Source organism: Chionomys nivalis, chromosome 3, assembly GCF_950005125.1.
Source record: "Chionomys nivalis chromosome 3, mChiNiv1.1, whole genome shotgun sequence".
Lineage (NCBI taxonomy): Eukaryota > Metazoa > Chordata > Mammalia > Rodentia > Cricetidae > Chionomys > Chionomys nivalis.
Window position 1 is genome coordinate 68,858,315 of NC_080088.1, and position 72,089 is coordinate 68,930,403.

The following is a 72,089-nucleotide window of genomic DNA, read 5'->3' on the forward strand; positions in this document are numbered from 1 at the left end:
ACTGAGCCCTGAATGGTTTTTTGCATGCTAATTTCCCTGGAACCTTACGGCAGATTTAAGGTACACTTGAACAGGTGTTCTGTCAGAGCCAAACTATGGGTTTCAATAGCGGTGAGCCTGGCTCAGTGCCTGGCTGGGGTGACAATGCTTATTAAACCCACTATGCTGCATGTGATCCACGTGCTCCTCCTCGCTGGCAACCTGGGGCAGACGCAGGTTTTCAGCCGGACTCTATTTCAATTCCCCAGCACTGTGCACAGCCACAGTGAGCTCCTTCTATCCTTCAGAGGTACTTCAGCAGCCTTGAGAGGCAACGTTGTTTACCGTCTGCTCCTGCTGGAAACTCTCTTATCTGTAGCTGTCCAAAACTCATGTCAAAGGCCTTTTTCCCCCCTCATATGCATCTCAGGTGGCAAGCCACTCAAGTGCCATGACTCTCTCCTGATTCTGTGAAATCACGGCTGCATTTACATTTTATGGCTGTTTACTATTCATTTCCCTGGGTCATTGATTTTGTGTTTGTTTGGTTTTTTTTTTTCCTGCACACATTTTTCAACAATGGGTGAAAGTCCCTTTAGAGAAACGTCAAAATCTTCTACCCTAAAATACTCATCGTTATATGGACCAGAAGAAATCAATAGGTAATTATTGTGTAAATAACCATATTGTATTAGTAACCATAAAACATATATTGGCTTACTTTCCAAAATCTTAGCAGTCTTTGTGGCTTCTTCTGTGCTACCTATCATTCATCACAATCCCATTCCTGATTTCTACGCAATTGATCTTTTGTGTAAAGAGCATCCATCTGCAACTGTCAGCTTTCTTTCCTGCATGTTTGTGATTACCAAAAGACAGTGCCGGAGTCCTCTCATCCTGCATACTACTTCAGCTTTCAGATCGTTGAACCTTGCTATCCAGCTCAAGAAAATAGTTCGCAGTGGTGCCCAGTGAAATGGTTTGTACCACTGGGTCATCGCCTCTTCTTCTACCTCCTCTATAAACAGAAGTCAGGGCCAAAGAATTCATGTCATTTCTTACTTGATGCTGATCTGTGGACTGGCCCACCATATACAACCAGCATTCCTTCGAAAAGGACTCTGCTATTTATGAGCTGGAAGAGATCAGCCTCGAAACACTTGGAAAGGAAAGATGGATGCTGTGCAGCTCTGAGGAATACATGCTCTTCCTGCAAGTGACCAATCAATCACTCACAGATTCCCCCAGATTTACTATCCATGGGTTAGCATCATCAAACCTCCTAACCATTCTGAATAGTAAAATATTTGCCTTGTGTTTCATAAATACTTACAAATTTGTTTAATTTTGCTTAGTACTGAACTATAACCAAAATGTATCTGCACACTGGATTCACTGTGTCTGCTGGAGTACAACCTCTGGATTAATCCAGTCCTTGGCCTTGAACCTGCCATTAAGTTCTACTGAGTCAAATTCAGCTAGTTTGTAAGTTTTGAGCTGGGTGACACCTTTACAAAGACTCTCGAAAAAATCCATGTTGGCTGAAGAAAGCAGGGACAGCCTTCCTTCTTGTCTGTCTCCTTGCCCTGTATCTAAAGGAGAATCTCAAATTTTGGCTTGAAAAATGAACCAGGCAAAATATCACTTCTCCTGTCATTTCTCGTGCTTTACATGGTATCATGACATATCTACTGGATGCCGTGCGGATGGCACAGGATCTGATATCTCTAATATAAGGGATCTTGTGGGATAATGTGACCCCCATACTGAAGCAGCAAGCTGCTGCTTTGAGACGCTCAGCATCAGTCACTACTTGCCCTGTCAGCAAAGGTGTCAGAGACCTGCCTCTGACTTAATGGTTCTCCTGATACCCGGCGGCAGAATGCCCTGGTCATCATGTCATATTTCTGGGAGTAAAGTTTCTCTATTTTGTAGAAGGTGATTGATTTGCTTTCTTCAGGACTCTTCCTGATTTCACTGCCCTGGTCCTGCAGGAATGAATATCAGTATGTTTAAAATAAACTTGCACACGGGTCAGGGGGCGCATGCTTCAATAACTAAGATTGATACACAGCTTTGACAACAAAGGGTAAATGATAATTTAAATCTAGCATGTTTTAAAGTAAACTTTATGATCATGTGCTGGATAAGACGTTCTTAAAAGCACCAAGCACAGAGACAGGGCAATAGCTTCTGTAAAATTAGGAATTGTAGGAGTCGCTGTGAGAGGATATGGGGTGCCTGATCATCACTGAGATATATTTTCCACATCTCGCAGTGAGAACGAAAGCTACTATTTCCCCAGGACTTCAAGATTCATGCCTTTCAAGTGCTGATCCAGACATTAGTAGGGTGCCATTCAATCCCTGAATTCACCTTTCTTCCACAGAGGCCCAGCACATACAGAAAGCTCCGCTCATTCGTCTCACTTTTATTTTATAAAAGTCTTATTTTTATTTTATTTTTTACTTTCCCTTATATCTTGACCCCAGTTTGTCCTTTCTCCCAGCACCCTCAAATTCCTTCTTCCACAGATCATTCCACCCCCCCCCCCATTTCTTTTTGGAAAAGAACAGGCCTCCCAAGGACATCAACCAAACTTGGCATAACAAGTTACAATAGACTAGGCACAACCCCTCATATCAAGGCTGGACAAGGCAACCTAGTGGGAGGAAAAAAGCCCCAAAAGCAGACAAAAGAGTCAGAGACAGCCCCCACTCCTACTGCTAGGAGGCCCACAAGAACACCATACTACACAACCATAACGTATACGCAGAGAAGCTAGCACAGATGTGTACAGGCTCCGTGATTGTTGCTTCAGTCTCTGTGAGCCCCTATGAGCCCTGCTTGACTGATTCCGTGGGCCGTTTTCTTGTGAAGCACGCTAGCTCCTACAGTCCTTCCTCTCCTCTTCCTCAGGGTGCCAGGGGCTCCACTTCATGTTGGACTGTGGGTCTCTGCTGTTGGCTCACACTTGTATAGAACTTTTCAGTGTGCAATGTACAAGTTCATTCTCTTTATATTCATCCATTCACCAGGTGTCTAACAACAGCTGGATGCAATGGGGTGTATCTATTATAAAATCTCTCTCACTTCAGTTTTAGGAAAGGGCCAGACACCGTGGTACAAGTCTTCGGTGTCTGCACTTGGGAGGCAGAAGTAGATGGATCTTTGAGTTCAAGACCAGCCTGGATTCTGAGTTACAGGACAGCCAGGGCTACACAGGGGAGCCCTGTCTTGGAAAACAAACAAACAAAACCATCATAATAATAAGAAATAACCACCCTTCTTTTATCATTAAAAGTTCAGCAAAATCCTTCAACTCTCTCGGCTTTCTGGATGAAGAGAATGACCTCCTTAGTAGCAGAGCAGAAGAATGAGAAGAGAAAAGCAGATGTCATCTTGTCCTTAGCCAATGGATCATACACAAACACATCACCCCAGCTGACGAAGCCTCGGTTTACTGAGACACAAAATGGACAGAGCTACGCCAGTCCTACCAAGATCACAGATGCATAGATGAGTATTATCAACTGACTTTATAGCCTGAAAGCTTCCCATCCGTGGACTTCAGCCTTGCACAGTAAAGAAAGATGGAGGAATTTTACATACAAAGCTGTGAGCCTGAATCAACGTAAAACAGGACCAAAATCCCAGCTTAAGAACAGAAGTGTCAACGCAGAGGAAGACATGGGCTTTGCTGTGGAACCAGAAACACGCTGTTTGGTTTTACCTGGTTAGGCAGCAGGACGTCCTTAAGGCTCTTCTTTTTCTTCCCAGACAAGGGGAGGAGGACCACGAACAATGGCTAGCAGAGGTGTGGCTAGCTCAGAGGAACCCCAGCAGGTGAATGCCCAGGAACTGACACCCCACGGACGTAGGGCAGCACCTCCGTACCTGAGCTGAGAGCTAAGAGCTCACTCACTCTCCAAGGGGCAAAATCAGGGTAAGAATGTTTGCAGGGTGGAACTTGAATGTCAGAGGCTAGGAACTAGGTTTGTGGGTGGAACCTTTCTGGTTCTGCGACAACACACCTTGTTCCTCTCCCTCTCAAGAAAGTCTAGAGCTTTCTGCCAACTTCCTCTCTGATTTAAATCTGACCTGGGTAGGAAGGAGGAGCTCCACTCATCTGTGTACCCTGTGTAGTTAAATGACTGTAAAGACCCTGGTTAACATCAGTTACCAAAGAGTCCACTGTTTATGAGAGTCCCATGACTTCTGTATCAGACATGTAAAATACACATGGGGAAGCTCGTCTCATGAACATGAACATGTTTCCACACAGAATCTCTCATCAGTCTTCCTATCAACTTGTTACATGAAGTGTGTCTGTAGACAGTGACGGCAGTGACCACATTCTGTTCTCCCACACACTTCCCACAATGCCCAGCAGGTAGCAAGACATCACGACATGTTAAACGAATGGTGATCAACTGGTATCTATTTCATGAATCTTGACTTTTCATTGAATGCATTCCAAGTCACATTTTTGCCGTTCTGAGTTTGTGTTGTTATTGTTTGCTTTCTGGCTTTTCAAGTCAATCACTTGAGTATCATTCTTCCTTTAGAGACATAGAATTTGAAAAATGTCATGAGTGTGAAGGTAGGACAACCTTCCACACAGTAGCAATGCTAAAAAATGATATGGAAACTCACTGGACACATTTTGAAACCTAGGCAAGCGTCCTTGCGTGGAGAGTTGTTATGAAACAAATGGTGAATGACATGAGGAAGTGGATTTCTGGAGAAAGAAGAACAGAGAACAAAGTGATCTATACAGAGGATTACATTTCAATTTCCATCGTAAATCTTCCACTGCATTTATCAAACTGATAAAATCATATTCCATTTATTTGATGGCTGGCAACACTGGAATATAGGAAGAAAGAAGTCTCTTTGGGTTCTACTGTTTTGGGAGGAATAACAACAGACATTCTCCCCTCAAAAAAATGGTTTAAACATAGTCCTGAGCACATTAGAGTTTTGAAGAGATTTCTTAGTAAATTGAACACAAAATCCACTCACCTGTGGCTTCCTGGGTCCTAATGCGTAGATAAGCCATTTTACTTCCTTTGAAATGTCAAGGACATGCTCCATATGTTCATTCACTCAACAAGCAGTAAACTGAACAGCCGTCTTAGCCAACCACAGATCCCTCAGTAGATGAGGTGAGAAAAAAGTTGACAGTCTCTCTTTGACACGGGACATTCAAGATGTATATGAGAAGACTGTGGAGAAAGAGCTCAGAGTCAGTCACCTGGAGAAGGGGGACATTGAGAGAGAAGGAATGAGTTTTGGATCTAAGTGGTTAAGGGATGGCAAAGTTAGATGTAAATGTGTCACACTAAGCCACATTAACTGATTCATGCTCTTCCCCCTAACAAAATCTCCAGGCTGTAGAAAGTGTTTCTCAGGACTGCTACCCAGGACATACCACAATGATAGAGGCCCATAAAGAGGAATTGCAATACAAATACCAACCCCAGTCAGACTGAGGCAAATAGAAGTTAGACCAGGGAGCTGCTGGGTGCCATCCTGGTGTCTCTTCTACAGTGTGGGAGTCCCACACCCAGCCGTTGAGAGAGGAAGTGAAATTATGGGGTAGGAAGAGCTCTGTAACTCAGAGCCATGGACATCAATGTAAAATACTGTTTTTATAGAACATGGGGCCGCACCTGAAAAAATAACAGAGCTATGTGTGGGCCCCCACCAAGAAGCAGAGCCACGTGACACATGTATAACACAAGCATTGAAGCCTCTTCTTCAGAAGCTGGACTTGAACTCACGGCCTTATTCATGCTAAGGAAGCGCCCACTGAGCTTTGCCCATGGCCCAAGGTAGTCATGAAAGGGTCTCCGTTGATGTCATGTCTAACACTCCCTCTGGCAAGTTGCCCTGCTCCCTGCTCTCCTTCAAGCCCAGTGTCCATAAGAAGGAGTATAAATGCAGAGCTACCTGGCTAGGAATCTCTAGCTGATTAGACCTGCCCTCCTGTCACTTCTGGAAAGGGACAAACTGGCCTGTGGATGATTTCACAGCCAGTTCTCTCCCTGATTATTAGGGCTGTTCTCTTACCTGCCCCCTGGGGCAGCACAGAGACAAGAGGACTCTGGGAAAGTATGGCACAGAACTTCCTGCTTCCCAGGGTTACCTATCCAACGTACTGCTCAGAGGATTACAGCATAGACAAACATCATAAGGGTGTCTAGACCCTGTCTCCAAGTCTCACACCCTGATTTCCAGCCATATCTCTTTGCAATAATCTCTGAGAGAGCAGGGCATATAATGATGTCTCAATTCTGGCATCGAGTTTTCAAACAAGTAAGAACAGGCTAAGAGGTTATAAGTTGAAGGCTTTGAATTAAAAGAGCACCATAACATACCTCTCTAGTGCAAATCTCTAATACGGTCAGTTTCCTAATAGACAGACAGACCGAATAGGAAGATAAAAAGATAGGTAGATGATAGATAGATAGATAGATAGATAGATAGATAGATAGATAGATAGATAGATAGATAGGTAGGTAGGTAGGTAGGTAGATAGATAGATAGATAGATAGATAGATAGATAGATAGATAGATAGATAGATAGATTGGTAGATAAATGTCTACATTCCTTAAAAGGGTCAGGCTCCTAGGCATCCTTTTTAAATCTGAGCACAGTGCATGCTAACTGTAGGTGCTCCCAAGATGGATGAGTGAACAGATAAGTAAGCAAACATCTGAAAGTTCTGTTTTCCTGCAGAGTCTTTAAAGGCCTTGCCACTAGATGTGACAATGGACCAGAGAGAAACAAAAAGCCCTCCTTGGATTTTGACAAGGGACTAACTTCTGCCCAAAGCATGACTTTCCCTCTCTGTTTACTCTGGACAAGCTGTGCCTTATCAGATGAGCCCGTGGCTGGTGGAAAGGATCCGTGTTTTACTTGACAACGTCTGAGTCTTTCAGTTTTGATTTGCGGTAGACTTCTGCCTGATCTGCTGCACACTGTGAGACAGGACTCAGAACTGCCTGGGCTTTCTAAACTGTCTTCTCCAGTCAGCTGTCATTCATCTCCTCACCCTTCCTCTGCCCTGGTCTTCTTCCAAATCTCCGATTTAACTCACAATGAAAGAAAATAGTTTCATTAATACCAGGCTCCATGGAGGGCTAAAAGAGCACAGCATGGAGAGGCAAGGGCCTCAGACACCATCCACATTCTACTAGCAAAAAGAGACTCAACTCCAGTCTCTTGGCCTCTTTCTCTTCTGAAAAAAATCAGGCCTACTTTAAACATCCACCGAATCTAAGTACAGGACCTTGAGCTCCTCTGGGCACCAGGCTGCAGCTAGAGTTGAACGATTTTCCCATTCAGTGTTGCTGAAGAGGATTGCCAGCCTTACCTTTGGTTTAAGGCGGCGGTCGACTCTCACATGGCCTGATGAGGCCCCTCCCTACTCTCAAGCCCAGATCTCCATCCAGCTCTCTGCTTGGCTATGCCCTGCTGCACCCACCAGGACATTACTAGAGATTATTCAATGAGAGGGCTACGTTTACCCTTTGAGATGTCTTGCATCTCTTGCGCTTTTATTCCCCCAAGTATTATAGAACTCTGAATCGCTAAGAAGACAATATAGTGCCACAGCCACACCAGTCATTACTGACAGGGAGGAAAGTGCCACAAAGGCAGAGCCTTGCTTTCAATGTCCTTCCTTCCAAATACAAGTCTTAGGAAGATATGAAGGCAGAACTGGTACCACAGGCTCCGCGTCTCTTCTGTGAGCCCTCCCCCTCCAGATAGGCAGGCCCCTGCTTCACTTCTGTGAACCTTCCCCCTCCAGATAGATTAGGGGTCTGACTCACGTCCAGGGTGGAGCTCACCATTCCTGCTAAGCACCCAGGCTCCTCCCTGCCCCTGAGGCTCAGGAGGAAATGGGGGTTACCTGAAATGAATGCTACCATTCAGCATCACCAGGTAGGAACAAAAAGGAGACTTTAAGCAACCTATAAAGGTGTTGCCTTTACAGATAAAAACCACCACCCATTCCACACTAGAGATTTCCTACCACCCACTCCACACGGGAGAGTCTTCCGATGCACGTTCACACACAGAGCTTTCCAGTTCCCATGCTCCTACCACCATGAGTTCTCTCAAATAACTTGCCCATTCTGAATCGTTGTTATCCCCACGGGAAAAAACTTATACCCCCACCATACAGTGCAGTGACGAGACTAACGCTCCATATGTAGGTTCAAAGAACTCTGAAAATGACTCAGATGTTTTAAAAGTGCAGCGCAATTCAATGATCCCCACTGGCACATTTGACCTATACAAGATTTGAAAGTGATTTAGTCATTGCACATGTCCTGACAAGAAGAATCCGAAGGAGGACGATGAACACATTCTAAAGATGTAAATAATAGTGTGCGGTGAAAGACAATGCATGAAGGACCAGCCTCTGACTCAGAGACTCTAAGGAGAGTAGGGAGGATCCAAGAAAAGAGCAGAGGATCACTGCAAAGATGTACTTTGGCAAGTGGACCCAGGACACGATTTCCTCTCAACTCTCTTCTTCCTTTTCTTCAAAATGAAGGTGTTTTGATGGGATCAGAGTGAGAACTTCTTGAAATATTTTTTTTAACAATTTTTACCTATGCTTGTGTGTTTGCGAGTGTGTGTGCGTGTACATTCGTGGGCGTGCTTGTGTGTTTGTGTGTGTGTGTGTCTGTGTGTATGTACATACACACAGTCAAGGGACAACTTCTGTGGATTCAGTTCTCTCCTTTCATTATTTATGTGGGTTCTGGGACTCGAACTCAGTTTGTCAGGCTTGAGCAGCAACAGGGGCCTCTACCCACTAAGCCATCGTGTCAGCCACAAGTCAGGAGTTTTGGGTGAGTAGGCATTCTGTGCTTCAACATGTTCGGCTGTTATCACTGGACTACTTCTCAGGACGACGTTAAATCCTAAGAAGAGAATGAAAGCTGCAAAGCAAGCTAATCAAGAGAGCTGACTTCTGCCCCTGGAAGTGACCCTGGAGGACGCAGAGAAAGAGAGGGCTCAGCTCTGAAATAACTGAGCAGCAGGCGGCGAGGGGGGCTTAGTACCAGGAGTGGTGCTGGGCCAGTCAAAGCTCCAACTCCAAATGATTTTATCTGCTCTAAATCTTATCAATAAGTCCAGACACCTGTCCCTATATTTGAAGACATGAAATATCCTATTTTATTGAGATATCTCAAGGCTGAGGAGAATTCTAAGGCCAAGACCATATTTCTGCAAGGTTTGGAATAAGCATTTCTATTCATTTGTATCTTCATTAGGTGACGAAATTTGTAAGCGGACTGTGCAAGCCATATAAGAAAAAAAAAAGACACTTTTCTTTTTGTCTTGGTTCCTAACCAGCCACACCCCTGATTGTGCTTCAGTAACATAAGGGGTTTGCACACCATTCTACATTCACCTAATCAAGGCTGGGCCCATAGCTGGTACCTGACAGCACCAGTCTTAACCTAGACTTTGTGGCAGGCGCTGTTTTGTAAGGAGCTAAAATCAACCCACTTCCTGAAGGCATTTGATGTAAAGGCAGTTCCTGAACCGCCTGTCTGAGAGCCGTATGTTAAATTACGTAGTCTTTGTTTCCTAGGTTAACATCTCCTGAAGCAGGTCCAGAAATCTCCCTGTTAAGGAGGCCTGCCAATGGGTTACTGTGCACACAAACATTCAAAACCCAGAGAGTTGCGTTTTCTAATCATTTTGCCTCCATTCTCCTAATCATTTTGAAATTTCAAATCCAGAAAAAACTATACAAAAACCAGAGGCAAAGTTGCGAGAATGAGACAGCCCGGCCACACGGAGACAGCGTAGACACCTGTGTGTCCACAACACTGGCATCAGTCTGTGCTATCAGAAGACACAGGTAGCTCCTCCCTTTTATCTGGACCTTGGTCCTCATTATTTATCATGTGTCTGGGGCAGTCCTTGAGTTGGACACCTGAACTTCCTCCAATTTCTTTTACATAATAGAGGTACTTGCCATAGAGGTAGGATTACATCAGGAACTGTAGAAAAGTCCACACAGAAGAAAGCCTGCAGCTGTTGGGAGGCGAAGGAGTCTGCTGGGGTCCATCACTGCATCCAAGGATGCTCTGCCCCTGCAGAGCCACAAGCCACTAGGAAAACTCCTTAGAGTTTTCGGGAAGCGTGTTTGGGGCCCCAGGTGACTTGGGAGCGAGGAGGGAACCTGCCACACAACATTTCATATCCGTTTTCAGAGGGTGTCAACACCCTCCTTCCCACACCTGCTGTTCCCAAATATCACAACCTGATTTTTTCCTCCAACCTCCTGTCTTGATGATGCTGATTAAATATGCATGGCGCGCTGCGATGCCAGCACACTTTGTGAAACTTCAGATACCTTTTATAAAGCAGAAGCTTTTTTTATTCCTGTTCGTGGATCTCAGTTTTTAAGAGAGGTGAAGCGAATGACAAGTGAATGACAAATGCCAGTGCCTGGGAAAGGAAAAACTAACTAAAAAAGACATCCCCCAGCCTCCCCACGATGAGTTTTCAAATTGCGTTTTGCATTAAAATTGTCTCACTTTAAGACAGAAGGTTCTGAACAAAACAAACACCCCAAGAATTGAGAAAGCAGGGATATGGAGGAGCAACTGGTCCTATAAGGAAACAGTCACTTATTTTACCTCGGGACCGAAAATCCCCGACTCTGTAAACTACAAGTAAATTTGTTTAAGTATATATTATTTATTTGTTATGAAAGGAAAACTATTTGCAATATACACATAACTTACGCTCATATCACAGACAGCTTGTGTCCTATGTCATCTTTCATGCTTATTTCAGATGGGTCTTAATGGGGCTTCTCCCAGGGCACTTCTCAGCTGCCACCAGAAGAGCCCAAGAGCTATACTAACAGGTGCCAACCCCAACTCAACCAGTACAGTCTGCTGCCTGGGTGTCTAGTGGAGGCACACTCTGCATTCACGTTTAAGTGGCTACCGAAAGGCCCTAGCACCATGCACAGAAATCTGATTCCCCAAATCTAGAGTTCAGGAAACTACAACAGAAGTGTATGTGTCTCAAGTTCATAAACAGTATCTTCAAATCCAGTTGAGCATTTCTGTCATTCCCTGTCCATTGTTCGCCGGGGGAGTTTACCACTCTGTTAAAGCAAATCGGCTGGCTGGGAAACAATCAAGCCGAAGGTGAGCTGCAAATGCATCTTCCCCTTGGACAGCCTGGCCTTCTCAGAGCTCCGGACGAGCTGAGTAGTTCCAGAGTTCATCACAGCTCTGTTTTGAATGAGAACAAGAAAACATAAGCTACCGCATACCAGTTACAGTTTAAAATATCAGTGAAAGCACTATGGTCTCCCTCTGAATCAATGCCTCAGTGGAGAGTTACCCCAAAGTGTGTGTCGGGGGGCACAAACAAGCATAACAATCTTGTATTGAATATGCCATGTGGAATTAGGACCTTCCGTAGGATCCATTAGGTTCCCATATTTATTTTCAATTATTTAACACATATTTATGTAGCTTTTATTATGCTTCAGTGACTACCCTAAATATACTACAAATATATATTGTTCAATCTCTGTACAACCCTGTAAGCAAAACACTATAGATCAATGTCATGTTACTTCACAATTCAACGGGAGAGTCTGGTCATCTCTCCAAGTTCATCTACTTCTATGTGCTCAATCTAATTTCAAGGATTGCCAGTGCTTTCTACTTGTATGCCATCTTCCTTACTGTCCTGTGGGCCTGAAACTTGGACCTCATTCTTCCTTTCTTTCCCTCTCCAGTCACAGCCGTAGACAAATTCTCTACCTGCCTGCCACTGGACTCAGGTGTAAACTCCACCACTTTAGGATTCTGTGAGTGCCTTTTTGTGTCTCTGCTGCCGTATCACTTACCCTCCTTCTTCAAAGAGTTCTCAGTGTTTCCTCATTGCAAATCAAACTGAGCATAAATACATGATCTTGTCATTACAGTCTCTTCATAATAATGTCTCATCCTTATTTCCCATAATTCCCCTTAGCACATCAAATATTCAGTCAAATTAATCTGCCACCACTCACCAAATATGTCTCCTAGGTATCTACACTCTGATTTTTCTTGGAAGGTTTTATCTTTCTGCAGCCTCTCCTTGCAGTCACCTCCACTTACAGAAGGTCCACAGACTCCCCCAAATTAGGTGTCTAAGTTACTTCTGTGAAACTTTTGCAAGTTTCCTTGTCTCCAACCATTCTCTCTTCCTGCCTCCACCCAGCCCCTCCAGACCTGGTTGCCTTCTTATACCACATGCAGTATCTGTCTAAGAAACATGTCTAGACTATATCATCCCGTGGCCAAAGTGGAACGTCATTTGGGGGACTGTCAGGACTAACCATCATCCTTGGCATGAAAAATGGAGTAGAGAAAAGAAAAATGAGTGGATAAAGTTGTGGGCATTCTTGTTGCTTTTATAGTCTGCTTCCAGGATTTGGAACACAAGGATCTTTTAAACTGTAAAGTCACACCTAAACAGTGGCTTGTAACAAATGGGATTGCATAAAAAAATGCACGTCAAAGAAAAGTACAAGAGAGAGAGAGGGAGGGAGGGACGGGGGGGAGAGAGAGAGAGGGAGAGACAGAGAGAGAGAGAGAGAGGAGAAGGGGGAGAGGAAGAGGGAGAAAAAGAGAGAGTAACCTAATTAAGAACTGGACCAATGAAATAAGCACATAGTTCTCAAAAATTAAAGTAGAGATGACCAATATAAAGACCTTGGGAATTAGGAAATGCAAATTAAAACTATCTCACAATTCTACTGCAGACCAGTTAGCGTAGTTATGATTAAGAAAGCAAATGACAATGAAAGATGGAGAAGATGTGGGGGAAGAATGCTTTATAAACTGCTGGAGGTGATGGAGATCCAGCCACTATGGAAGTCACTATGGGAGTAATTAGCAGAAAATGACAGAAGCCACGTATGACTCAGCTAGGTCACTTCTGTGTATCGCTACTCCAACATGCCAGCTATACCCACACATCCATGTTTATTGTAGCCCTGTTCATAATAGCCAAGTTTGAACTAAGCCTAAATAACTGTCATTAAAAACTATAATATATATATTATAGTTTTTACAATATATACAAGACACAGAGAAATCATGGTGGCATTGAACTGGAAAATTCCACCCTAGCAGCTAGGTACATATGCTGTATATCCCTCTGTGGTTAAAAATTAATCAAAACACTTCAGCAATGCAACCTATGAATTAACTGGCCTCTGGCAAGGTATGGAATGATGTCAATAACATTAATAGGATAAGAAACCACTTTCTGATTGGATCTAAGGCATACTCCATAGGGCAGAACTCACTCATAGTACTGTGCACTTGGCAAACAACCTGTTCAGATAATCATGGGCCTTCCACCAAACGACTGGCCTCCATGCTGTCTTAACACAAGCAACATCGCCTTTCTCGTCACTGTTTCCCTCTTTGAGGTAACTTGTCATTCTTTCACGCTGTAATATAATTGTTCTCCAGCTTTAAAGAAAGGTGGTTCATATCTGCATGCTTACCCATGCCTATCTTGACTTTTCCGTACTATTTTCTCACACTATTCATGTTTCTAGCTCCTAAGATTAATACATAGGGTTAATCAAAGAAAATGTGGTGCATGTACATTAAAGTTGTATTCAGCCCCAGAAAGAAAATGAATCACATTATTTGCTGGAAAGTGGAAATAACTAGAAATTATCACATTAGACAAAGCAAGTCAGGTGCAGAAAGACAATATTGCACATCTCCTCTCTCATTTGTGGGTTCTAGAGCTTTTATAACTATCGAAAACATTTATTCAAATGTGTGTGTGTCACAGATATGTCATTAAAAACAGAAGAGACACTAAGGGAGGGGAGGAGACAGGATGGGAGGGGAAGGGGCACAAAGACTGAAAGGGGGAGGGGAAGAAAGGGACAAGTTGTTTGAAGTCTGTAGTAGACAGAAAAGAGACTGTCTCTAGCACTGTGAGCACTGAACACAACCCAATAAGAAGCTGTCAGAGAAAAGCAGTTTGTGAGGGGTGCAGGAGGATGTGGAAATCAAGCAAAGGAAAGATGCTACCTGCTGCAAGTCACATTTGCATTATTTGCTCCTGACAGTAGTTCCTCACTTGGCAACTGGCCAGCATAACTGAAGGGACACAGTGGAGTGAGTTGGTCCTTCATGAAGGTCGCCCATCTTTAGAGACACTTCCCCATGGCTTACTGATTTCTGTTCCCCTGACCCTTCCCCTTGGTGATCTTACAGGAACCAAAGAACACGTAGAAAACGTAGAAGAAATGCACCAGGATGTGTGGACGGATGAAGAGTTTTTGAACATAACCCTAAAACACTAGAGACAAAAGCAAAAACAGGCAAACAGTGATCCATTGAACTAAATATGTGACACACCATCAAAATCAACGATTCATAGAGTAAAAAGGTAACCTACAGACTAGGAAAGAACACATGTGCATTTGACAAGGGGGTGGCATCCAGATCATATAGAGTGGCAGTTCTCAACCTTTTGGGGTCACAGCCTCTTTAGGGGTTGAGTGACCCTGCCACAGGGATCATCTAAGACACCTGGAAAACACAGACATTTACATCATTATTCTTAGCAGTAGCAAAATTATAGTGATTCAATAGAAATGAAAATAATTTATGATTGGGGGTCACCACAACAAGAGGAACTGTATTAAAGGATCGCAGCATTAGGAAGGTTGAGAACCACTTATATAAAGAATCCCAATCCCTGGATGGTTAAAAAAAAAAGAAAAGAAAGAAGAAAGAGAGTAAAATTATTTAACCACAAAAATATGATGATGCTCTGTTAAGCACCAAATGATCAATGAGTACCACATAGTGCAGTCATAAATGAAAATTTAAAAAGTATGTCTCATGCCAGTTAAGAGGATGTGGTCACTAGAGGTTGGGAAGAGCAGAGGGGAGGGATGGGTGGGAACGGCTCATAGAGGGATGCTGAAATGTAGCCAGACAGGCACCGGAAGCTTTAGTGGGCTGCACAGTAGTACAGCTATAGATGACGCCGATGCAATGCGTGTTTCTAAGTGCTAATTGTTATGGTGTTGGTAGCAAACATCCCCAGGTTCCTGTGGTGACAGCTTGGTCCCTAAACAATGGTGCTGCAACCAACCACTGGACTCTGAACCGAGTTCACAGCTGGGTAGATGATTAGAAAGTGGGACCTTCTTGAAGGAATTTGGTCTTTGGGGTGTGACTTCAAGGGGATCTTGTCCTCACCTGTTCTCTTTTTCTCTCTGCCCTTCTGTGACCTTCATCCATGATACACACAACCTCAGCATAGCCCAGAAGCAACAAAGCAAGCAAAACAAACAACACAAACCATCCTCTATCCCTCTTTCAATATGCTCTTCTCAGGTACTTTGTCATAGGGATGCCAGTAGACTCGGGTGCCAGTAGAAAGGCTTTGGGTTTTCTCCATAAAGAAAGAACAAATGTTTAGGGATTTAAATGCATTTTCCCTGACATTTCATAACATACATATGTCTCAAAACATTAAGATTGTCCCTACAGAAGTCCATCTTAAATATCCAGTTAAAATAATTTTAAATTTAAAATATAATAATCATCTAATCCACATGGGAAGTAGAAAAAAACAAGATCTCTTGAGTAAATTGGGAGCATAGGGACCGTGGGAGAGGGTAGAATGGGAGGGGAGAGGAAGGGAGAGAGTGGAGAAAAATATATAACTCAATAAAAAAATTAAAAAATATAATAATCAACTTGATCTTTCTTACTTCCTATGGTATACAAGTCAACAAGTGGATACTTTTCTATATTATTCTGAATTCCCCCCCACTGTCCTGTGATAACTACCAGCAATCTTACTACAGGGGACAAAGAAAAATGTGTCCACAGTCAGCCATAGTGAAAATTGAAAGCATAACCTCAATTCAGCAAGGCAGAGGCCAGTCCTGATCCTTTCTCTTATATGCTCACCAGAGTGACATGCTGAAGGAAGAGTCGCTAGTTTTCATATGATGCACACAGCGATAATGTTGCTTTTGTTGACCTAAATCTCTTTCTTCTGGAGAAGAAAATGAGATCTGGGGTGAGCCTGTGGCAGTCCGGTACAGACACACTTTTCTCTGAGCGCTCATCTTTCCCTAGAGTTCCCTTGTTTTGATTCTGTTACCACCATCACGCCTAGTCCCTCACTTGTGGGTTGCAGAGGCAGAAGGACAACAAACACTTTCTTTCTCTTCTCCTCAGCTCAAAGCAAACAATTTTTCTCCTTATTTTTCTTAGCAGGATTGAGATAAGCAGATGTTTTAGATGTAAAATTTACCAAAAAACAATGACTGTCCAAGTGAAAGTAAAGTAAAAACAGTTCCCAGTGGGTAACTGATTTGACTGTGGTGTGTGTTGTGGTTGTAGTCGTCATTGTTGGTGAGTATTCATAGGCTCGTGAGAGGTCATTTCCACATGACAAAGAAGAAATGAACACATCGACGCTCAGATTGACTAAGACCCTCATCTCTTCCTTCCTTTCTGAAGATTCAGTGCACACGTGCCAGGAAGTGCTACGCTGCATTTGTAAGCTCCGAAGAGGATCGGCAGCCAGGCAACTCCCTCCTTCCTCTCAGGGCTTAGCTGATGCTTGTCCATCTCCCCCCAGACATCCACTGCTGAGTCCCCATGTGGCCGCACCCCTTCTGAATGTTGTAACTTACCTTGACGTCAGTCATAGAATATTGATGTCTGAGATGTACGGCCTGCTGAAATGCTGCCTCTAAATCCCATCTACTGCTGGAGACGTTGACAAAGGCCACCGGTACTGTACTACCGGAACCAACCAGCCTGAGGTTTCCAACTGCTCATGTCCCACCTCACACGGCTCTATCGGGACCTCGAACAGCATTCCAGTTCATTACCCCTCATGAGCTGCTGAGATCACTATTGTTAGGGACTCAAGGTTGACGTCAGGTTGCTGGTGTAACAGAGGTCTAGGATACAACTGCATCTTACTCCTACATAAGGACACAGCTGATAACAAGCTCTCCTATCTCCCATGTCTATTGAGTGAGCCGGTACAAGTCTATATTTTCCTCTTCCCAATCTACTCCTTCAAACTCATGCTCCATGTTGTCCTTCTTTCTTCACCTTCTCACCCCATTCTCTTTACCTGAACCATCAACTGCCTCCATTTCTCCCATCACTTGGTGAATATGCCAATTTCCCAAGACCTTTCCTTAGAAAACTTGAGGGTCCCAGAACTGGCTCACCTGTGTATATCTCTTTCTCATAAACTGGCAAGAAAATTTGTCTTTTTCTTTTTAGATGTATGGCTCAGATTAATTACCATTTTGTACGTTTTGTAAAATATACTATAGCGTGAAAACAAAAAATAAAATTAAAAAAAGCAAGCCCCAAGTGACACAGACCCAGGGCAGCAGGGTGTAAACATGATAAGAGAAGAACATATTTTTATCTTTGTTGGGGTCACTGCCAACTACTCAGAAATTTCTAGGGACAATAAAACTTTACTACCATAACAGCCTTCACGATCTCTCTGAGCAAGAAAATGTTTGTTGTCTAGAACAAAAACACAAAAGAAAGTTCCTGGGTAAGTAGGTTTCTTTGGAGGTCAGCTTCCAAGAAATAGGTAAAACATTAGCAGTTAAAATGAGGATCGCTTAGCTTTATCTCCAGAAAAGAGAACGCAATGGGAAGACGATAGGCTACAGGCTAAGGAGTAGGAGCCAAGAGCAACAAATTGGAGACACAGCTGGGTGAGATGGCATGAGGGTAAGGAACTACTGTGGTCAGGCTGCACTGAGTACCTTCTCAGGGTGATGCTGCTGAGTACCTTCCAAGGGTGATGATGCTCAGTACCTTCTCAGGGTGATCCCTGTTCATCCCAGGAATACCGTCATTCAAAGATTCTTCTATTCTTCCAAAGAGAACAATAAGAAAGCCATGTTTATTGGACTACTTGGGAGACTATAGGGAAAAAACTGGTTAGAAACAATGCAAGAGCCAGGAAATAGTGACGGCTACTATTTCCTATCTGAGATGCCTTGAGGAACCCTCCAATGGTCTTAATAAATGACTATGATGTTGATATTCATTCAACAGTTCTTTGTTGATTTAAAAAAATATTGGCCAGAATCATTGTTTTATCCGTTGTAGTCTTTTGGGTCCTTTGAGAGCCCAAAGAAAGGTGCAACACATAGAATGTGCCCTACCATAAGAATCGTGTGCTTTTCACCATTTTGCTCACTTATTTGAGCCTTGTTTGTCTCTAGAATACTCATCCCATAATACTCAACACAAGTAATTTTGTCTGGATGCTGCTAGAGGCATCGTGTCTGCCACAGCCAGAAAGGAGCAGGAGAGGCAGACCAGGGATTCCAGTCACACAGTCTGGGCAGGTTCTAGATCTTACCAGGGCTTAGGAAGCAGGCACTCAAACCCTGGCTCGCCTCCACTGGGGTGGCAATAGCACAGTGCTTGTTTTATATCTATATTTTTTTATCTTCATAGAAACTTCCTCCCAGAAGGTCAAGGGTGCTTGCTGTGCCTCTTGTACACTAATCTCATCCTTCCTTGCTTTGTCCTCCGTGTCTCTCGCCAAAAGCATCATTAGGCAAACTAGAACAGAAGGTGGCCGGAACCTGGCCTCTCTGTCTGCCTCCCAGAGCTCCCCATCAGAGCGAGGGCCCCTCACTGAGTCTGGCATACCACACTCAGTCTGGAAAGGATGCATGCCATCTGCCCTAGACCCCTTTCAAAGGCGTCTTTCCTCCTTGCTCAGTCTTATGGATGTGTGAGTCATGGCCAGTTGGAAAAGAAGCAAGGTTGCCAACTTCAGCCTGGACAATGGCAGACCTAGGGTTGGAATAAAGCCTGACAGGATGGCGGGAGAGAGAAGGCAGACATAGATCATTGTCTATTCCTTGGAATCAGAGGTAGACAGTACTGTGACCCAGGACAGCTGAGCAGTACACCCAGGCCTCTGACAGACACATAACAGAAACAAGCAAGGACCAGACGTGCTAGGGCTCTTGGAAATCCTTGACTGCAGCATCCCGAATGTACAGTGGGGATGCTGAGCCTCAAAAAGAGCATGGTCTCATGGGAGTAGCACAGTTAGGGCTGTGGGATCCTCCAGTTCCTCCCACCACTCTAGAGTGACATGTCAAGGATAATCTTAAGAGATGTATATTGCTTCTAAGTGATGGTCTTAGGGAATCCGTCCCTCATTCCAAAGATCCTATCAGCAGAGCAACTGTGGCTTCTAGTCAACACCATTTACCTCAAAATAATCTTTATGGTCCAGATATTTTCTAATCTCTTCCTTGAAATAAAATGCACTTGTCTAGTTTCATGCAATTCTATGCTTCTTGCAGCCATCAGAGGAAGGACTGACAGACAGAGGCCTTACAGCAAGTGCCAATGGTGCTATTAAATTGGTGCAGGGTGGTTGGCTATGAAGAAATCCATCTAGCCACCAAACTAGGAGTTGAGCCCCATGAACACCTTTCCAGATAAATGCTTACCAAATTCTGAATGTAAGGGACCTAACTGGATGGACTGGGACAGTGTCATTTGGAACAGGCATTCCAAATGTCGACACGAAAGATACTCCATCCTTCCAACTGCTCCCTCACAAACTTGCATCATGACCTCCGGCTCCTTCTTACATCGATAGCCAGTTCCCTGTAAACATGGCTTGTTCTGCTCCGTAAGATAGCAGGTAGTTGGGTGTTCTCACTGCTCTCACCAAACACAGCAAAGATAATGAAGGAGAACACCAGCTTCCCCCTCACAGTTCTGAAGATTAACTGTCTGCAAGGCTGCACTCCAGGCAGACCTGCAAAATAATGTCTTTGATTTTTCTGGCTTCTAGAAGCCAATGTTTTCCCTTGGGTGATAATCCCCATGTCACCAAGGCCCATACTGCAACATCTCCAACTGCTTCTCCCATCTTCACTCTTATTATCCGCAGTTGTATTGAGGTGTAATCAAAAAGGAAAAGTGTACGATATTTGTGAAGTGTGTCCCGTGTAATAACTGCCACATCAAGCTAAGTGCAATGTCAACCACTTCTATTATAGATGTTTCTGTGAAAGAAGAACCCTTAAGATCCACATTTTTTTTCCAAAATTCAAATATTTAACTAAGTCATTGTGGTAGATACTAAATCACCACAGCTCGTACACTCTCCACAGAAAAAGTTCTGTACCCTGGCGGAGATTCTCATTTCTCTCACCTGACACACCCTTGGTAACTAAATTCTGCTGTTTCTGAGTTTATCAACTTTAGGCTCCACAGAGAAGCAAGGCCATGTGGCTCTGTCCTTCTGTGTCGTAGCTGGACTGTGTCCCTTAGTAAAATGTTCCCCAGGCCTATTCTCAGTGTTTCAAATAACAAGATTTCTTCTGTTTTTAGGATTCCATCCCATTCCTCTTTGTCTCTGTGTCTGTCTCTGTCTTTCTGTATGTTTGTCTTTCTATGAGTCTGTCTCTGACTCTCCTTCTTTCCTCCCTTCCTATGTCATCCGTTTCTTCCGCTGATGACCACTTAGGTTGATTCTTCATCCTGCCCACCATAAATCATTATAATCATCCTTGTGACCACACTATGTCCACCACAGCCCAGAATTCCCCAACTCCATGTGTTTAATCGCATCTACAAAGTCTTGGTTACCTTACAGTTTCCAGGTGTCAGGATGCAGACATGTTTGGGGACAATTACTCAGTCCACTGCACAGGAGCATTCTTGGTTTTTTGATTTTTTTGTTTGTTTGTTCGTTTGTTTGTTTTTGCAGCATCTTCACAGACTCCACAGACTCCTCCATGTCTTAGCGTTCATTGCAGTAGCCTCTGAACCACAGTCCCTACCTTCCCATCCTCCACGCTTATGAATGTAAGGCTGCCCATATCGGTTTTCTACTCAGAGCATTTTATGGGCTCCAAAGTCCCATGATTCAACTCCCCTCCCATGTCCTCCTGCTGCTCCTTCCTTTGATCCTCCACATCCATCACACTGGTTTTCCCCCCAGTACTTGAACACGCCAGGTGACCTGGTGTCTCAGGGAGCCTGGGCTGCTGTTTCCTCTTCCCAGCATGCTGCCTCCGCAGCGCCCATACCTTTCTTTCTTACTACTTCCTCTACCTAGTTCTCCACCCCACATCACCCATTTTCATTCTCTTTCCTCTTCAGGTAGCAATTCTGATGTCACTCTCATAGCAGGACTGACTTTCACCAACCAAATGAAAACGACTCTTCCCATAGCACAGACGTCTCCCTATACACCTTCCTTGGTACTTACCTGCTAGCATCTCCATCACCCGCTGATACAAGACAAGGTTGAACGATCTCCAATTCTCTGCCTCACTCTTCCATCCCACAACACACAAAGATATGTACAGTACAAGGACAGTACTTTTGCCTTAAAGTTCTTGCTGTAAAATCTCCACACCTGGAAGTACCTAGAATGAATCAACACATATTCAGTGAGTAGACAAATGAAGCTCCTTAACCTCTCTAAATAGATGAATAAAGTCATTTCTTGTCACCTTCACTTTCAGAACTCTAAAGGGGGTGTTCCAGCATATTTTGCACGTTTTTCAGATACTCTAGTCATCCATGAGAGTTTTCTGTTCAGTTCCCAGCCCTGTGACTTCCTTCTGAGGAGTTTATGAAGTGCCATACCTGCCCAACATCTGGAAGAAAAAAGCCACGCCACTCTCCACTTCCAGCACACAGCTGATGGACATGGAAGCTAGAATTGGCTAACCAGGTGCTTCTGCTCAGACTGCTGTGTGGATAGGAAAGAGAAGGAGTGAAGTGGCTATGGGAACGGCCATTGGCATCCAGGAAGATGTTGTACAAGTCTATCAGTTATAGGTGGAAGCACCCATAGTACCAGGTCCTCTACAGTCTTGACCTCTTAGCTTACCTTGGCTTCGGCACATGGTTCACATCTGCTCCTGCCCTTTCTCTAATCAGTGAGCCTTCTGTCCCTCCGAATACTTTCCTCTGTTGCCTGGAGCTGGGATTCCCATGGAACACTTAGCGGAAGCCCTACGGTCGATGCTAACGGTGCTCCACACTGATTCCATCCGCTATCTGAATGCCTGTTTTCCCACAGCTACAGTGTATACACTTGAGTGGAAAGGCAGAACCATGGCCTAATGGGAGCAGGATCACCCAAGACACACAGCAAGCCTGACATCATACACCCCCTGACTGACTGACCCAGAATTCAGGAGTGTGAACCGCTTGCATCGGGTTGAGACCATTGTCCAGCGGTTGACTCCCTGCAACTCAGAACAGGGCTGGCCCTCCCGGCTGATCATACTGCTGTCCGGCCCCCCCCTCCCCAATCCTGCTTACCCTCCTTCTGGGAGGGCGGTGTTTCAGAGCATGTCCTCAACAGACGTGACCCACTCTTGGGCTCTGCTCATAGGGAATTCGAAACAAAACAGACCTTGACGAATAACCGTATGATTGGAAGTGAAGTATTTATTTCAAAATCACATCTGTGCCTGGCAAGTTGAAGTGAAGCTTGGTGAGTAATGATGATTTGTGACCTTCCAGGAACTGCAAACCGTATGTGAAACAATCCCCAACACCATCCATCTGGGACGGTGACAGCCAGGAAACATTTTCCTCAAGACCAAAGTTCTTTCCCTCTATATATTTTATGATTTCCTCATACTTTTCTTCCTGTACCACAGCCATAAGGTAGCTATGGAAACGGCACTGAAAAGCAACTCTGCCTGTTCCTGGCTTTTTTGTGTCACCAGTGGGAACACCCTGGGTGGACAATGTGACTCCTGCATCATTACCTCCCGTAAAGAAATGGTCAGTCTGTATTTGGAGGTGAGAACCCCAGTCAGCTTAGCAATCGCCACGTTTAGGGACTGCAGAGATGGCTCAGTGGTTAGTGTGTGCTGCTCTCTCAGAACCCCCATTTCAGTTCCTAGCACACATCAGGCATCTCACACTGCTACCCAAGCTGCAGGAGAATCCTATGTCTCCTGTCTCGATGGGTGAGCACACGCACACATGTGCGCGCACACACATACACACACAATTAATTGAAAGCAAAATAAATCTTAAAACAGAAAGAAATGGCCACATTAATATGTTAAAAGATATTCCTAAAGCAGAATGCCCATATGCCACTGACTACCAAAAAAGGGTACTCAGTAACTCTGATGTGACTTGAAGGCACTGGCAAATATGGGGTCATAATTTCAACCATAGCAATCAAATTATATCTCTCCAGACTTTGTGATGTAGAATAAGGGGTGCAGTTTGTGGTACAAAGAGAAAAGAATAGATTCTAAGTGAAACAGAAACTAACAAAGCAACTGAATCACGCTGAAGATGAAACACAGAAACAAGAGCTTGGCCCCTGACTGGCTCAGTGGGTAAAGGCGCCGATGACCAGAGCCTGATCCCTGCTTTTCTTTGGACCACCAATCAGCTCCCAAATAAAGACACGGAGAATTATTATTAATTTCGAATGCTCAACCTTAGCTAAGGCTTGTCCTACTAGCTTTTTAAACTTTATTTAACCTGATTCTATTCATCTTTGCTTTGCCTCAGGACTTTTTGCCTTTCCTTCATTCTGTGCATTCCACTTTCCCGCTTCCTCCATGTCCATCTGGCTGGCTGACCCCTGGTGTCACCCTGGTGTTTCTTTTTCTTTATTCCCCTGGGCCTAAATTCCTCCTCCTACTTACTCTCCCTGTCTGGAAGTCCCACCTATGTCTCCTTCTCCACTTTTGGCCAGTCAGTTCTTTATTAGACCAATCATGTGTCTCGGGCAGGCAAGGCAAAACAGCTTTGCATGATTAAACAAATGCAGCAGCAGCACATCTTTGCCTAGTTACACAGACATTCTGAAGCAGAAGCAAAAGCAGCAGAACTGTACATAGTTAAGCATCTTTGCCTAAATACTCCGCAACACCTATTAAAAGGTACAAAAAGCAAATCAACCCCACAAACTTGTTCTCCCCCCTTTACACGTGTACCATGGAAGACACCCCCCCGACATATGTCATATACACAACAAAAACAAAATAATAGCAACAACAACAATTTTACAAAAAGAACAGGAGCCTGGCCTTGAACCCCTTCAACCGAGAACATAGTGAGACAAGCACATCCATTTGTGCCAGATTACACTCCCCTTCTAGAGATGTATGCTGGGAGACTGGTGAGCAAGACTTATGGGGGTCCTGGTAAAGCCGAAGGGGCCCATTTCCACATCTATGTGTATTCTAGGAACAAATCCTTCATTCCTTGGATTCAATGGGTTTCTCTTTCTTTTCTTTTCTTTTCTTTTTTTTTTTTTTTTTTTTTTTTTTTTTTGGTTTTTCGAGACAGGGTTTCTCTGTAGCTTTGGAGCCTGTCCTGGAACTAGCCCTTGTAGACCAGGCTGGTCTTGAACTCACAGAGATCCGCCTGCCTCTGCCTCCCAAGTGCTGGGATTAAAGGCGTGCGCCACCACCGCCCAGCTGGGTTTCTCTTTCTTATAACCAAAGTAGCACAATAGCATCAGTGACTAAAGATGACGTTACGTTCTGTTCCCCGTCCCTTTGCCACCCAAAGGCTCAGCGTATTTGGAGTCAGACTGGAGTGTCTGGAAGCCTCTATGGTGTCCTTACTGCATATTCTGCAGCTGAAGTGAGAAGACAATAGTTGGGGCATTAGCTCCCTCTCGCCAATTGCTGGGTTTCCCCAAACTGGTTTGATTTTAGTTCTCCAATGAGTCACAAAGGTCACACACTTCCAGGGTTTGCTTGAATGTGAGTTCTTCACATGCGCTTCCACAGCACCATCGGGAGAGCATAAACTGGTACTCACTTACCATTGGTTGAAGATGACTAAGCAATTTTAATGAGCCGTCAAAGTTTGGACATTTTCGTGAGTTGGAGAGGGATACTTGAGACCAAACCAATAAAAATTAATTCAAGGCATTGTCAGCAATTTAAGATTCTAGAAAATCAAGTCAAGCCCCTATTCACAGACAGGATGACTGAAGTCTCGACCCCAGCACATTCCTGGGACAGGCAGGCAGGGCTGTCTAGAGATGACCGAACACTGTCCATCTCTCTATTCACATCTGTCCATCTGTCCTCAGGGAGCTTCAGAGAGAGGTGAACAGCTGCAGCAGGAGATGAGGAGCCCCACACCTGTGAACCTGTCCACCTCAGCTACACTCACCTGAATCATTCCAGGGTGTTATTTACAGATCCCAAACATCTCTGCTGTTTAAAGTGACCCTTGTACGTGAAAATTCATAGAAAAGACAATTGGTCATATATTGTGGGCCAGGACACAGGGCAATCACTTTCCTTTCCTTGCTCCAAAGAGTTCGGTTTACTGAAGGGAGGCATGCACGAAAATAAAGAGCTATAGAACAGAACAGAGTAACAAAACAGGAGACTCTCTAAGTCATCGAAAGCAGGAGGCTGTGTTACATTTCCATCTCCTCCAGTGAAGACTAGAGCAGCCCCAAAAGCATTAGCTGTAAAGTGTGATATTCACTAGCTTAATGTTTATTGAACTTGGCAGCGGCCATATAAAAGAACACTGGGCTAGGAGCTCTCCGGGAAGTAGTAATGAACCTACAGGGGGTTTCACTGTCAAAGATTCAGAGTGGGTTGAAGATCCAGCGTGGAAACCACGGCGCGTGCACCAATGCGTGCACCGGGAAAAGTCACTGAATGAGTTAGCATCTCTGTGTGAGGGCCGCCAAGGAAAAGCTGGGGGCCGGGTGGGAAGAGGTGGTAGATAGTGGCCAGATGGCAAGAAGGAGGAAGTTCCGGACACAGCCTTGAAACAGAGAAGCTATGTGGGAAAGTGAGAGCAAACTGACCCCGCCGTGCTGAGAGAGTGGGCCAAGCGTGAGTAAAGACAGGGAAAAGGAGGGAGCATCGGAGGGAAGACTGCTTAGTGCGTGGGAACCGGTGCTTCACGTCAGAAAGTGCGTGCGGGAAGAAAATCATCTCTGCCCGTCAGGAAGCTGCTTACTCCTGGACGAATATCCTCCTGAAACGTCTCACCTGTGGCAAAGGTCGTGCAGCAGCCACATGCTGTCACAAAACAGAAACTGCGGCAAACTGGGATCGTGCAGTCACTCAGCAGACCGATCAGGAGTCCTGACCAAGTGCCGTCCTTAGACTGAACCCAGCAGTGAGATGCAAGACAGCGCTTCTCGTGAGTGGCAGACAAAGGATGCTTAGTAGAGGCTGAAGAGAGAGATGCCTGATCGGCACCTTGCTCTCACAAAATAAAGCTAGAAGCTAGGGCTGGGGGCATACAACTTGTATTTGGAAACTGAACGATAAAAATAAAGACTGCCATTCAACTAAAAATCTAGGATGGCTCTAGGAGAGGGGATAAGAAAAGATCTCGGAGCTGATTTACAAATATCCTAAGTTGCAGACTGGACTTAGCAGACTTGGTAACCACAGAGGGGATGATCATAGTAAGTCAGAGTTTCCTTCCGGCAGAGGCAGGTATCACATGCTGCTCTACTGAGCCACCAACTTGTCGTAGACTTCACATACACCATAGACAAGGGACACGGCTTTGGAGTGACTGAGAACTCTAACTTCAATCATAACCACTGCACTTGTGCGTGTTTCCGAAAATGGGCTTCCATTGGCGAACATTTGGAAAGCTGATGTGTGGACGCTGGGAGCCCTCAGTTTGATCACCAAAATTGGAATCCATTAGCATCCTGCTTAATGCCCTGGAGCAAATCTTCTTAGGTATTTCAAGGCTCCTGGGGTCTGCCATTCCTGTTCTTTCAGCTCTTTATTGTGTCTTCCTTCCCATACTCCTTACCAACAAGTCAGCTACTAGTGACACTCCCCAAATGCCTGGTATGGATGTTCCTCTTTGACACAGTGGTACCTACAAGGGATGCTTCAAGACCCAACTGGAAGGTGTTTCCCTGTACTTTCAGACAGAGATTTTGTGCTCTGATGCCACCTTGCACCTTTTACTTAAAATGCCTGTTTTTTTGTTTGTTTGTTTGTTTTTTCCATTAGACTGTGAATCCCTCAAGGCTGGGAACCATATTTTTCCATTGTTGCTTTGCTACAGCTGGCAAAGCCCTTTTCTAAGTGAAGAGGCTAATTTAAGCTGCAGTGACAGGCCGTGACCACCAGATGGCAGTGTGCGGACATTTTGTCCCTCACCCACCACGAGGGAGCAGAAGTGTTCGTAACTTTCATCTCTGGCATGGCGGACAGAAAGAAACCTTTGACCAGTCAAGCTCACCTCCCTGAGTCAGAATCACAGGGGGCCACTGTGTTCCCTGTTTTCTGAAAGCTGTCCCGGAGGCCCTGCTGTGTTCCATGATACAGGAACTTAAGGTTTCCCGGGTTGATCTTCACAAGGACAACGTGACCATCTTCTCAACAACCGGGACGAATGGCCACCAACACCCACGGATGGTCAGCGTCTGTCGAGGTCCCAGAACTTCCTGCCCACAGCCATCTGCCAGATCCACTCGGCAAGCAAAAGTCAGCCAAGTATCCACTACTTACTTTTCTTTTCAATTCTGTTACTGTGTTTTTGAACTGACATGGGATAGGTATACACATTTTTTGAGGTTCAGCGTGGCGGTAGACACAAGAATACGTTGTGTAATAATCAAGAGTGTGGCATTTAGCGTTATCTATTACCCCAATCATATATAGTTAATTCTTTACTGTGAGAAGGTTCTCCTCCTGCGGTGGGTTTTTGGAATAACCCACGGCAATATTCACCATAGTTACGCAGTTATGCTGCAGAGCATCAGAATGTCTTCTTTCTCCCTAGCTATGCAGGGGCCAGGCTCTCCCCGCCCCCCGCTGTCTGATCGCCACTCTCCCACTGGAACTCTATGACATCAACTTGTTTTGATTTCACAGACGAGTGAGGTCATCTCTGCGGTATTTGTCTTTCTGGGCCTGGCTTGTTTCACTTAACTATGCCCTCCAGACTCATTCATGAGGCGGAAAAGTCAAGGATCCGACCATTTTTAATGTCTAACTAATATTCTCCTGCGTATATACACATTTTCTTTATAAACATTTCCACTGATGGACACTTACCATTGTTAAGAATTCCTGATTTTGTGAACAGCAGCAGCAATTTCCTCGGAATATGTAGTATTTTAAAACTAATGTCTTCCCTGAGAATTTCCCTGTTTCTTCATGGGTGAGCACAGTGCTGGGCAGCCAGGAGGGCGCTATGCTGTCTTTTTTTCTCCCCAGGCTTGAGCTGAGAAGCAGCGAAGATAGGGCCTCCCAGACCTCTCATTGTGTGCTGATCTCTGGGCTCCCAAATGATGGAAGACAGTGAAAAAAAAAAAAAAAAAACAAGAAGGAGGAGGAGAAGAAGAAGAAGGAGAAGGGGAGGAGGAAGAGGAGGAGAAAAGAAGAAAAAAACATCCTGTAGATCTCCAGATTACAGACAGCCCTAGGGTAAATGGGGCTAATCACTCACTTCCCTTCCGTTTTCCCACCATTGTTAGTCTGCAATCTTCTCTAGCCCCAGTACCTATTGGTATAGTAACCGGCACGCAGAGACCAGGGAGCAGTGTTTCCTCCTGCCATAATTCTTGACAGTCCAACTCGGCCAAATGTGTCCTAATCCTATTGTCCTGGTTAGTTTTTCTGGTACCTTGACATAAAAGTTGGAGTCAGCTGAGAAGAGGAAACCTCAGTTGAGAAAGCGGCAAGCTCGTGGCATCTTTTCTTAACTGAGGATTGATGTGGAAGGATCCAGCCCACTCTAGGCAATCTGTCCCAATACAGGTGGTCCTGGTTGCACTGGAAAGCAGGCTGAGAGCCAGGAGGACAAAACCAGTAAGCAGCATTCATCTGTGGCTTCTGCTTCAGTTCCTGCCTCGGAGCGCCGGTGCTGAGTGTTGAGTTCCTACTTTGCCCCCACTTAACAGACTGTGACTTGACATATGCGCAGAAGGCAAATAAGCCCTTTCCTCCTCAAGATGCTTTTGGTCATGGTCTTTATCGCAGTAACAGACACCAAAATAAGAAAACGATAGACTTCTTCACCATTCGAGCAACTGTATTTAGTATGAAGCATGAAGATTCCAAAGAGCCTAACTTCTCTTAACTAAATTCAACTCTTTTAGTTCTAAGGAAGTCTGGGTTCTTCCTTGGAATTGAGAGACTAACTAAGGGCCCTCCTATGAATAAAATACTACATTCCATAGCTCATATAGTGGGTTGGATGCATATGTGAAATAGATCAGGGGTCAAATTGTGGACTGCGCACATCCTGACCCCCTTCCTGTGGTTGGGTTTCATCGCCTCTGCCAGGCTGAGCTTCCTTGTCAGCAAAAGCAGCCTCTGCCAATTAGATGGCAACACAGGTGTGTGTTCAGGAGTGCACAGTGCACAAAAGAAGTGTTGACAATCGTCGCTGGCATTTGCATCGGCAGACGTACACTAGAGGAGGCACAGCTCCCTACAAGTAATTCTTAATGTCACCGTCAGCAGATGCAGAAACATCTAGACCCCAACTCTCTATAAATCATACCAGGGCCCATTCCTTCCGCGAGATCCATGAAGAGTCTTTTCATTCTACAAGACTAACGAAGTTAATCAACTCTGATTGGCTAAGAACAGGCAAATGAAGATACAACATTTAAAGTATACTTTCTGCCCTCAGTGAGCTCACGGTATATGGAGATCTGCCCTCGGCAGTTTCAGTTCCATGCTTGAGTGCACTACCCTGGTGCCCAGACATTCCGAAGCCACCCAGGAGAGAGCCAGAGTCCCTGGTGTTCCTTAAGGACACAGCAAAGCCTTCATGAGCTAACCTTGGCCTCCCTGGCACTGTTTCTCCCAAATAGCATTTGCCTTTTGAGAACACATTATGACGTCTCAGACTTTTAACCTTGGTACCAGCTGTCCATTCGGAATGGAATATCCCCTGCTGGGAAGTTGGAAAGAGCCCCAAATCTTCCTCATGACCTCTGGGAGACTGCAGATTCCTTCTTCCCCAGCTGGGGTCTCACTACAGATTCTGGCTACATCATTTTACTTGTTCCCTGTGCCCCAAACAAAGCCAATATTCTGCAGCAGTCACACATAAACAAAGTCTGATGAACCCCTTCCCTCAGCAGGTGCTCGGCACATGGCAGTCCATACGAGAAAAGCCAACAAGCCCTGCAAAGGGTCTTTTGTCCCCACCTACCTAGATTTATTACAGGGAAATTGCTATACAAAGGCTTCTAACACCATCTAAATTTTATTTCCTTCTATCCCCTCAAATTGAATTTGCTCTTTAAAAAAATGCATAATAATAAATATATTGAATGTACCAGAAATTTATTTAGTATATATTTTAAATATATAAATATAATATATTATTTATTAAAACATAAATAAATATATGACTAATAAATACATTTTAAATAGACATAAAGTATATCATAATAAATTTATTAATAGTCTCATTTGCGTGAAATCCCTTTGCATATACGAACATCATTACCACATCTCCTCTTATACTTTTCTAACATGCTGGGCTAACTGAGCTCTCACTAGCACATCTTTTTAGGGGTTGATCATGAGATAAGCACTTCTCTGAGACTCCATGTCTCAAGTTTAGTCCTGACGTCACCAGTACGGCGGCCACCTTACATCATACACCCCACTTCGCTTTGCGGTACAAATGTCATTTCCTCTTTCCACACTCTCAGTCGTTTTAGCTATGACTCCTTAATTACCATAATTGCTGTTAGTTTGTTGAAGACGTGCATAAAGCCTTGGCACACTTCCATTTGAGTTCTTGTGTTTCTGCGAAAGGTCAAACAAACCTGCTGCCATTTTACCTGTGCCTGAGACTGAACCCAGAGCAGAACCGCCTGCTCGGACTTGCCTCGCTGTGGGTCATGATCAACAGTCAGCCTTCCTTGTCATTCATCCTACCATGTCATCACTGTGCGTGTCTGTGGACTTCCCTTTTTGATTGACACATGTTTGAAGTTATTGATGAGGGTCAGTGTGACAATTTGATTGAGATATACTGCGACGAGGGACCCAAGCAGGAAAAGCACCTTTTGTTCTGAACACATTCGCGTTCGTGTCTCCTCTTTTCTATCTTATTTGATATATATACTTCATTGTTGTTAATTATACTCGCACTGCTGAGTTGTGCCAAAGAACACGAGAGCTTACTCATCCCGGAAAACCAGCGCTCTACACCCATGGATCAATGTTCTCAGCTTTTGAGTTTAGCTGGGTGCCATCTGCAGATCTGCTCATTCCTTTCTTTAAAATAACGGAGGTATTAACACAAACTATTGAAAAAGCAAAATAGCTTCTAGACCTTACCGGAGACCTCCTAACTAACATGGAAGTTCAGGCCTTCCTAGGAGCCATTTTTCTTCTAAGAAAGAAGCAAGCGACTGGAGGGGCGTGCTCTTATCTCACCATGTGACCCAGTCCTAGCGAAGGAGATCATGACAAACATAGTCTTTTTAGTTCACTAGGCAGATCTACAGCCGAGGAAGAGGGACAGGAAACATGGTTACTATGGCGAACTCACATTCATTCCTTCCTGGTAATCTGTGCCTTTCCTCCAGGATGCTCACGTGTCAGTAAGTCAACGGCATGACACTCCTTTCCAAAATGTCAAGAGCCAAGATAAAAATAAATAAATAAATAAATAAATAAATAAATAAATAAATAAATAAAATAAAATAAAAACCCATGTTACACTGGCTTGACTTAACCTATGACCGGAAGCAAAACGCTTCCCTTGTGAGGCCAGAAACCTGCTGTTATCTCCCAGGGCTCCTGAGACGCATATGAATCTACACCCACGCTGACATGTCCATGTTAGCTGGACAGCAGAACCACCTGTGTCTTCAGAGTGTGGTGTCACATCACCATTCCACATGCCTCATCTTCTTTGTGGCCTATAGACTTCCCCAGAAAAGATGTAGACATTTTTCATCTCCAAATGAAGGTCCAAAACATCTCAAAGTTAGTGGAACCAGGGGTCACCTGTACAGCACGTGGTACTCGAAGACTCGCTCATGCAGCACTGTTTGCATGATGCAAACATGCTTTGTCCAGGCATGCAGGAGGCCACAGAGGATGCCTGGTCACTCATTGCTGTATGCCTATAGTCAACAGCATAACAAGAGCTCAAGGACAAAGGAAGGAAAAATAATGAGAATGAGCATGAGAGCATCTAAATTCATACCAAAATATGTATGTTAGGTTTTCTAGGTGGGATGTCTGGTCAGGAGAACATGGGTCCCTCGTGCTTTCTGGGGTAGGGTGAGAAAGCTATCAAGTGAAGCATTTTATAGAGACTGGAGAAAACTTCACTGGGGACAAAGGTGTAGGTCCTGCTAAGATCACCAGCCATATAGGCCAAGGCCCGACAGCTCCCCTGTCAGCTGTCTGTGTCATTGGGAAAATTCTGCATCTTAACAGAGTTCTGTTTCCCAACTGATAAAAGACAAACGGCAGCTCAGATCTCCCAGAAGTGCTGAGGACATCAGATGAGCCACAGGTTAGTTAATCTCACTGTGAAGCGAGTGTTATCTAAGGCTGGGCTGGGATCTATCGAAGAGGAGAGCAGGGGACTGCACATATATATTTAGCCCGGACTGACATAATCTCTGGGGCTAACTCAGGAAGATCTTGATGCAGCAAAAATGCTCAGCAGCCTCAGGTTGAAAAGACAGAGCATTTACAGCGAGGGGCAGCTGAGAGACTATATGCATCCTATCTGGGGGGCTCTGACAGCCGCACGCAACACATCTTAAACTAAATCTACCACCTTCCCCCTTGAAGCCCGCTTTGCCTCCCAGGCCCCCTGTTTGTTCCTGACAGGACAGTATCTAATGTCACTTCGGCTGGAGATGTATATGCTCGTTGTCAGCCATAAAAGCAGGGAACTGTCTCCCTGTGTACTCTCTGGCTCTGAGTTTTAAAATCCTCATCTGTGGGACAATGGTAACACCACCTGTCCCTAATCTCCATTAGTATGTTATGAGAATCTGCGGGTTGATGGAAAAGATACCCTGAAACCTGTAAAATGCACTAAATGAGAAGGGTGGCCTGAGCCATCACAAGGGCGCCAAACCACCTGCCTCTGTGCAGCCCAAAAATCGGGTCCCAAATCTCATCTTTAATAACACCAAATGTTATTGGTTCAAAGATTCGCAACTTCCACCGCCGTAATTGTGCTGTTTGTTCTTGAGCTCAATAGCTTGACTCTGTGGCATTTTGCTGCTGAGAGAATTAAGAAAATCATTCCCACATTAAAGGTGTAAAAATCTTTTGAATACATTAATGAGGTGGTAGGAAGTAGGCTGACATTAAAGGACTTGGAAAGTTCTCTAATTAAGCCTAGCTAATGAGTTTTTCCACTCTGCCTGAGCTCTGAGCCCGGCAGCCTGACAGGCCTCAGACTTCTGTGATCTCTATGAGAGCCAGCCCCCAGCAGCTGAAGCCCATGTTCATCGTGGGCTGATTCATGCCCTCACACCTCTGGCTGAGGCATCCTCATCAAGCAAGCTACACCACATGGACCATGTGGGATGGAGGTCTGAGCCTCCCAAGGCTACTGACATCAAGTACCACACCATCGTGGCATTCCACCAAGGTCCAGAGGATGATATGAAAACTATCACAGATACCGTGTCAAAGCTGGGACCAATGTGAAAGAGGAAATGGACTCTAACGGATTAAACCCTATTGTTCAGCAATAACTGAAGACCGAGTGCTGTGAGGTACAGGGATACTAAAGTCAAGGACTCTGAATGTTTCTAGAAGCTTACAAACCAGTTGGGGAAATAGTTGTGTTTGGAAATAACATTAAGAGACAATTCAGCACATCGCGAAATTACCATACTATTCATTGCTTCAAGAGCACCAGATGTGTCAACCCCTTGGCATATTTTGCAAAGTCACTTACGATCTGGCCCAGGTACTCTTTCCATTTCTGTTCATTCGAGATAAGGTGAGGTCACCGTCAGAGCATCCTGCCCTTGGCTATGTAAATCATATCTCCTGGTATCTTTATTGAGTTTAATAGACCTGCCAGATTCTCTGCTGTGTGACAACTTGTTGGATCTATTCCCTGGTGCTATTTGCTGTGACCATATGTTGTTTTTAGTAGATGGATGGATTATGGACTAGAACACTTTCTCCAGTTTGACCTGACCTCCCAAAGTATTCTGCAAACATCGGAGGAGCATGGTCTGTCTGCATTTTGCTGTCTCATACACCTTCTGTGCATTTGTTTCCTGCTTGGAGAATCAACTGTAAAATCGATAATATAAGATAGATACATAGATACATAGATAGATAGATAGATAGATAGATAGATAGATAGATAGATAGATAGTATAGATGGATGACCAAGGCAGTTAATCTCCTAAATAATTTTCCCTCCACAACATTATGTAGGGCCCTGTTGGCATGGAGTCTAGCCCACCACTTAAAGTATAAAATGATTGATTTAGAACTGCTATTTCTGCATATCCAAGGAGAGATCCGTTTATATAGATAGCGCATGATGCACGTGTATGCATGTAGGTCCACTCTGCAGCTGCGCTGGAGGAAGCAGACAAACCCACACCTATTAACAGAGAGGTCCAGGCAGCCTCACATCCGTTCGGACACTGCTCAGCCCGCCATGCAGTGTCAAGTGCAACACAGACATGATCAAGTACATGCCAGCCCGCTGTGGCGCTCAGCACGGCCACACGAAAGAAAGCTGATGCGGAGTGTAGATTGCTTGTGGAGTGAGCAAACCCCTGGAAAAGAGCATCAGATTCGACCTACATGCCCTGTTCTAGGCGCAGGAAACATTTGCATTAGAGAAAACACAAATGCTTTATTTACGACTATTAAGAGCACCTTAGAATGGCCACTCGTCCTGGACACTTGAGGGTATAAGACAGAGGCACCTGATCTCAGGATGGAGATGGTAAGGAGGGTGTGGTCAACTCGAAGGGCCCCCTTTGATGGAAGCAAGTGCAGGGCTTAAGCAGTTAATCCTCCCCAAAGCCCTCAGCTCCGATGGCATTCTTGGGTCCTTCCATTTCACAGGTGATAAGACTCTAAACATCAGGTGTCCAGGGTCACCAAACTATGGGGGTTGAGAAGAAGGCTTCCATCCTAGACTACCTAACTCTAGAGTCAATGCTGCTGGCCGCAAAGACTGCTGAAGCTCTGTCCAACTCCAGCTATTCTGGTATTCCTAGAATATTGACATAGTGAGAAAAGAAATGATATAATCCCTAAATGTAATTAACGGCGCTCTGTCCATCACCTCCCCTTTGTCCTCCAGTGGAATCCCTGGGCTTGCGACTACCCACCATCCAACCAAGTTTCAGGCGTGTTGCGTGTCAGTGTGTGTATGTGTGCATGGCTCTGACAGGGCTAGTTCATTTCAAGTAACCAAGTATGTCTTTGGACAGCTCTTGTCAAGATCCATAGAAGCGCCAATTCCAAAAATATGTTCCTTTAGTGGTTTTTTAGGGTTCTCTGCTCTGCACGGATTGACAATGTGGTAACAAGAGACATTCGGGAGACTGGATTTAATGCAACCATATGCTAGACAGAATGAGAACCCATATTGCAGCAGGCCAGCCGGTACATTTCCATGTTAACAGAAGCTTGATTGCAAATTACATTTAGTCTCAACAGCTCAGTTCACTGCACACAGATGCCATGGGGGACTGTAAAGTTAGCGAGATGTGGGGGAGGACGACTAACATTTTTTTTTTTGAAAAAAAAATCCTTAAGCTGAGAGAATGCCAGGGAGCATCAGCGCTGATGCTCAAAAGAAAATGCTGCTATAATTGTTTTGCCAGAAAAGGAAAAATAATCATTGTCGCGAGTTGTTAGTCAAATTATGAATACGAGCCTGGCTGGTAATTGTCTGATAATACAAACAGTGATATTAGGCCTGTCAGATGCTGCGCGCACTGCTTGACAGCTAACATGTACTCGCTCCCTGAATGAGGAGGCGCTCCACCGCTTCCAACAGGCAGGCAGACAGAAGGGCGGTGATTAAGGAAAATGTCGCTGGATTCTGGCCTCTTGTCCAGAGCTGGAACGGAGTCAACTTCCTGAAGTGTGGTCAACATCTCCATGCTGGGGAGAATCTGTGTAATTGTGGAAAGACACAGTGTGGGTTTGAGTTGCAAATCTGTCTCATTGCCGGCTAGCCCTGGGTAACCTCTAGCGACACAGGTTTTTCCACTTCTAAAATGGAAGTGATAATTTCCTACCAAGGTCCTTCTCCTCCTCCTCCTCCTGGGGTTATCGTGGGGGTCTGCTCAGGACTTTGCATGCCAGCATACACTAAGGCACATGGTACTCACTGAAGGTGGGACGAGAAGTTGTCTAAGTGGCTGGGTTTTCGTTTGTATCATTTTAAGTGAAGAGCTATGATGATCTCTTGGCCATTTTCTTGTGGTGGAATAGATTCTTTTTAAAATCTAAGTACATCTTTTAATCAGAATTATCCATCTAATCTCCCTCTTCCAAGAATCTGACCACAAGGTACTGCTCATCTAGAAACCTCTCTGATATGCTGATCCTATGCCTTATCTGCTAGGGGAATCTTCTAGAGGCTTTAAGCAAGTTCTGTCCTGTCCTGTCCTGTCCTGTGTGTATAATGTCTTTATTCCCTCCATGTCCTGATTCTCCAGATTTTGGGCTGTGGCAGAGACAGTACGTTTTCCCCTTTGGTTTCCCAGGGTGCTGTAGTTAAGTACGGCCATGTGACTAGGTTGTAGCCAGGGAAACTAGGGATGAAGTAAGACACTTCCAGACCTCACCTTTAAACTTTTGCTGTGTGTACAATGCTTATATTATTTATATCCATCCTTCAGCCAAGCGGAAACAACATAGAAAGAAAGGGGAGGCGGGCAAAGCCAAAGCTGGAAGAGACCTAGGCCTCTAGGTACTCTCTGAAGGCTAAACTCCTCCTCCATGTATGGGCCTGAGAAGTGAACAAGAAACGAGGGTCCATTTTCCCAGTCCTCCGAGATCAGCTGGCTGACTAATAAAGTAGCCAGGTCAGCCTAAAATCCAAGCACTCATCAACTTTGAGTTACTACACAGAGCTCTGTTACCAGAAGCACAAGCAATATCCTACTGTATTCCCAGAATGCACCAGGACTTGCAGCCCTATCCCTTCTTCTCTCTACTCCCCCCACACACACGGGGGGGGGGGACTTCCAGCTCTATCCTATCCTCTCTCTACCCATTCACACACACACACACACACACACACACACACACACAACTTCCCAGCCATATCCCATCTTCTCTCTACCCATTCTCTCTCTCTCTCTCTCTCTCTCTCTCTCTCTCTCTCACACACACACACACACACACCCAGGACTTCCAGCCATATCCCATCTTCTCTTTACTCATTCTCTCACACACACACACAGACACACACGCACGCACACATGCACGCATGCACATGCATGCACACACACACAAACTTGTCCTTGATATGGGGAATGTGGCTTAATTAGGAGCAACAGTACAAAGTGCGGTAGGCATGAAGGATACCCTTACCCAGGCCAGCCTCTCTGTGCCTCTGCCACCCCATGCCCACCTGGCACCATGGAAGAACCCTGCCCCTGCCGATCATTTGTTTAAAGGTATGAGTTGAAGCTGTAGCCTGTCCACACCTGACTTCTGCATGGCCAATCAACCAACCGTTCTGTTCTCAGTGGGATCTGGATGTTCAACAGCCAACAGCTCTCTTCTGGGGTTCACTGTCACACGCAGCAGGCGGCTGCTGTTCGCAGTTCGGGTCTGAGGGCTCTTCTCACCCCAATGCACATTCCGGACATTTCCCAGGATGCTGAGTTTCATCGTTTGCTGAGTTTTTACACACTTCTCAGTCTGCTGCACTGACATTTGAATGGGAATTAGGTCATTTGATCAGTGAACTCGGGAGAGGTTGTCAGAGACTTCCACAGGGGCTCTGGTGCTGACGGCTATGTGGGGCCTCTGTTGGTAACAGGAAGCCTGGGTTTGAGTTCCGGCTCTTTGAAAATAACGAAATGAATCGTTAGTCAATGTTTGTCTAAACAAGGTTTAAAGGAAAATAGGAAGTCTGACCTTGAGACCTTAGGTCCAGTCCTAGAATATCGCTCGTATGTCCATTCTGTTAAGACCTGCATCCCAGCATCTACTCCAGCACAGGGTAGGTACTAGGCCCTCGTCAAAGAAGGCCCAGTGACTGAACACCGGTTCAGGAACCAAATAAGGTAATAAACATGAAAGGCTGTAAATTCTGTAGTGGTGTGCTCAGGGAAGTGTTATTACTGCACAGATGGGGAATTCATGGACTGTCCCCAAGCTGAAGAGTTGCTTGGCTATTTTAAGATGTTGGAAGACACTTTGGCAAGTGTATTTCAAATGTTCATCAGTCAGTCGTGGGGCCCAAGTGCCGTATGCAAATGAGGCCTGAGCAGAGAAACAGTGTGCTGTCTTATCAGAGGTACAAGGAAGAAAGGCCTGGAATGTTTTTCGGTCAACAGGCATAACACATGACAGAGGAATCTTATACTCGCTTGTTAAAACAAATAATTTTTATTTTGTTTTTACAAGGTAGGCATTGGAATGTAGTTGGAAAGGAATTTTCCCCCGAAGAATGACGGTTCCTTAAGACGGTTCCTATTTCTCTACAGTCTCACCAGCCCTGCAACACGACTTGAGGCAGGATTTGTCAAAAGTGGCCCATCCGGTTGACATTTGCACCGATCAAATCCCTGACCTCAAGGACAGCCGTTTAAGGAAAAGTGGTTGGTATGTGTAAACCCAACTACACGTGACACTCAGAGCAAGCCACTTTCCTGACACAGCTTCCCAAATTGCTGGAGGACTGAGAACACTGGCCTCTGGCAACAAAGATTCCCTCAGACAACCAGAAAGGAGAACCAACAGTGAAACTATATCCTGGGGTCACTGTGGTTCTGCTTCCTCTGGGGCGTATCTTTAAACAGATGATTGGCAGGTTCTTCCTTGGTGACAGGTGGGCATGGGGTGGCAGGGGCAGAGGGAGGCTGGTCCTTCAGGCCTATCACAGCTTGTTCTGTTGCTCCTGCCAGTTCGGTGTCTCTCCGAATCTTTGCCTTTAGATTCTGACAAGTTCATGTTCTTAAATGTATTTTGTTGTTATCCAGTGCAAAGAACTTAATAGAAACGAGAGGCTGTTATAAGTCTAGCAGCCTCCACTAGTGGCTCCTAGAGGGCCCACATATCTCCGCAGCTCTCAACAAAATGTTTCACCCGGACGGTTGCTTGCTAATGTAGGATGTGGATCCTAAGGGAAGCTAAGGGAAGCTCTCCTCCGGAGTTCTTCTTTCCCAAAAGCCCTCTCCTGGGATACTCTTGAACCATTCTCTGTAAACACATTGTTTTCCATCTTTGTCAGCCAGTATTGCCATACCACATCATGTCCCCCTTGTCCCATGTTACCCAGGCAGGAGTAACAAAGACAAAGAGGCTTGGGCACACTGTGTAGAACACAGTTCTATAGGTTGCTTTGCTGCAATAAGCTCGACAGGCTTCAGCCTAAATTAATCCATGTTGCAGGAGAGTGAAAGAGACCATCCACATTCCAGACACAGGGTTCACATGAAAGAGAAACACATCTCTTAGGAAACGTTAGAATTGTTGGCAGATAGACTCAAAAACGCGCAAGCAGCAAACTATTTTAAAATCATGTTAAATATTTCTGTAACTTATATATAAATTATTAAATATGTGATAGACTCATGTCCACAGTATAATGCCATCAGGTGACATACTTCATATAACATATGCTATTAAATATCACAGTGGAGTCATGTTAGTGGTCCTTCCAAAAGCTCAGGGTTCATACTAGGTCGTGAGATCAAAGGCAGCTTTAGGGAGTCAGAAACATTAGAACTGAAATAGCTTAGGCTTTCCCCGATGGCAGGAGCCAGGAAGAGGGGCATTCTAAGGAGAGGAAATAACAAGTTTGGTGACAAAGAGGGGTGGACAGATGTCACAGTGAGAGAGGACTACAATTCATCTGGAAAGGCTGGACCAGTATTTCCCAGAAAGTGCTCTGGGGGAGAAAAAAAATGTTCCATGGTTGATAAGTTTGGAAAATGCATCTTATTTAGAAACATAAAGGGTAGACATGATTATTACGGACTGTGAGAAAGCAGTTGAGAAGCCATCTTGTCCAGGGCAGTAAGGCAGAAGACCTAAAAGTGTAGAAAACAGAGTGCACACAAAGCAGGATGGACTCAGAGATGCTCGGGAAGCAGAACCAGGACTTATGAATTTCAAAAAAAGAAATGGGTGTGAAAGAAGAAGGCTTTAGTTTGCTGGACTGGATGTATCTCAGAAGGAAAGGGGAGTCTGAGGATGATAGAATGGGGCTTTGATTCAGTCCTTTGAATCTGAGTTGATGACGGGGCAGGCACCTGGAAATGTCAAGAGGCCATGGACAATACCAGGTCCAGGATCTTGAAGTGATGTCTTAATTTAAGAGAACCATTAAAACTGCTGGACAGGTATTAAAGTGCACGAGCTAAGGGTCCCTTTTGACCCAGAGCTCTTATCATTGAATGGCCAGAGAGAGAGAGAAAAAAAGTGTAGTTAGCAGGTTTCTGTTGGCTTATGATATCCAAGTGCATAACCTCCTGCAGCTGGCCATGGAGTTCTGACCGCAAAAGGAAGCGCCACAGCTGCGTGCATCCCAATGAAAGGAAGTGGTTTTAACAGAATGGACTTAACTAGGAAAATGTTGCAGTGACCCCATTAAAACGATTCCCTTGCTGCTAGCCTGGCTTTATGTAGAAGGAAAAAGAATGAAAAACATAATGCATTCAGTAAAAATTATAGTGGAGCTGGAGAGACTGGGGAAACTTTCTGCTCTTTCAGAGGAGCTGAGTTCAGTTCCCAGCAGCCACGCTGGACAGCTCACCACTGCCTGTGACCCCAGTTCACAGGATCTGATGCCGACTACTTGCCTCAGTGGGCACTTGCACACATGCCATACACATGTCGGAATACATACATGAATAAAAAGATCATTAAAAAGAAAGGAAAAATCACAGGAAGCTGAGTATTTCTTTGCTGACTTCTAGACATCAGCACTACCTGTTTGGTGCAGGCAGGAGGCATCGTGCTGGGAGTAGGGTGGCTGGGGTTTGAGTCTTGACTAGAGCGTAAGTTATTATTCTATATCCTTCTGAGAATTATGTATCATTTAAGTGGCTCTATTAGCACATCTGCAAGACATGGACCATAATACTTACTTGTCTGTTCACAGGACTCTTAGAAGGACTCAGTTGGCTGCCTTTGGTTGTTGGCTTATTAGATATGACATTGGCAACAGCGACTTCTTGTTTCAGATAGACAGCTAGACTACTGTCGCACACTCATCTCACCCCCAAGATAAGCAGGAACTAGTGAGAACAGGTGTTTCACGCACACTCAGCCAGCCAGCCAGGGCACGGCTGCCCGACACATAGATGCTCAACTTTGCAGGGACGCCTCTCTTCCAAGAGCTGAGACTCAGAAAGAAGCCCAAGCTGTGTGATGGTTGACCCTGTCAATTTGACCAGATCTAGAGTTGGCATGGCAACAAGCTTCTTGGTAAGTCTGCGGAGAACTATAGATTGGATTAATTGAGGCCGGAAAAGACACCCTAAGTGTGGAAGGTTCCATTCTATGGCTAGGGTTTCTGTTTTCATGAAAAGAAGGGGCTGAACACCAGCATCCATTGCACCTGCCTCCTGATTACAGGCACAGTGTGGCCAATTGTCTCCCGCACCGACCACCATGACTTCCCTGACACGGCGGACTGTATATTCTGGAACTGGAAGTCTAACTACACCCCTCTTTCCTTCCATCACCTCAACTGCATAATTTATCACAGCACCTAGGAAAGTAACCAGTGGAGGCTGCAGAGGAAATAAAGGCTAAGGAGTGAGCCTGTGTCAACCATCGGAACCTCAAGTGGCAAACACACTGTGCATTGTGGGTAATCTTGCCCTCACTGCCCATGTGTCTATCAAGTGTAGGTTTCAGGGTCCCATCTACTCAGCTCAGTGACTTCAACACACAGCAAAGCATGTAGTGGTGGAAATATTTATAATGGTGCCCCCGCTGCTTAGAAATTAAGATGTATCAATGCCACCTTGTCTCCTAGGTCCGCTCTGAGTACTGAAGGCTTTCTCTTGTGCTGGACAAGCCTCCAGAAGCAGTCTTTCCTGAACAGTGACAAGAGTTGTAGCTGACCTTCCTGATCTTGTTTTGTTTCATCCTTCCCTCCCCAGAGCTGGTGTTCCATCTTTCCACAGGCTTTGTTGTTTCTCTCCCTGTTTCCATGTGTACAAGACAGGGGCCCAAATCTTTATCATGGTGTTCAGAGTCCACAGGTCTGGTCCCGTTCACTCATTCTGGTTCTCCATGCTCTTCTCCCTTAGAGGTACACTCAACCATAAGCTAAACCTGTATTCAGGGGGCCTCTCTGCAAACTAGCCTCACCACCTGGTAGGAGGTGCCAGAAATTGCCTCGATTCCGTCTATCCTGCATGTTCATCCTTCTTCCTCCTTATATGGCCCTTTGTCATTATCTGGCTGTGCCCCGGATTGTCAGCCCCAAGCTTGCAGAAGTAACTTAGGTTGAGAACAATTTGGAAGCAGACACTAGCGTTGAATGATACTATAGAGAAAAGCAGAAGAAAAAAACCGTGCACACAAAGCAGCCACCAGCTTTTGGCTTACGATGAAAGTTATGTCTCCACAGCTTCAGATCAGAGCTGTGAGGCTGGTTCTCCAGAGAAGCACCTGGAACACTGTTTTACCAGCCCTGCCTTGTGTCAGCTGCCTGAGAGGCTTTGAAGTCTGTAAAACAGTCCTATCTCCAATCAGAGTCGAGTTTCCTCTCCAGACAGGAAGACAGCCTAGCAGCAGAGAAGCCAGGCTCGTATTTGTGGTCTGACTGCAGCCGTGACTCATCCAGTCAAGCCAGAGGCTGTTTTGGTCCTTGTTCAGCGCCTATTTACAACTGTAATTTTCTTCATTCCCTTTCTTCTCTCTATCCCCACTCTTGTGAATTATCTGAAGGTCCATACACATTTGACAAGTGGAACCTGTATTGGAGAGAGTGTACAACTAAGCCTGTTTTTACCTGATGCCCACAAGTGAATGCTTGTGTTATTGGGTCTGATGACGGAGTTCCAGTAATAACTTGGCCTCTTTTTTTTTTTTTTTTTTGCCTTGATTGAATATTCCCCTGGGCCTGCCAGTCTGGACTTCTGTTATTTAATGAGGACATTGGAGCACAACCTCAAGATGTCTGCAAAATTGACCTTTTCTTTGGGTTTACTCCAAGAGCAAAGTAGAGCCTGAGTTGGATGGGGTGGCTCCAGAATACGACTATGGAATTCACCCTCCACAGAAGCCCACCAGAACCAGAAATTGCCACAGGCTGGATGATTTGGAGAAGCAGAGAATTCAAGCGGAGAAAGCAACTTGTCCTTAGTCACCTAGCATAGTCACAACACAACAGCGTCTCACTGAATGGCAATGGCTTGCATCGGAGATTAAGTAGAGGTTTACTGTCCACTGTGGACAATCTGCCTGTGTCATACTGGGCACTCTGGAAACTCTCCTACTTCCTTCCAGTCAGGAGTTTCACTGGCCAGAGGTACAGAATAGGGAGAGGAAAATGAGAGACAAGCAACAAAAACAGAGGGAGAGAGAGAGAGAAAGAGAAAGAAAGAGAGAGAGAGAGAGAGAGAGAGAGAGAAGAAGGGAGAGAGGAAGGAAGGGGAGAAGGGAGGGAAGAAGGGAGGGAGGGAGAGAGAGGAATAGCTGTCTACTGTTAGCCTTGGTGCCAATGCAGCACACTGAAAAGCCATGCGAAGGACCTGAAAGGGAACCATTCCAGACGTGCAAGACCCACCACATTAATCCCACACCTTCATTTTCAGTTCATTTGCCGCAGGAGCAGGAATTTAGCACTTATATGAAATCTGAATGAGAAAATGCAGTCAGAAAGTACTTTAGAATAAGGACTTTGTTCGATTTGTGAGTTATTTATCATGTCCCAACTCCATCATCTTATTTTCTTCAAAATATAGACTCAGCTGAGACTTCTCCACTCTAATATTAAAGGGTATCCTTTGCTATAAATTTGGCATGAGCTCTTTATGGACCATTGAGAAGGCAGAAGAATACTGTTACATAGAAAGAAAAGCATTTGTAAACAGAAGGTCCGTCTATAACACGCACATATTTAGTTATACTCAAATTGCAATAATTTGTAATTGTGTTGCAAAGTTTCTCCAGATCACCGGAAAAAGAAAAATATATTCATGCACAAACACACACATGAAATTTAACGTTAGAAAACACAACAATTTACATGTTATCTTTTGTAACATCTACATGGCTTGTCAACAGCTTCCGTTTTCTTCCCTATCACCTGAAGGAGAGAGAGCACATTGCCGATTCCCTGAGATCTTCCACAGACAGTTACCATGGAAAACGCTGACCCAGCTGAGGTAATCTTTGAGAATTGAAAAAAAAAAATCACACTTTAATTATTCCACTGCAACAAAACAAGGAAGACTCTGAACTGCTTGGGCAACACAGGGAACATGGTTACTCTGCTTGCAGAACACCTCCCGAATTACAACGACTACAGATGAGGCAGCAGAAGCTAAAGAGAAAACCCTCCAGAGTCAGGGACATGAGGTCTGCCAAACCTTCCAGCCCCTCTGCCACCATCCTTAGGAAAAGTGGTGTCAGACTGCTGCTTCTCAACACTCTACTCTCTAAAATGCGGATCCTTCCAAAATCCAAACCCTACCTACTCCTCAAACTCAAGCCATTGCCTGTGCTTTATTTAGAACATAATGACAGATGAGGGCATAGCTTAATGGTAGAGTGCTGAGATGTGGGGTTCAACTCCCACCCCCATTAAAAGGCTGTTGTGGCCAGAATTAGATCCTTCAATTGATTTTAATGGTGTTAGGATAATGAAGTTGACTTGTCTCATCAGCATTAGGGGCATGTCCTAAACAGTTCACATTCCAGCATGTAAATTGTTTCTTCATAGCAGAAATAGATGTTCCATTCACCCATATTTGTACCCCAGGAATTTCCAAGGACTTTGCTATTTTTGTTAATGCTGTTATTTAGTTTTATTTCTTAGAAAGACACACACACACACACAGAGAGAGAGAGAGAGAGAGAGAGAGAGAGAGAGAGAGAGAGAGAGAGAGAAAGGAGAGAGAGAGAGAGAGAGAGAGAGAGAGAGAGAGAGAAAGAAAGAGAGGAGAGAGAGAGAGAGAGAGAGAGAGAGAGAGAGAGAGAGAGAGAGAGAGAGACTGTGTTTTATCACGACATCTCACTTTGCTCTGATGATATTTGGGTCAGTAGGATTATTTCAGAGCAGTTAAGAAAGGGAACACTCAGATTGCAGGTTGGAGGCGAGATCTATATCTATGTTAATTTCTATTTCATTAATGAAAAGCAACATTTCATTTCACTGAAACGTCATCATTGCTCCCAGGTGAAAAGAAATCAGGACCTTGAAGCAGCAAAAAAGATGATCTTGAACTAGCCCCTTCTCTATGTTCATTGGGAGAAAGAGTCAGTGAAGTTCAAACCCTACCCGGTCCCTGTGATCATCTATTTAGGGGTGCTCTACACAACGTCCGGTCAAGAGTGCCACAGCTGCCCCACAGAGGCATCATGGTGTGCCCACACTGCAGCAGTCCAAGGTGGAGTCATGTTTTGGTTCAAAATTCAGGTGACAAGCTTTCCTGTGATTTTCATAACAGGCGCCCTCAGTCTTTCTTTGGGATTTCTTAGTCTTCCAAGCTCATTTGCATATTCCTCTTGTCCGGAATGCCCAGAAGCAGATGTTCAATCAATCCCAGCAAAGTGAATTACCTTCATCTCCTGTCTTCAGTCACTTGACACGAACACACCTTCACTGCTGCTAAAACACTCCTTCGTACGTGCATGGGTCAAAAGAGCAATACATTTGGAATGAAAATAACTTAGCTAAAGCAACAGTTTCTTCAGAGGAAAACATTCCAGTGATGAAGGCAGAAAAAAAAAGACAAAACAATAATAATGGCATTGAACAAGAGCATTAGAGGCTAACCTATTATTAGTATATTTGAGGATTTAAGTACTTCATTAGTAAAGGTTTATAAAAAATAAGATATTTTTGTACCCTCATTGTCTCTTGTGAAAATTTTTACCAAACAAAAGGGAAGACACCAAGTAAGAGACATCCTCACCAGGCAATCCAAGTTAATGTTCCCATTAGACACATACCCTAACAAGGACAAATCCCCACCCCTTTCATGTCCTTCCCAATACCTTCAACATAAATATGACAGAACAGGAAGCAAGCCAAACTGGATGACATTCTGCAGAATGACTCCACTGTCCTCAGCATAAAGCTCAGTGGCGAAATAGGAGGAAGTGCTGAAACTGCTTCCGGTAGCAGGAGGCAGGGAAACAAAGGGCCGCATAAAGGGCTGCATGGGATCCCAAAGAGGGAAAGAGCCTTTGCCTAATAACTGATGAAGCACGGATGGACTGGGAACCACTGTGAGTCCCGGGGACTGAGGTCAACTTCTCAGTTCTGTCTTTTTTCTATGTGTATGTAACGTGCCAGGTGCTAACGTTAGGAGAAGCCAAAGAAGGTCGGACACACAGGTGCTTGCTCTCTGCACTGTTAGGATAAACTAAAGCTGTCAAAACTTCAGAATGAGGAATTAAAAAAACAGCTGTCCTTTGGGGCTAGCACACCCTTAGCTAAGTCTCTTGGGCATCCTCACCTCACCTTTGATCTGTTCTACAATTGGGAACTCTAAGTCTGTTGCTATGAAACCAGGCAAGGAATGTGGGGGCACTGTGAAAGCTAGCTGCTATTTTTCAAAGTATGTTTTGTTAGCCTTCCCTGCCCCATATATCCTTGGTTGCCAAATAAAACATAGAAGACTCAGATAAATTTGAATTGTTAATCAAATATAGTTTTGATTGAGACGGTAATTTTTTTCTGAGACATGGTATTTCTAACTTGAATTTAAATTTAATAGGATGTACAGTTTGTTTTTGTTTTTGCTTTTTGAGGTTTTTTTTTTTTTTTTTTTTTTAACCAAACCTGATAAACCTGTCTACCCAATTTCTAACATTCCAGCCTGTTCTATAAGACAACCTCTTCCCTCTCCCTTTGGCATCTCCTTACATAATGCCAACAAGTCTGGCACATGATTCCACTCGGATGCCATGGCAGCTGGTCTCCTGGAGAGACACACAAAGAAGAGTCAACCACATGACCTCCATGAACAGAATTCATCAAAAATACATGACTCCTGGGGAATTTCTCCATCCCACCCAACTGCAATTTTGCAAAATTTATTTTAAAATTTTTATGATATTTTCATTTACCACATCTCACAAACTCCCAATGATCCAGGTGCCCTGCAGATGTTCACACTGTGAAATGAGAACTTCTGTAACTCAGAGGCTGGTCCTAGCAGATGAGGGTGCCAGCTTGCCCTTTCATCCTGTGTTGTAGCTCAGGAGGATGGATGAGTGAGAAGAGCGAGCACTGAAGCACTTTTTCCCCTTACACTAGCTCCCTTAGTTAAGGTTTCTATTGCTGTGAGGAGACATCATGACCGTGGCAACTCTTATAAAGGAAAACATTTAACTGAGGCTGGCTTACAATTTCAGAGGGTTAGCCCATTAAGGTCACGGTGGGAAGCATGGAGGCGTGCAGGCAGACATGGTCCTGGAGAAGGAGCTGAGAGTTCTACATCTTGATCCACAGGCAGCAGGCAGAGAAATGGCTTGAGCTTTTCAGACCTAAAAGCCCATCCCTCAATGACACATTTTCTCCATCAAAGCCACACCTACTCCAAGAAGGCTACACCTCCCGATAGTGCCACTCCCTATGGGCCAAGTTTTCAAACCCATGAGTCTATGAGGGCCATTCCTATTCAAAGCACAGCACTAGCTTAGTCGTCCTTATCTGGAGAGATAATGATGCTGAGGAAACACAAATAATAAAGACTCCCCCTGTCTCATCAGGAAATGACCATCTTCATGCCCTGGGCTACAATGTCTTATCTTTTAGCTTCTCTTGGCCAACCTGGACAACGAATAGTCAGGGTATCTATTCAATATACAAAAACTAGCAAAATCTGTTGCTCAACAAATAAATATATTTATATATAATTATTATGGTATTATTTTATGAACACTCATAAAGAAAATGAGTAGTAAGACTTCACTGATGTTTACATCTTTTCTTACTCTAAGTAATAAAAAAAAGGGCAACACAAAATTAGAGGGGTGTTTGACATCGCATTTGAGAAATTAAAACATCCATATCAGGTTCAGGCAAGTTAGGATTTCTCAATGAGATCTCATGGTACTCACCAGATATGGTGGTTTATTTTTACCCTAAGTTGCTTCATTCTTACAGGTATAGGTGGTGCTGAAAGCAATATCATAAAGAAATATAGTTGTGAAGCAGGGGGACCATTTAACAATCAAAGAATATTTGTCTGTCTGGAAGAGGTCAGGACCTTATCTGGGTGTGATACTGTCTTCAAAATAACATTAAATGCACATTTTTTGCCAGGGTAGGTTAAAATGTCACTGCCAATTATTGCATGTCATGCAAAGAATCAACCCAAGTATGTGTGACCTCAGAGGCTGCCAGTTTGCCTCTGCTGAATTATATAACAAGTTGGTAAATTTGATGTTGCACATGCATGCTTGCAAAGAGTGAGACCCTGTATGAATTTTTTTGGCTGACCATGATGTGATATTGACATCTACAAGTTCACGCTCAAGAACTCAACACAAGTGTTGAGTGATACTTTTTTTCCACATTTTAAGTAAGTTTATCACTTTTTGTTGGACCATATATAGTCACAAGTAGCCCATGGACCATGAGCTGGGGAACTATGGTCTGGGTACAGACTCCATCTTTCCTCTTCCATAGCATCTGGATGTCAAGGTTCTACTTAAAGAGCTCCTCCCCTCAGCTTCTCTATATGATCACATTGTTTTATAAAGGACCAGAGACTTTTCTTGGGGATTATAAATGCAATGGTCAGTATTTCATCTGCCTTTTAGTTTTCAGGTCAAAGATCCAATGTGTTCATGGTAAATCTACCATGTCTATCAGCAAAGATGATACTTCCTAACTGGGCAATAAGAGGGCCAACTTCTTGGTCAGACTGAGCAACGGCATAGTCCATTTCAGTAAGCTGTGCCATTTCATCTTTTGTCAATAGCTTCTGTTTACTCTCGTGTGTATTTGTCCCTAAGCTCTCTATGATCTCTCCTGTTCTCACATTCTAAACTCTAGGACCCTAGTTTCCTTCAGACAGAAAGGAATTTCAGCCATGGGGATGTGGTGTCGATACCTTCTGGAGTTACCGAAAGCAGCTTCCTATGGTTATCTAACTCTCTGAGATTCTCATATCTCTTCTCCCCACTTCAGAGTTGGGTCAGACATACTTGGTAGAGTATATTTTGAGAGTTGAACTTTGCATTGTGGGAAGTAACAAACTTCCCAGGATCAACAGCGTGGAATCTAAGAGGAGAGTTCCCCCTGGGTCAACTTCAAGATGCAGTTTTGGATTAGCAGAAGTCACAGGCTCTAAGTTTATTTGGTATTTAAGATAAAACTTCTGCCATGTATGAGTCTAAAACCTGGATTCAGACTTCAGATCCATCCTGTCCAGTATAGTAACATACTTCTGCTTTGTGTGCTTCTGGCCACCCAGTATTTCATAAGGGGAACCATACCAATAGCTTAACAGGTATCAAAGAATACCAAATAACATCACATTACAGAGGGCAGACCACTCCAGGTACAAAGCAACAAGTGCTTCAAATGTCCCAGCACACCTTCTGCTGGCCCTGTAAATTTGGTATTTCAGTTCCTGTGTGATGAACTAGGAGACTTAAGCTCAGTGAGTTAAGGAAATTACATATGGGCAGAGAGCCAGGAAACAACGGAAATCAAAGCCCGGCACATGTATGCCTCCAGAACCTATGTTCACACACTTCTCATCAGCAAAATGCTACAACTTCTAAAGAGTAAAAGCTCCATAAAAATTTCCATTAAATTCTCACAACACACACACGGGTATTGGTAAGCCCTTTTGTATAATAACCAGTGCTCAGCCTCACGGTCATCCAGCTAACAATTAGTAAGGCTAGGAGCTACGCCTCCTATCTGATTCATTGACCAGATTTCTTCAACTGAAAACAGAAGCCCAGTTTCCAAGTTATGTGCTATAGCAGTGCCTTTTTCAATACTCTAAGGTTGTGCTGTCTTCCATGAGTCCAGCTCCACGCTCCACATGCCTTCTGGGTCACATTGTCGTGCTCTAACTAGAACAAAAAGTTTTCCCCGTGTCAGCCACTCATAGCCCCAAATCATTCCCAAAACAAAACTGCCAGCCAAGTCCTGTGGTTAGAACTTCGATTATGTATAGTGCTGCTGTGATCCAGGGTGAAAGAGCCAGCTCTGTTTGGGACATCAGCAAATGCACTGGCAGAGAGAAACCCACCTTGCGCTTGGTCAGGCAAGTCGGTCTGATTTGAGACAACAGAGGTGAAATGCCATCAGCGTGATTTGCAAAAGGGCTTTGTGATTATTAGGAATCAAATGCGCTTGGTAGAAGAATTCTTAAAGGCCCCCCGACTCCATTTTCTGAGCAGGAAATAAAATCGCTCATGTCAGTAGGTGTTATGTTGTGTTGTGTTAGAAAGGTTGCCCAGGAGAATAGCCCTTTCTCAGATCTGGGGATCTCAATAGTGTTCCTTCATTTGGGCCCTGTGACTAAGAAGACACATAAATAGAAAGACCAAAGAGAGACTGAGTTGGGGAGGGATTGTTTACAGGAAAGCTACATCTTTTTGTTTCTTTGCCAGTTCCTCACCTTTGTGGACCTCAGAAAGGGTAGGGAGGGGAAGAGGATTTAGCCAAACATAAACAAACAAGCCTGGAAGAAGATTAAATGGCCTCCCAGGCCCAAGGCTCAGGAAATAATAAGCACCTTTGTTTATGTGGCATTTTATAGTTCAACAGACAATTTCAATGAGATCACTTCTTTTGATCACCCCTCCCTCAAATGTAAGTGAGGTCAACTGGAATTATTATCCTTACCTGACACCTAAGCAAATTGGCACCAAGACTGAACTAATATGGCTAGCTTGCAGCTTAACCCCATTCTGTGAATCTAGAATACATACCACATTATTCTGAAGGAAATATAGAGAAAAGTAAGAAATACCACCTAGTCCATTTTCTTTAGGCAGTTTCCTAGAAACTAATTAAACAAATAAAACCTACGAAGGTACACACAAAACTGGAAAACAAAGAAGTATCAGTAAAAATTCAAAGTGGACAGGACAGGAACTTAAAGACAACCAGCTAAGACAATGGTTGGTAACATTAAAGTAAATCATCCAGGCTCCTATTGCGAGATCTATCGTTGCTCCAATTCAAAAATTATTTAACTTTTAAGCTAATAAAACACGGGGTAATGCTCTTTTAATGTGTTCTGTTCTTTACAAAGATTGGTCTAGCCTCTACCATCATTTATTCATTCGGGAAGTGTTTCTCTAATTCCATGCCCATTACTGACCTTACGGAACAGAATGGGAAAAGACTTCCGAGCTTTGTTGTCATGGACGAAGACACATAGAACACTAACTTTAGCACTGCTATAAAACGGGCTTATGTGCAGGCAAGACAGTTTCCTCATAAGCAAAAGGATGATTTTGCCTTCTGTGGTCTAAAGTATTAGAGCATTCAATAGGTTAATAAAATAATTAGATGATAGACATAAGACGTAGAAATATAAAATAAATACATGCATAAGAAACAAGAAGGACAGTCCTTGACACAAGGGGCAAGGGGTGATCCAGACTTCAGCTCTGTCTCCTGTCTTCCTCACCCTTAGGACCCAGACAACAGTATGAGCGCTGCTCCTATAATTCCCCATACAAGAGAGGTTTGGAGCCCCTTCCAAGTTTCCATGGCACTTTTCAGGTATCTTCCACGTAAGTCTCCACAACTGGCTGTCATCAGTAAAGTGCCCCCCCCCACACACACACATAAGAGAGATGGAATAGGGAGAGAGAGCCTTCTTAAAGACAAGCCCTGCCTCTCCTGTATCCAATACAGAGCCTTCTTAAGCTGTCTCCAATGTGATGTCACCTGCTAGTCTACATATTAATAGATGTTTCAAGTCAGTGAGTGAATGGTAGCTTTGAGAGGTTAATATTATGAGGAAAAGGTAGAAGAATCTGAAAAAAACATATGCCCAAGTAAAGACCGTACTATGCCGTGGTACTCCAATGCATTTCAAAACCTCAACAATCCCAGGACAATATCTTTTCTCTATAGTAGATGCCAGCCTGGGCGGGTCGGCCAACAGTAGCAAAACAGAGTGTGGAAGGACTCAGAGCTGTGCTTCTCAGGATCGTACCCAGTCCAAGAACACTCCTGTGCAGTGACTCCGCCAAATCCTGCTGATTACCCAGGTCAATAGCCTCTATAGCCAGCCATTTACCTCCTTGCTTTGGCCAAGGAGACGCTTGATGGAGTGCCAGCAAGTACAATGAATGTCATAGCTTACAAACCCTGAGGAGACGGCATGTTCCTTTTAGCATTAATTGCTTCATTCAGAAGAAGCCATTTAAAGCCCGAGTCTGGTCTTTTTCCTTGACGAGCAATTTCAGGCTGCCTACCAAAGCTTTTGTTTGTTGGGAGCAGAGAGGAAGGGAAAGTATTTTGTAAGGCATTTTAATTTTCATATTTAATGAAACAGATTAGATAGCAGGTTCCTTCGATTTTATTGCCTCTTGAGTATCTTCTTGTGGCTTACAGAATCTCAAGGAGTTAGTTCCTTAAGAAACTATCTTTCCTGCATCTCACAAGTTATGTCTGTTGTATTATAGGCGCAGTATCAAGCACAGACCTTAGACCAGTGGTGATCCTTATTATTGTAACACATCGATCATAAATCTCAAAGCTGGAGAGGAGAGACACAGGCCCTTCTTTCTCCTTCTATTCTCCTGAGCACATAAAATTACATAACTCTCCGAAACCCTGTTTTTATTGCTGCTCTGCTTTCTTGGCAGGATAAATTCTTTAAAAGGATTATTTCTTCATAGTAACGGAGAATTAATGAATCCATCAGAAAACTCATTTATTTTAATTGATTAACAAAGACGTAGACAAAAAAACCTCATTGGGTTGGAGGCAGGAAGCAAGCTTGCTCAGTCAGCCATCAATACGCACAGTGTCTTCCCTTTCATTCTGAGAAAAGGAGAACAGCACCTCACCCCATTTTTAGAACGAAACTAGAACAATGCCTGGAAGACAAGGGAGCTTAATTGCTATTTGCGGCATGAATGAACAACGTAATTCGGCGACATGACTTACTTTTTCTGGGTCTCAGCTTTTCCACTTATTCAAAACAACAAAAACGATTGATAAAATCTCCATTTCTGCCTCACAAAGTCACTGTCTCAGATGATACAAGAGAGAGCTTTGTGAGGTGTTGAGCGAGGCTCAGCCCTGAAGAGGCAGCACTCTGAGTGACAGCAGCCCTCGACCTGCGACTTAAGTCAAGACATTTCCGTTCTTGAAGCTCTCTTTTCCCCAGTGCACAGGATCTAACGGGGGCAATCCCTAATTTTATTTCCAGCTCAAACCAAGGTCTTTCAACAGTTCGCAACTATCCTTTTATGCAAAATACCCTTCTATGAAGAAACATTTACAAAATTCCAAGAGATTTCAAAGAAAAATAGAATTCACTGATTTTTCTAGAATACTTTGTGCTGGCCGTATTTTGAAATATTAAAGCAGACCATCGGGGAATAGCATAGGGAGACATGAAAACCAGATTTCCTAAGAAAAGCCTTTTGGGGAAATCAGAATTTGAGCTGACTGCTGGTATGTGTTGTGGGGCTCGCCCTGACCTTCTAAGCTGCTTGTGTAACAGGCTTGGATCTGGCATTTGGTGTTGGCTTTTGCAATCCACCTAATGAGAAATATTCTTCAGAACAGCAAGAGTATGCCGCATAAAAACACGCAGGAAATTGTAGGGATTGGAAGTAGGATAAATACACTTTTATAAGTAAACAAGCCCCTTCTTGTGACCGTCAGGAGAGTGCAAGGCATTTCCAGGCACACAGAAAGAACAGACACCCTCGCAGCTTTTAGGGAAACTCAGGGACTTTGACAAGCTAGAAAATTTCCTACAGAAATTCAGCTAAAGGAACCAATCCATCAAAAAGTGCAAATGGAGTGTGGCTAGTAGATACCCACAGGGAATGAAACACAGAGACAGTTTGCTCTTAATATTATTAATAAAATCACACATGATTGGCAATTAAATACTCTTGCAAAATGACATTTGCAAATTCAATCTCACATGTTTGATCCTCACATTTGCTTTTCTTCGTTGCCCTTATTTTGAAAAATTATATCTCAATTGTTCTCACAGATGGAAAAAAAAATCAAAAAAGGTTGTCTTGATTCCTGAGTCTTCACTTTCACTGTTTAGGGAACTATATGGCCACGTCAAGGTCAGAGGAAGTTCCAGAAATGCTTCTCAAGGATGGCATTTGTAGTAGTCAGGGCTCTGATTCAATAACAAAGCAAGAAACACCAGAAGTTCAACCCAAGAAGCATTTACATTACGTTTGTTTTGTAGATAGGTATAGATCAGCAGGGTTCAGTGGTTCTTCTAGCCATGATTCAGAGATTCACTTTGCTGCTCCTCTTTAGCTACCAAAGGCTTATTTTATCTTACAAATCCATCACAAAAGAGAAGACAATACAGAATATTATCGGAATCTATTAGCATAAGATACATTTAAAGTTTAAGCTTAGGGTATCCTTTAGATAGTTCCATGGACAAATGCATCTGCCCCCAAGCCTGACAACCCCCAGGACTTCCTGGTAGAAGAAGGGAACTGACTCCCTCAAGAATGACACAATTTAGTAATTCAACGCTAGCTTTTAAAAGTGTCCTTGCTTCCTTGTTACTGATTAAAAGCTTTACTATTTATCTAAAATTTTCCATTTCCTATGCACCCCTCTGGAGCTGCAGGGAGCCTAAGACTTGGGCTCAGGTGAATGTATGGTCAGAAATAGAAGCATAGATCTCCAAAATACTACATACTCTGGCCAACATCACTGAGGTTGGCCAGCTGTGTCTCTCAGACACTATCTGCCTAGACAAAATTAACTGAGTCCCCTTAATATTCTTACCTTCTCATCACCACTTAGCCCAGGACTCCCACTCAACCCATGAGCAGATCCTAGATACCAGTTTCTCTTAGAAACATTCCTGGACTTCAAAGTCTATTTGGGTACCTGTTTTACCACATGTCCTATGCCTGGCACACAGTTTTATAAACACCTGTTTTAGCATTGGTATTCCTCAACCTGTAAGTTCCTTATTATAGCTAGTCCTGATTTGTTATGCTGTTGTTGTGTCTTCATACCCTATCTGTTCTCAAAATCATGTTTGTTGAATAAACGAGTAAAAGAAAATTGCAGCCGGGCGGTGGTGGCGCACGCCTTTAATCCCAGCACTCGGGAGGCAGAGGCAGGCGGATCTCTGTGAGTTCGAGACCAGCCTGGTCTACAAGAGCTAGTTCCAGGACAGGCTCCAAAACCACAGAGAAACCCTGTCTCGAAAAACCAAAAAAAAAAAAAAAAAAAAAAAAAACTAGCTAAGAAAATTGCAATTAAATAGTTTTGTTGTGGTCAAAATAGGGGGTCAGAAAAAGATTAGCAACCAATAACACATTAAAGAACTCCATGGGCTCGAGAGATGGCTCAGAGGTTAAGAGCATTGCCTGCTCTTCCAAAGGTCCTGAGTTCAATTCCCAGCAACCACATGGTGGCTCTCAACCATCTATAATGAGGTCTGGTGCTCTCTTCTGGCCTGCAGGCATACACACAGACCGAATATTGTATACATAATAAATAAATAAGTAAATAAATAAATAAATAAATAAATAGAACTCCATATGCACCAGTTTGTGAATGGTTTGGTCCTGGAAAAGTGACCAGGGTGGCAAGGGAATGAAGAAAGGATAGACACGTAGACACACATACAGAAAAGCCAGGCTGTGCCCATTTGGATGGAGCAGCACCAACTATGCCAGCAACCTTGAACCTCAGCAATTATTGCACACATTACAGGGCAGGGATAGCTAGCCTTGGTAGCAGGTTCTGTAGCCAAACAGGTCCAGGTTGCAGTTACCTCAGAGGAGGAAGCTGAAGTTGCTAGACTTTACACACACAGGCCGATCATTCTAGACACTTGTGCTTGGACCAGAGGAAGGCTCTGCCACTGCCATGAGTCTGAGGCACTGGGGTCCTTGGCATGGCTATGCTCATGTCCAACAACACACACTGATTCAGGATTTTCTTGGCCCTTTAAACACACAGTTGAGGCTTTCTTGGCTCAATGCATGCACAGGTGAGCAGAAGAAAGCATCAGAGAATCATGTCAGAAAGAGACAACAACAGCAATGTCACTGCTTTTGTGACAGTAACTCTGGTCATCCCAACTTAACAGAGCACATGTCTAGAAACTCTACAGTGACTGGGCATTGCTTACATCACTAGGCATTTTTGTATGAGCTTGTGTCAAAGTTGTCCTTATTTCATGGCTTTACCAGCATGGCAAAATCTTGCCAACCCACACAATTTGCTTTTCAGTTGAAGTCTCAGAGGACTGGAGGTTCAACTCACTCAGTCAAGCGCTTGCTGTGCAAGCATGAAGAACAGAGTTAAATCCCCAGAACTTACATAAAAAGATGACACCCACCGTCTTCTCTAGCCCACATGTGCATTATGTGTATTCACACACATCCATACATGATGGAGGAAGGTCATTGGTTAAAAAATAAAGAAACTGCTTGGCCCTCATAGGTTAGAACATAGGTGGGTGGAGTAAACAGAACAGAATGCTGGGAGGAAGAGGAAGTGAGCTCGGACTCGATAGCTCTCCTCTCTGGGGCAGATGCGATGAAGCTCCCACCCAGGATGGACGTAGGCTAGAATCTTCCCGGTAAGCGCACCTTGGGGTGCCACACACATTATTAGAAATGGGCTAGTTCAGGTGCGAGAGTTAGCCGAGAAGAGGCTAGATATAATGGGCCAAGCAGTGTTTAAAAGAATACAGTTTGTGTGTTGTTATTTCGGGGCAAAAGCTAGCCAGGCGACCAGGAGCCGGGCGGGAATGTCGCCCGCAGCTCCCCACAACACATACACACACACACACACACACACAAGTGGGAGCATGCACACCTGCAGGTGGGGAGATTTGACAATATGCTTAATTCTTTTGTGGAAAACATTTGCCTTATTTGAAGTCATTCTCAAAATGTCCATAGAAATTAGTCCCCAGCCATCTGGCCATTTCGTCTTTGTTCATATTCTTCCACTTAGCATGTGAAACCCCTGCAACTTTCCAGCCCCACATTGACCCTGTGTTGAACACGGGATTGACATTGACATAACCTTTAGGTGCCACTGTAAGCAAGCATTTGTAGTACAGTAGTCACTACCCGTGCTTCCTGTGGGGTTTCTTGTGACAGCATTATTGCAGCAGCTGTACGTACCCTCACTGATATAGGTATTCCTCATCAATGACACTTAATGTTTTCCAGTTGTTTTAATTGTCACCAAAACCTAGTCTATTGACATTCCTCAGTGTTGGATACTCACTAATGGACCTTGTCATTCCAGATGAATATTTACAGCGAGGTCTGGCATCATCTTTAACTCACTGGTTGTATTTCTTTCGGTGTGCCTTTTCTTGGGGCAGTTATTCAAGCCCAAGGTTTAGAACATTCCCTTTGGCTCCCAGGTTTGTGGGGCACTCTAGATACATCTCTGACACCTCATCACTGGCTAGTGTAGCTTCCATGCATCAGGTGAAGTGGGTATACGCCTCGGCTTCCTAGGAACTATCCCTCTGTAAGATGCCAGTGGCGTTACCTAGAAACATGAAGGGATGAAGTCAATTATGAGAATTTTGCCGACTAAATGATAAAGATGGGAGGAGCTGACACACTTCCATGCCCTGCCTCCTGCCAGTTGCAGCCCGTATGACTGAGGCATCTCTCATAACTTTTTATTACTGTGTGGCTGCCTCAATAAACAACCACTTTAGATTGCTTTATCCTCTTTGCCATCTTGCTCCTCACTCGCTGCCTGAGATTTGACCTCCAAAGAAAGGATTACATTAAACCTGTCTCAGATAAAGGAAGCAAAGCTACTTAAAATGGAAAAAAAACAGAGTTCCTTAAAACAAAATGTGAGATGTCAGAGTATTATTATTATGTGTTATACTGTTCTCTCTATACAGAGTATGTACATATATGCATGTATAATTAGACACAGGATAGATAGATACATAGAGACAGATAAATGATAGAAATATAGGTAGGTAGATAGACAAACAGACTGACAGATAGTTAGGTAGAAAATAAAATACCTAGAGCAGGTATAGAGAATATTAGGTAATTCTTAATATAACATCAATGAAAATTCATAAAAATAACATTTTATAAGTATTGTTTGAAGCAATTCTTATATGTGCATCTTATGAAATATCTCCAAGAGTTCTATAAGTTAAATTATATTTTAAAAAAGATAAAAGAAATGGGGAGTGTTGAGTCATGGGAAGGTTGACTGTCCCTATGAGCACAATGCCCTGACATTGTTCTGTGCTAGTTTTGCCTGAACTGACCTGCTGAGTCAAAGCAACCAAGTCAAAAATGTCAACAGGACTTCAAAGTCTATAGAAAAGGAAAAACAGTAAAAGCTGAAATGCGAGAAAGAGACAAGCAAGCTGGAAGATGTGCAGGGCCTGGTTCTGAACTTCCTGTCACAGTGCAGAACACTGAAGGCAGCCTTATCACAGAGGGTCAGCAGGTCACACATGGGCCTCAACAGTGATGCAGAGGTCCTCATCTGAGGAAATGTGATCTCTCCATGAATGTCCAAACAACTGGAATGAATTTAAAGCTATAAAGAGTCTAGAGCCATACCTTGACTCTTATATAAAACTTTCAGTAAAATGGATCATAGATGTCAAACTATGAAACGTGTGTGTACAGAACTTCTAGACGATAGTGAGGCTTTGGAATAGAAAAAAGTTTAGAAGGAAAATACAAATTTTAGTAGTTAGATAAAACAATTTGAAAATGGGTAAACCATCTCAGCTTCATCAACAGTATAAAAACTGTGACCAACTGGCACTAATTGGAACCACGATGCAATTTTCCTAACAGGATTTAATAACAGAATTGTTTGTTGAAGTGATGTCCCTCTGTTTTTCAGGGTGGGCTTCCAAGTCCAGAGATCCTCCTGCCTCAATTTCCTGAGTAGCTTTGACTACAGGTTCATACTACTATACCCAACAGAGCAACAGTGTTTCAAACGGCAACATAAGTAAGTCAACGGAAATTCCTTATGGGCTGCTGAGAATCCAAACTGTTACAGCCACCTTGGGATATATTTGGCAGAATCTCACAAACCTGCACACCCTGCACAGCACACACCACAGTGCGGAGCAGCAACCCCACTCCTAGGCATTTACCCAAGCGAAATGAAAACCCCATGTGCCAACAGCTTGATCTGCAGTCCTCACCTGCAAAGCTGGAAACCCTGGTACAGACACATCCTCAAATGTTGGGGGAAAAAAAAGGAACAAACTCCCGAAGCATGCCTCAACGTGGATAAATCACAGATGTGTGTCTGCGAGGGAAAGACACTGAACTCAGCGGTGTCATACGGATGACGCCATGTGCATGACGTCATTCTGCAGCTCAAAGCACGGATGGGAAGCAGACAGTAGTCCCCAAAGGAGAGGAAATACATACATGAGAGTACAGAGTAGTGGTGGCAGTAAGCAAAATGTTCTGCATTGACTGGTACGTACACGTCTGGGACCAAACACCCACATACTTGTGCTCCAAGGGGAAATTTTGCAGTTTGTAAATGCTATACATTAATTTTTTTTAATTGAGAGGGGGAGGAGGGATGGAGCTGAGGGATTAGAGAGGCAGGGAGGACCTGGGAGGAGGAGGAAGATGGGAAAAACACCATCAAAATAGAATATGTAAAAAAATTTAAATAAGAATATGTTTTAATGTTGGTCTCTGTCTCTGTCTTCTTTCATCGCCTGATGAAGGTTAATATTCAGAAGGATGCTTATATGTTTTTCTTTGGGTTCACCTTCTTATTTAGCTTCTCTAGAATCACGAATTATAGTCTCAATGTCCTTTATTTATGGCTAGAAACCAAATATGAGTGAGTACATCCCATGTTCCTCTTTTTGGGTCTGGCTTACCTCACTCAGGATCGTGTTTTCTATTTCTGTCCATTTGTATGCAAAATTCAAGAAGTCATTGTTTTTTACTGCTGAGTAGTACTCTAATATGTATATATTCCATACTTTCTTCATCCATTCTTCCATTGAATGACATCTAGGTTGTTTCCAGGTTCTGGCTATTACAAACAATGCTGCTATGAACATAGTTGAGCATATACTTTTGTTGTATGTTTGGGCATCTCTTGGGTATATTCCCAAGAGTGGTATTGCTGGGTTGAGAGGTAGGTTGAACCCGACTTTCCTGAGAAACCGCCACACTGCTTTCCAAAGTGGTTGCACAAGTTTGCATTCCCACCAGCAATGGATGAGAGTGCCCCTTTCTCCACAACCTCTCCAGCAGAGGCTATCATTGGTGTTTTTGATTTTAGCCATTCTGACAGGGGTAAGATGGTATCTTAATGTTGTCTTGATTTGCATTTCCCTGATTGCTAAGGAAGTTGAGCACGATCTTAAGTGTCTTTTGGCCATTTGAACTTCTTCTGTTGAAAAGTCTCTGTTCAGCTCAGTGCCCCATTTTATAATTGGATTGATTAACCTTTTACAGTCTAATTTCTTGAGTTCTTTATATATTTTGGATATCAGAGACCAACATTGGAGCACTGGACTGAAGTCTCACGATCCAAAGGAGGAGCAGAAGGAGAGTGAGCACGAGCAAGGAACTCAGGACCGCGAGGGGTGCACCCACACACTGAGGCAATGGGGATGTTCTATCGGGAACTTACCAAGGCCAGCTGGCCGGGGTCTGAAAAAGCATGGGACAAAACCGGTCTCGCTGAACATAACGGACAATGAGGACTACTGAGAACTCAAGAACAATGGCAATGGGTTCTTGATCCTATTGCACGTAATGGCTTTGTGGGAGCCCAGGTAGTTTGGATGCTCACCTTAATAGACCTGGATGGAGGTGGGTGGTCCTTAGACCTCCCACAGGGCAGAGAAACCTGCTTGCTCTTTGGGCTGAGGAGGGAGGAAGACTTGATTGGGGGAGGGGGAGGGAATGGGAGGTGGTGGCAGGGAAGAGGCAGAAATCTTTAATAATTAAATAAATTAATTTAAAAAAAATAAAAATGGAAAAAAAGAATATGTTTTAAAAGAAATTAATTTCTTTTTTCTTTTTTCTTTTTTTTTTTTTTTTTGATAGGGTTTCTCTGTAGCTTCCGTGCCTGTCCTGGAATTAGCTCTTGTAGACCAGGCTGGCCTTGAACTCATGGAGATCCACTTGCCTCTGCCTCCTGAGTACTGGGATTAAAGGCGTGTGCCACTAGTACCCGACCTCTATTTTTTTTTTTTGAAATTAACTTATTTTACCCTGAGCAGTTTTGTCTGTTTGTCCACACTTGATTTATGTATCTATCATCTGTAACTTGTAGAATATTTCCTGAGCTTTACTCATTGGATTGGAGGCAAACACACTCAATTCTTCCTGGAGACTCTGTGCTAGGTGGAGTCACAGTTCTAAGGACCCACAGTCATAGGCCCACAGAGCTGCTACACCCGCCATCCCACATGGAATGTTATGCCCCTTCCCACCTCTGCCTGGGTAAAGTGATATTTTTCTCATGGGGAGGCTGTGTGTCTTTTCACATTCTTCTGGTCGTGCCACACAGCCCTTTCCTCTTTGGAACCTTGCTTCTTCTCTCTCCATACTGCTGGGAACAGAAGGCAAGAGCCTTCTTCTATGCATTCATTTCCTTCCCCTCTCTTCCCTTTTCTCTGTCTCCTTTTCTCCTTCCTACTTTCTTAGTTTTCCTTCCTTTTGTTCTTTCCCTGCCCCCTCCCTTTCCTCCTCTACCTCTTCCTCCCCTCTCTCCTCCCCCTATGCTCTCTTCATATCCTCCTCATTCCCTGGCTCTTCCCCTCCCTCATCCTACACCCCCTACCCATACACTCTCCTCCTATCCTCTCCATTCCCTGCCTCTCACCCCCCTCTCTCTTCTCTCTCAGCTTTTCTCCCCTCTTCTCTTAGCTGTTATTCCTCAGAACCTCCCTCCACCTTCTGTCCTCCCATTCTCTGCACACAACTTAGAGGAATGTTCTATTATCCCAGCATTCGCTTCCGGTGAAAACACTTTGTTGATATCCTAATGTGTCAACATTCTACCTTCTCCACAAAACTCTGCCTTCCCTTAGGTGTCCTGGGTTGGCGGGTGGTAGGAAATCAAGGATAAGAATCAATTCCCAGGAGGTAGGAAGAGCAAAGACCCTGGAAACTGGCAGGAAAACAGATTCCTATCTGAAGATGCAACTACACCTCACACACCGAGATAAAAACATGCCTAATGGTGCTGCCTTTATTCTGTTCCTGGAGAACTCAAGTCCCATAAAAGTGGACTGCTGATTCAACAGCATTAAATGTATGTTATGAAATTGTTAGTCTCCGTGAAACAAAAACGGAAATGGTGTTCAGTATGAGAAACTGTGTGAACCAAGCAGAGAGAGAAGGTATATAAAACATCCTTAGAGAAGTTGTGGGTCATTCGGCATCCGAATAATTGCTCTGAAGCACACAAGACAAGGAAGAATAATACAATCTGAGAAATAAAAGGTATGGGGGGCTGGGGGTGGCCTGGTAAACAAAGCACGTGAAACCTAAATGCAAGGATCTATGCTTGGATCCTCAGCCCCTGTGACAAAGCCAGAGGTAGGTGGACCCCGACAGCTCATTGGCTAGGCAGCCTAGCAGATTACCTAAGATCCTGACTCATGGAGAGATCCTATTCCACAAACAAACGTGAAGCACGAGAGGATGAGGCATGAGGACAATTCTAACATACACACACACACACATCACACTTCACACTCACACACACAAATGCAAGCATACCCACAGTGACATGTGAATATACCACACTCCACACTCACACACAAAAATAAAATAAAATAAAATCTATAGAAACATTAAAAAAAACCTTCCAAGAATTAAATTTAAAAAATCACCCAGTGAAAGGAGTAATTAAACCACCCTTCACATCTTCACATGTTCTCCTTTCCTCATCCTCTCCTGTGGTATCTTGTACTTTTGATCTGGATACCCACGGAGCCTTGAGACAGCCCATTTCCAGAAGCAGCCAAAGCCAGGAACAGCCATGTTCTACAAGCTGCTGTCAGCTTGCCGCTGCCTCCAGCCCCATACAAAGCCACCAATCCTAACAGTGGCAGACTGACTCCCACTGCAGAACCTCTCTCAAGATGTCTACAAGTCAGGAATGCTTGGACACATTCTGCAGACATAAATGAAGCTCTGTAGTTCACTAGGCCACACCTGCTGTGGGGTGGCAGGGACTACGGAGGAACCTGCTGGTGGTGAACGGACCAGCTGGGGGTTGGAGGGACCACAGGTTGGACAGAGAGCCAATCTTGTTACCTCTATGTGCACATGGCAGCAATTAGATATTGCATATCATAGCTTCTCCATCATGCAACTTATTCTATAAAAATAATTGACGTCAGAGGCACATTACAGGAAAGACTGAAGAGAAATCTTAAACAGTCTGAAGAATTCCTTGCTGTCATAAGAATGTAACTATACAAAATAACCCCTTTCCAAGGAAATGAGCAAAAACTGTAAGGAAAATTCCTTCCACAACAAGTCACAATTTGACTGGTCATGTGTGTGCACACAGAATGACATGCTCAGGAATGGCATACCCTGGGAGAAGGTGCACAGGTCACTTACAAATTGGAGGTTGTTTTAAAACTTACCTATACACCAAATCAAACATCTGTAGTGATGGATACACTTACTCACTTGATGCTGGCCTAGCTCCATGAGTGAGCTGGGATTCTATTGTTTTCTGAATGCAGCTGAGTGAACTAAGGAGATGAGCCTGATTCAGAGCTGCGAGGGCGGGGCTCAAGCAGAATTTCTATAGGTAGGGTATTGCTTTCAGATCTACATGGGGCTCACAGGCCATGTCTAGAACAGAGTAGAGAATGAAAAGGAAAACAGAAAATAATTTAGGATGTCCATGTTATAAAGAAAAAATAGGTTTAGAAATCTTTTAGTTTTTAAGTCACTAGTTTGACAAAAACAAATGTTTTATATTAGCCAATCTCATAAACAAATGCACACCACAAGAAGGAATCAACTTACGAAAGCCTAAAGATGCTAAACGGTAGATTGGTGGTGATCTGTGCCCTGTCTCCCCAGTTTTGTTGTACATGGAGAAAAGTCCTTAAAAGTAAGGCTTGGCTTTGTTTTGTTGTTGGTGTTTTTATTTTTTTAAATCTACAGAAGTAGGTTCCATGGAGCTTTTCAAGAAGCCTTTAATGTTAGTTATCCCTTGCCTGTTTCCTCCTCCATAGTATCTTCCATCCCCTCCCTTCCCATTTCTTTCCTTCCCACTCTTTCTACTTAATCTTTTTCCAGTTTCCTCTTTATTTCTTTACAACACGGTATTCTATTTTTCCCTTCCCTGGACAAGTTTCTCCTCCAGCAGATTTGTGCACCTCTCGACTTTCATCAGAGAGAGAAGCTTGCAATAGATGAGAATTAACACAAAGTCCCACAGCCAGATGATGTGCACTGAGTGAGAGACTTTGGAGCAGTCAACTCTACATGGGATGTCTCTATAGAAGTTCAAATATCTGTTCGGTTGGTGAAGATCTTCTCCCAGTCAGTGGGTTGCCTTTTTGTCTTAGTGACAGTGTCCTTTGCTTTACAGAAGCTACTCATTTTCAGGAGGTCCCATTTATTCAATGTTGTCCTTAATGTCTGTGCTGCTGGGGATAAACGTAGGAAGTGATTTCCTGTACCCATATGTTGTAGAGTACTTCCCACTTTTTCTTCAATCAGGTTAAGTGTGTTCAGACTGATATTGAGGTCTTTAATCCATTTGGACTTGAGTTTTGTGCATGGTGATAGATATGGATCTATTTTCATTCTTCTACACGTTGACAACCAGTTCTGCCAGCATCATTTGTTGAAGATGCTCTCTTTTTTCCATTGAATACTTTTAGCTCCTTTATCAAAAATTAGGTGTTCATATGTTTGTGGGTTAAAATCAGGGTCTTCTACTCCGTTCCATTGATCGACTTCTCTGTTTTTATGCCAATACAAATATCTGTTCGGAAGAGAGGCAGAAAGATTGTAAGAGAGAGGCGGTGAATGGCTCTAAGAAACGGTGTCTTTCCGACGCAACAGGGTTGATATATATGTGAACTCACAGACATTGTGACAGTACACACAAGCCGTGTACAGGTTCGAACCAGACAAAATCCCAGCACTGAGAGGAGGAACGAGACACAAAATGCCACCCCTAACCCAGAAGTTATTTGCGAATGATACCTGCTGGGAAATGAAAAGTAAATTTTCTCCAATAGGTAAACCAAGCACACTTCAGAGCTGGCCCCGTGCCCACTCCAAAACAACTCCATAGTTTGGGGCGTGTGTTTGTGTGTGTGTGTGTGTGTGTGTGTGTGTGTGTGTGTGTGTGTGAGAGAGAGAGAGAGAGAGAGAGAGAGAGAGAGAGAGAGAGAGAGAGAATTAAAGAAAAGGGGGGCATGAGACACTAGGATTGAACTTCAGTACCAGGTAGAAAACAGTCAAAACTGGTTATGCAATTTTGTAGAAATTTTATCAGACACGTATACTGATAGAATTGGGTGAAAAACCTTTAATAACTGTTGCTCGGAAAATTGGACAGACGGGAACACACACACTCGCGTACACACACATACATACAAACACAATTGAAACTAGATCCCTATCTCTCTCCATGTTCAAAAATCAAAAGATCAAATACCTTAATGTAGGACTCGAAACTAGCAACTCCTAAAGAAAGGTACTTAGGCACAGGTAAAGACATTCTGAATGTGACTCCAACAGCTCAGGAATGGATTGCATAAATTGAAAATCTTCTGCACAGTAAGGAATCAGCACAGTGAAGAGTCAGTCTGAAGAACTGAAGAAAATATTTACCAGCTATTCATCCAAGAGAGGATTAATATGCAGAACATATAACAAAATAAAAAAGTAAACCCCAATAGAACAAGCAATCCAAAATTGCAAATGTGAATAATTTTGACAAGAAGGAGGAGGAGAAGGACCAGCAGCAAGAACACAAGTAACTAAAAATAATATTAAAATTAAAATCTTTAGTCAAAAGAAAAATGCAAGTCAAACCACAATGCAATCCCATCTCCAACACAGTCCAAATGTCTATCAAGAATACAAAACCAAAAATATTAAATTCTGAAGAGACTGTAAGGAAAAGGAACTCTTATATACTGATAGTGGAAAATTAAGTTAATATGGCCACAATGAAAATTAGAATGCAGATTACTCTAAAATTAAGATATAGAAGTATCTTATGATCCAGTTGTGTCACTCCTAGGAATTAAATTCAGAAGATAAGTATTTGTATAGGCAGCACTGTTCACAACAGACGAGACGGTGATCCTATGTATCCATTGATTGGTGGGTGGATAATGAGAACAGGATGCGTATATACAGTCTCAAGACAATTACAGAAAAGTGGGGACAACTGGAGATCATTAGGTTTTGCAAAATAAGCTAGGCTCAAAAATAAGATATTTATATCATCTCTCCGATATATAGAATCTACAAGGAGGAGACAAAAGGAGGATGGAGAGTTGGTGATGAGGGCATAGGCCAAAGTATATTACATGTATGCGTGAAAACTTTATCCTGAATCTAGTATTCCATATAATTAATGTGGGATAAAATAATAAATATATAAAAGATATCTGCGGTGATGAATCTTTGCTTAATTTACATCCATAATTCAAACAAGATGAAGGATAAAAAACTTAGATAGACCAGCCTGGTCTACAAGAGCTAGTTCTAGGACAAGCTCCAAAGCCACAGAGAAACCCTGTCTTGAAAAAACAAAAAAAGAAAAAAAAGAAAAAGAAAACCTTAGATAGCCTCCATTGACTTTGTTGACGCACCAAGAACTGGAGTATTTATCTGCAGTACAAATCCCTAAGGTAGACATCATCTCTCAGAGGAGCAAGAGACTGAGAGAGAATAATTCCTTTGTTTTATCTACCAATTCATTCAATAAGTCAATATACTAACATAGTATATGGTGCTATCACAGAGGGTGTCTCCTCTGTGCTATCACAGAGAGTGTGATTTATCTTCCTAGCTATGTGTGGTGGTTTGAATAGGTATGTCCCTCAGAGACCCATGTGTTTGAAAGCTTGGCCAATAAGGAGTGCTGCTATTGGGAGGTGTAACCTCCATGAAGTAGGTGTGGCCTTGTTGGAGGAAGAGTATCACTGCAGGGGTAGACTTTGAGGTCTCATATATGCTCAAACTATGTCCAGTATGGTACACACATTTCACTGCCTGTTGCCTAGATACAGAACTCTCAGCTCTTTCTCCAGAACCCTGTCTGCTGACATGCCATCATGTTTCCTGCCATGATGATAATGGACTAAACCAATGAAATGTTTCCTTTATAAGAGTTGCCATGGTCATGGTGTCTCTTCACAGCAATAAAACTCTGAGACACTACCCTTTATTCTTTTATTACTCTTTTTATCTTCTCAAAAGCTTAGGAACTGTGATGGGCCATGGTGAGTCCCTGTAGAGGACACAGTAGTGACTAAGAAGAATGATGCTGGCATTCAAGGAACAAAAGAGAAGTGCAGGACAGACAGTCCTTGAGCTTTTCCTACAGCTGCTCCACTGCTGCTCTTTTCCCAAGGACTGGCTCTTCACAGCTTTCTCAAACTCCATGAGTATGTATCTTTGCAACTGTCCTAGTTTTCTGCTTTGGCAAACATCATGAACAAAAGCAACTTGTGAAGGGGTGTGTTTATATCATCATATAGATGACAGACTTTTGCTGAGGCAAGACAAGGCAAGAACTCAAAGCAGGAACCTAGAGCAGACTCAATGGAGGAACTCTCCTTCCTTGCTTGCTCTCAGGATCATGTTCAGTTCACTTTTTCTTTTCTCAAATAACTCTGGGCTATACCAAGTTGACAGCTAAAGCAAACTAGGTGACTCTATGCCTTGTCTATTTGATATACAAACACAACACCTTAAGCTATAATCTTTTCTTCCTTGTTTGTCCCCAAGAGTTTATGTTAATATAATAATATAAAATACAGTACAACTTTAGAAGTCCCAAAACTCCTTACAAATCCCAATGCTTTGAAAAAATTAATCAGTAGCCCTAATTTACCTGTAATGCCCACAAACTACAACAATGGCCAGATGGCCAGATATCCCAGAAGATGCAATAGTACCACTTATTTAAATCCTGGACCAATTCAACAGCCTCCTGCCTGGACTTAACATCCCACTAACTAGAAGGGACTTCACACCTGACACTACCAACTTATCTATCTACCCATAGATGATAAGGTCAGGGAATCTAGAGAACCTACTGTTATCACTTTCTTACACCAGTCAGCTTTCTCACTGCATCTTAAATACTTAGACACACAGATAGTGTTGGACTTGTCCATCATCAAAGAAGCTTCGGTTGGTATCAGAGATCATTACAGAAAGCCACAACTGGTCAAAAAGCAGAAGTTGACTAAATGTGGGGTGCCCATTCCTAATCAATTCATTTACAACCTGACCTTTATACCTAAGGCTTACGGAACATCACAGAAGAGGGACACAGAAATAGATAGTAAGACCAGTGTGTCTGTTGTGAGATAGTCTCTTCTAAACAGAAAGTGAGAGGCCAGGGAGGAGGGGTTCCTCTGGGAGGAGTTGGGAAGAGGAGTGGGAGGGTGAATATAATGACAATACATCATATGAAATTTTAAATATTTTTTTAAATTACATAATTTTTGAAAGTTTAATGTCTCTTGAAAATACTTTAACTGTGAGCTCCTGTAAATCAAAAACAAATTAATACTTTCTTTTTCCAAGAAGGGAGGAGAAGCCAGGCATAATTACAGCCAAATCAACATAAAACAGAAGTCCAGTAGGGCCCTGGATGTCACATCTGGAACTCACTGGTGACCTAGTTTCAGATGGTTTTGTTAATTCCCCTTCCTCGACGCTGCCACCTACAGCACACAAAGCTTGTCTTACAGGCTCAGGCCACCGCGATGCAACACCAGCCACTGTTCTTGGTGGATGTCCACTTTCCTCACATCTCCAAAATCCTGGGGTCAGTCTCCACTAAAAATGTTCCATTCCTGGCCTCTCTTCAGAGACTCCAACGTTGTCAGACTGCACCAAAAGTCAGCCGGGATCCCCTTGATCTCGCATCTCTTGCACCTTCAAAAGCACTGCCAGATGAGTGAATCTTTCATATTATCAAGTTCAGCTTCCAGCTTTAGATGCAAATCATCACTCCGCCCCATCCCATTCCAGTGTGGTAGCTTCTGTACACTAACCTTGTAGGCATACTTCCCAAGAGATTTCACCTCAATGATGCTGATCTCTTGTCAATCACAGCTGAATTTTCAGCCCCAACTGACTAGCATCAGTTGTCCAGTGAAGAGATTTCATTTAGAGGTGCTGGTCTCTTTCTGATCACAAATGATTCTTCAGCTCCAACTGACCAAAAGCCAGATTCTTAAATCAAATATATCACACAAAGATTCTCGACCGAGTTTCTACTTCCCTCTGACGCTTGACAAGTGGGGCCTCCATCGTCTTCATTTCTCTCAACGTCCTCCTCTTCCAAGCTCCCGCAGAGTCTCTTATGCTCTAAACATTCAAAAGCTTTTCCTATGCAAACACTAAACCGGGTTCATCAGAGCAACAAGGCATTCTCAGCACCAACTGTTAGTCTAGTTTATTTTTCTATTGCTCTCATAAAGCACCAACTAAAAGCATCTTAGGAACCAAAGGGTTTATTTCATCTTAAAGGTTACAGTCCATTGTTGGTGAGAGTCAGGAATGAAACTCAAGCAGGGAAGAACTTGAAACAGAAAACACCGAGTGAGGAACTCTGCCCACTCTCTGACTCCCAGTCTCATGGTCAGCTGCCCTCCTTGTATGACCCAGGCCCACCTGCCCAGGGATGGCACCATCCACAATGGTCTGGCCCTCCTACATCAATTATCAACCAAGAAAAATGCCCCTTGGACAAGCACACAGGTCAATCTAATTGAGATAATCCCCCAGTTAAGAGTCCCTCAGATAACTCTGGGCTGTGTCAACTTGACCGCTAACGTTAACTAGGAAAGCACCCTTTAAAAGGGGATTTATTTATACTGATATGGCTTATTTTTTGGTCTTTATTGATGTTTTATTTCTAAGAATCTGTTACTATGTTGCGTGTTATATACACAAAGAAAAAAAGCATACAGTCCCTGTATTGTGATATGTAAGAGCTACTTCAGAAGGGCACAAGTATGGGTGTTGAACATTACAATGGGAGTGACTGCCAACAATATGAGGTAGACACTGGAAGATGTGTATCTGCATCCTGCAGACATGACTTTCCCTTATCCATCCTCCTCTGCACTGGCTTTTTCAGGGAGACTCTGTCTTCCCCTCAGCTCCCTGGGCTCTCCTGTACTGCTTCCATTTGTATAAAGGATCCTAATGAGCTTCTCCTGCTCTAAACGACATACCCGAATTTTCAGAGTCTCTTAGTTCTCAACTAGAGCATGTTGGCTTTTCATCAAAGGAAAAAGTATTCTATAGCCAGTTTTTGGTGCAGCCAAACATCCAGCTGACTTTCACAACAGCTGCTCTCCTCCTCTGCCAGCAGGGTACCCACCAGGACCAGGGGAGTCCTTCCCAGCGATGCAGGGTTCCAGTCCAATGCTTTTCAGTCTTTTATCCTGCAGTTGAATCTTGCTAACTGAAACAGACAGGAGGCTGGAGATCTAAATAGAGAAATGGAGTGGGGTTGTGAGAGGCTAGGAGGTGGGAGAGAATGGATAAGCCACAAATAGGTGAGCTATATTGTATTCACATTAGGGGACGACTGCTAGGCAGGCAGGTGTCCTCACACACTGACACACATAGACCACAGATAAGTGGACACAGGCATACACACTCAGACCTGCACACAGGCCAAACCACATGCATACAAAACTAAAAAAAAAAGAAGTGTTATTCTGTCAGAAATTGTTATACTGCAGATTATATCACAGTTTATCCTTCTCTTTCCAGAATGTCCAGTGTTAGTTAGTTATTTTGTGCTGATTCAAAGCCCCATGGGTGTGCAGCCATCTTGACCCATGCTGGACATCAGTACCATGCTGTCCAAACATGAAATGTTCCTTACAGCCCTCTGTTTCGACACATAGGAAACCCGTTGGAGTGCAGAAGAGGAAATGAGAAAAAAGAAGCATCATGGCGTGGTATCAAGATGCAATTCGCCCAGAGCAATAGTGATATCCAAAGGACTTGGTGGCTCAAGACTGTAATGGAAAACCTAGCAGAGAGTATAATCTTCAAGTTTCCAAAAGAAACTTTGCAAGAAAATTGTTCCATTAGGGAAAAAAAAATGAACAAAACATACACTACTTACCACCGCCACCACCACCACCAAACTAATTACTAACAAAATCCATGGTATTTCTTCAGTGTTCCAAACACTGCAAAACTATGATGCCTCCAGGAGCTGTAAAGAACACTGATGCGGCAGCTAAGAGTACA

At 43.7% G+C, this 72,089-nt stretch overlaps 1 long non-coding RNA gene across 1 annotated transcript; it reads right to left on the minus strand.

Moving 5' to 3' along the window:
* Window positions 1-10,813: 10,813 nt before the first annotated feature.
* Window positions 10,814-53,806, minus strand: LOC130872108 (uncharacterized). Its single transcript, XR_009056884.1, has 6 exons — window positions 53,548-53,806; window positions 22,399-22,550; window positions 21,715-21,820; window positions 21,332-21,491; window positions 17,838-17,947; window positions 10,814-11,268 (listed from the first exon to the last, which is right to left on the minus strand). It is a non-coding gene; the product is annotated as an uncharacterized LOC130872108 (long non-coding RNA).
* Window positions 53,807-72,089: the final 18,283 nt, after the last annotated feature.